Source organism: Eucalyptus grandis, chromosome 7 (assembly GCF_016545825.1).
Source record: "Eucalyptus grandis isolate ANBG69807.140 chromosome 7, ASM1654582v1, whole genome shotgun sequence".
NCBI lineage: Eukaryota > Viridiplantae > Streptophyta > Magnoliopsida > Myrtales > Myrtaceae > Eucalyptus > Eucalyptus grandis.
Window position 1 is genome coordinate 60,042,684 of NC_052618.1, and position 69,650 is coordinate 60,112,333.

The window sequence follows — 69,650 nt, forward strand, 5'->3', positions numbered from 1 at the left end:
TAGAGATATATTTGCTTCATATATATCGTCGATACAACTCATAAACAATTGACATTCTAATTACAATTACAACCATTTCTCCATAACTTTATGTCGAAGTCATCCACATGCGGTTACAACTCCTTGAATGCTACAGTGCTCAACCCTCGATTGGCATATTGATCTTGAGTCGATATCTACCCTCTACTTCTTTTCTTCTTTTTCCCATGTCTAACACTTAGCCAAACCAATTAAATGATAATTGACAATCAATCGCTACTGTATGTTGATAATCATATACCTCAATCATGGATAGTCATCATATCATCGTCAAGTAATTATGTTGTCGGTAAGTTATTGATAACCAAATCAAACAAAACATTGAGTTCTTTACTCATTGAAATGAGCATCATACCGATTACAAAGATGGCCATTTTATGGAGTAAACAAGTTGGGACTATTTAAACACAATCAAAGTAATAATCAAGATAATTCAGGCAATTCACTCGATTAGCAAACTCTGGGGAGAACAAGGGTATATGATCTTCAAAATTGACCTTCAGAAGGCTTATGGTAGACTTAAGTGGTCCATTGACCTTGAGAAGGTGTATAGTAGACTTAAGTGGTCCTTCATCGAGGAGGCTCTTCCCATTTCAGGTGTTTGAGGTTCTTCCCATGTCAGGTGTTTAAGGCTCTTCATCAACATCGAGGAGGTCCTTCACCGAGGAGGCTTTTCATGGAAAAGCAAGATGGAGGATTTCTTTCCAATCAAGGAAATACAAGGTGATCCTCTCTCAGGACGTTTCCATTTGTTTTGCGGAATATCAACAAATTGGGAAATGTTTTCCTAATTTATTTAATAATTATAATAATTTTGGACAAAATCCTGCGGATAATGCCTACAAGATTCATGAAATGAATATTGACATCCAATGTTCTAATTCAAATAACTAATTTTAAATAAATAAATAAATAAAAATAAAAACTGCCTAAGGGGACTCAAGAAGACAGCGGCGTTGACGGCGTAAGTGCGGGCTGGACCAGCAGCGGGATGGGTGAGCAAGTCGCAAGCGGTGGCGCGGCGAGCGTCGGTGGATGGCGAGCAGAGCAATGATGAGTGCTGTAGGCGTCGCCGGGGCAGCAGCAGCATGCGGCTCGAGCTTGGAGCAGCGGCGGAGCCTGCAGTAGAGGAGGGTCCGGCGACGGTACGTGGCGCAGGCGTTCGGGCAACAGCGAAGGTGAGCGAGCAGCAGGTCATTGGTCGTTGGGTGCCGCAGGTGGAGGTGAGGCGGCGGTGCAGTCGCGGTGAGGCGCAAGTAGCAGATCGCGGGCCGACGGGTGAGCAGCAGTGTCGGACACTAGGTTGCTGAAAGGAGGATGGTGGCGAGTGGGCTGCTGCGGGCCGAGTTGCAGAAGGCAGAGGCGAGACGAAGTGGCGTTGGGCGGAGGCTGAGCATCAAAGGGTTTGGCACTTAGTGCCGTAAGTCGGCGGGCTGTCGGGTGTCGGGGGTGACATGCGGCGACGGTAGGGACGCTTAGGCGGAGGGCAGCGGTGCTCATGGGTTGCAACAGCGTTGGCGGTGGCGCTCATGGGCTGCTGGCGTCAAACGAGCAAGGGCGAGAGCGTTGGATCGTTAGGCGGAGACAGCGAGTGACTGTCACACGATCGTCACACGATCGACCATCGCACGATCGTCACACGATTACTGCACGACCGTCGCACGATCGCTGCACGACCGTCGCCGTCACGATCGGCACAAAACGACTGGTGGCGCTCATGGGCTGCTGGCGCAAACGCAAGGGCGAGAGCGACTGGAGATCGGCACTGTCAAACGCGGCACACGATCGCACACCGTCGCCACACGACCGTCGCACGATCGTCGCACGATCGCCACACGACTGCGGCACGACCGTCACACCATCGCCACGACCGCCGCACGACCGCCGCACGATCGCTGCACGATCGTCGCACAACGCCGCACAATTGTGGCACAATCGCCGCATGATCGTCGCACGCGACTGCCGTACGACCGTCGCACAATCGCTGCACGATGGTCGCACGACCGCCAACGACTGTCACACAATCATTACCAGAAAGTAGAACTACAAATGTGCATAGACCCAAAGGGAGAGAATCACCACAAGGGGGGAGAACATGCAGAGACCAAAAACACACAGGGACTGACTAATGCATACCAAATTGTACGCAAATAATCCACAGAGAGAAATAACCTATGCATACTAGGTTGTATAAGCAAATAAATGAGCAGAGAGAGATAAATGCGTAATTCATTGCTTCATGATGAAGATGATTTGACATAATAACAGTTACGCACTTGCTTCATTTCTTCAGCAGATGAATACTGTCTTCCAGTGTGATCGAAAGCTCCAGTCCGAAGAACATATTCGATGCTCAGAGCAAGGGAGTTAACCTAATGTCCATGACCCTACAACAAACATTTTACATAGATAAGGATGATCATGAAGAAAAGAAGAGAGGGATCTAGCAGTAACTTAGATTAAGAATGCGGACTTGGCAGTAGAAACCAAGAAAAGACATTACCCCACCAGCCATGAAAACTAAACTCCAACCTAAATATGCAGATCATGTCTAAGTGACATAAAAAAATAGTGGTATTTCCATTCTTAACATCAAAACCTCCTGAGAACTAAACAATGAAAAAGTTCGAGGACATGATATCAATTAGTAATGGGTAGGTCACTAGGTGCCAAACTGCCTCCTGGCACCAAAGAGATCGAGTGAATGCAGCTACTCCAAAGGCACAAATAAATCTAAAGCTTTTGTGGAGAAGAAGAAAACAGGCATGCAATGACCCTGTGAAATGTATAATGAACTTTTAAAAAGACGTTGCCTTCAATTCCCTTATCAGCTTCCCCTGGGAAGTTTCCCAGACTTTGACTGTACAGTCCTGGGAGCTGCAAGAAATTTAAAACAATTACTTCATCAGGTAACAAGTCATAAAAGCAGCGGCAGTTTGGCAAAATACAAGGATACTTAGTTGCTTGTAAGCAGAATTTTCAAGTCACCACTTGATCTTAGGCCCGTTAGAAGTATGATTTAGTCAAGAAAACTTCTTCATGTTATATTTTTGTTGCTCATGTAGCACAGCACTAGCATATGGACATTAATACATCACAAAGTGATTAACTATTTATCTAGAGTTAAGTGCCTCTCTGGTGACTAATTTGTTAGTGGAACAGCTATTAAGTATTGGGAAAGAGAGTTCATGACAAAAATTTGAAACCATTAAGTAAACGGCAGTTTCACCAACAATTGCCAAAATTAAGTAAGTTGCACACCCAGTATTTATTACACCGTCTCCTCCCCACTTTACACACGAAACAGCTAGAGTGTGTGACCACTCAGACATATTAACATCTCCTTAGTGTTACATCCCATATGCGTGCATCACCATCTTTACTAGAACCCACAAAGCGACGGCAACCTCATTGGCAACCAGATTTGGGTTCGCCTGACCTCAGGTAGCCTCAACGGCTGCCAGATTTGGTCACCGGTGGGTGGTCGGTCAATGGTTGGTGATAGAGTTTTATCGGACTTGATATTAATTTTTTTAAAAAAAAAATTAATAAAAGCCCTTTGTAAATATAGGGTTTACCAAATGATATCTACGCCAAAATCACTTTTCAATGCATTTTAAACTATAATTTGCCAAATACTAAATCATTTCAAGAAACCCTTTTACCCTAAATGTATTTGCAATTTCCCAATGTCATTTCTTAAAAATCAAACCAAACGGGCCCATATATAATCTAGCATTGTATAAGCCATGCCAATTAGCTTTTGTATACAATAAGTGCAAGTACTCAATTTTCTATTATATATGGCAGAATTGAATTTAAGGGGTGTTAGATCAAGCAAGAAACCCCGACATTTTATTGCACATCATTTTCTAAGGAACAAGAAGAAGCCTTGCACTGTTAATGGATTTGATCTTCCTGACTTGCCTCGATTCAAAGGAGAAGCGGACAGGCAAAAGATCAGCAAAAACTTGACTAGACCATTTGGGGTTGTCGCCGGACATCGAATAAGTAATAAACGATTGCATGCGGCTACCAAACTGTTAACATACTGGGATGAGGGAGGAAGAACAATAAGGAACAAGGCCCGATACTATGAACACGTTTCAAGAAGTCTGCTTGGTCAACAAGTCTTAATATTTTGTGAGAACCGTTTGGTCAAAGAATACTAAATCCTACAATAAGCTCAGAGATGTGACTTGGTGTTGAGTATGTGCTTTGTGAATCCTGAAGGGTGGACATCCAGAGGATTAGTAACGAGTTGTTGTCGTTGGTACATATGAAGTATGATCAAGCTTCTGAGAGTGTTGTTGAGATTCAATCTGGAAGGAAGCAAAAAGCAGGGTCTTCTCTCGATTGAAGAAGTCAAACCAAAACCGAGAGAGAGAGAGAAGAGAAGTGCGTTTAAAAAAGAAAAAGCCCGCACAGAGAGAGGGACCTTCGTTGCCTCCCACTCTCTCTCTCTCTCTCTCTCTGTGCCTGCCATGTCCGAAGCAAAGACTCGTCCGACTCTCGGCTCCCATTCTCAACGAATGATCCGCAGCCTTCTTCTGCTCCGCCATACATAAAGCTTCTCACTCGTCGTCTTCCTTCGTTTTTTTGTGCTGCGATTCAGTTTTGGACGGCTTGACTTGTCGTTGTTGTTAGGGTTTCCATTCGTCCCGCCGTCTCCCTATTCCTCTTTGTACCCATCGCTAACATGTCGAATTTGTACGCCAACTTCAATCAGAACATCGATTACGTCTTCAAGATCGTCTTGATCGGCGACTCTGCCGTCGGCAAGTCCCAGCTTTTAGCTCGGTTCGCCCGCAACGAGTTCAGCTTGGACTCCAAAGCGACTATCGGAGTTGAGTTCCAGACCAAGACGCTCTTGATCGATCACAAGACCATCAAAGCTCAGATTTGGGATACCGCCGGTCAAGAGAGGTACGTCCAGCTCGCCCCCAACCCAACTGATCACCCTGTGAACATAAACGAGAGCCCCTTTAGCTCCGAATTCGTTTATTTTTCTCTGCAATTGTCGAATTCCCCTGATTCATCTTTGCTTTAGCAATAGAGTAGGGTATTAAAGCGTTCTGGTGCCGAAAGTTCCAATCAACTAGAATGTACTTAGGAAATTCTGACTGGACTGGAAGGATGGAACTGTGATCTGATGATCATCGCGAGCGATGCTCAATAGGGCATGGCATGAAATTGCTTCTACTAAGTTGGTCTGGTCTTGTTTGAGTGGGGGAAGGTCCAAGGTGAGTTTGTTCTGAAAATGGTTTTCTGTCATTGAATCAAGCAGCTGAGGGTTCTTGTCGGATCAAGTTCCTGCAGTGTCATGACACAGCATGGAGTCCAGTATTCAGTGAAGCAAAATTGAGTGACCTTATCTTTGTTCACCCCACAGGAAAATATAACCTCACTAGCAGTTGAGGAGGATCTATTTCCAAAATAAATGTGGCATTTCCTTTGAACCGACAGATTTGGATGAGATTTCTCATCTAATGATGCTGGTGGAAAGCAACCGAGGCACGTGTAGGCTGCTACGTTGATACTTAGTGAGTGTACATTGGGAGGTTGACAATTTAATTGTCCTAGCTTTCATAAATTATGGAGTGTAATCACAGTTGAGTAACTGATCTTCATATATGACTGTCAAAAGAGGAAGATGTATGTTTAAGCATTGACGTATCGTTTTCATTTTCCCCTCCAAATTTCTGCTCTTTATTTCCATATTCATATGTCTGTCCACTCCTTTAGGTACCGGGCTGTCACCAGTGCATATTATAGAGGTGCGGTCGGAGCAATGTTGGTTTATGACATCACCAAACGTCAGTCTTTTGATCACATAGCGAGATGGTTAGAGGAATTGCGAGGACATGCAGACAAAAATATTGTTATTATGCTTGTCGGCAACAAATCTGACCTGGGGACTCTTCGCGCTGTACCCACTGAGGATGCCAAAGAGTTCGCACAAAGGGAAAACCTTTTCTTCATGGAGACATCTGCCCTTGAGGCCACGAATGTTGAAACTGCATTCCTCACAGTCTTGACAGAGATTTACCGAATTATCAGCAAGAAAGCCCTGGTTGCAAATGATGAGGCCGAGTCTGGAGGGAGCTCACTTTTGCAGGGTACGAAGATAGTTGTTCCGGGACAGGAGCCAGAGCCTCAAGGAAAGACTTTCAGTTGTTGCTCGTCTTCATAAGAGCATGGGCCCGTGACCTCATGCCCCTAAAGATTGGTGTTGTTTTGTCACATAGATCCTTTATACCTGTATAACGAATATAAATTTCCTCATAAATTTGAGAATTGATATCATTCTTGCTAGTGTTATGCAAGCAGAAAGAATTTTCTTTCCTTTTTCCTGTTATGTGGACCTCTTGATGGTCGTTGGGATGGGCGTGTTTCGATGAGGTTAATTCTTAGCTGAGATATTGACGACAAAAGATTGAAATTGTAGCTTGTGGCCAACAGCAGGATGATTACTGCCATTACACCCGTCCGCATTGCATGTTGGATTGTGGCTTTTAACAGACTCCACCAGGAAGTATGCGAGCGTTTGGCTCCTGCATCCATTTCTTATTCCAGCACATGCATCTGTTCCAATTGAAGGACAAAGTGAAAATTATAGGTATTTTATCTGTGCCAAATCGATGGTTCAAGCAGCTAGCAAATCCAGGCTCTGAGATGTGGCAGCTTTACTTGCCTACGAATGAGCAACTGAAGCCACGAAGGAGAAACAGAAAATGTACCTTACGTATGAAAATGGAACAAATGATTCCTCTATGCAAATTCTAATTTCGTATCGGAATTCATCTTCTCATTTTCCTTGTAAAAGATTTGATGGAATGGATCGTTTTCTAAAAAATGCTACTACCTATTAATGGAGTTGGTCATGGTTCTGTTGGTTCTTCAAACGATGTCTTGCAAGCAGATTTATACCACCTGAGTAATGGGTGTAACGATGATCAGAGAGTACTTAGGAAACACCTGGTTGCTGGGGGAGCCGTTTCTCCTAGCCCCCCCTGGCATATCGGTTGATGCTTTCCGGGTGAAGCAATGGACCGCTAATCCTATAGTGCCGTGAGAATTCGTTAATTGGGAGTAAACCATGCAAAGCAATTGCTTTAGGGGAAGTAAAACATATTTATCGGATTCGTACGTGTGTCTAGATAAAATAAGGTAGTACTTAGCCAAAACGAAAAGGCAGAGATTAGAATGTCTGAGGAATTGGATGCTGGATTGACCGAGAATCGATGAGACAATGAAGATGTCATGAGCTTGTCGGTTCCAACTGGTGGCAAGCGTACGGAATAGGAGGCGGCCTTGAAATATGGAGGTAGACCTTGACCTAGATGATTACATAGATTAATGTGCATTTGTTTTCTTTATGTGGGTGTCTCTGTCACCGCTGGAGTTTTCCTTCGACATAGATTGACAATTTGAAAATAAGATCCCCCAGGAAAAAGCTGGCCAGTTTCACAAATTGAAATTTCTTTCTCGAGCAATCAGTAGGTGCGTTTAAATTGATGCACATTTAGCTTCGAATTGGGTGATGTTCAAATTTAATATGAGAGATCTGAAATAACACCAAACTGGAGCGGGTGTTCTCCAAGCATAGCCGTACAGCTCCAGCCAGGCCGAGACAAGTACTACTGCCTTGCGGTATACCATCATTCCTATAATGTGTCATGACTGGCTTCCCGGATACCATAATTAATCATTAATCTGAAAAAATCCACAGAAAAGGAGGGAAAGCCCAAAGAGACCCTTTATTATGCTGCATTTTGAATGATAAAACCTTTTTCTAATGTCTTCCTCAAACTTTAAGTATGGCTTAGGCGAAATGCCACAAACCAGTGTCATTTTCTTTCCATGATCTTTGCCCGTTTCACAAGTTCTCTGAGACTAAGATAGACGTTAACTCCATGGCACCTTGCGACCATTTGAATCTAAGAATGCGTTGCTTGCCCAGCTCGGCCAGCCAACAGCTTTTCCAAGTGATCTCATCCATTGAAACAAAATGGAGTTTATGGTCCACCCAAATGTATCAGAATGTGCATAGGCATAAATCCATATAATCTCAGTGGTACACCCAAGGAATTTTAGTCATTCAATGAACTTACATGTTCCTACTACCTAGTTTATCAAATACTATGATCGGTTTATATATTTACAGTAACATTACCTTCGATGCGGAGGGAAATTCTGCCTCAACTATTAGGTGTCAATTACTTTGAGCAAAATACATTTGATGTCAATGTAATCAATAGCAGAAATACTTCATCCTACAAAATTGCAGAGACCAACAACTCCTTTTCAATCTCCATTCCAATGTAGTCTCAAGTGATAGGGAAGAAAGTAGACATTTCACCTAGCCAGACGCACCAGCTGCTGTACGTTTGTCATATTCACCTTGTTCTTCCTTTGCGAACTCTTCAATTAACTCCCTTTGTCTCTGGCTTAAATTCCTGCAACAAGTTGCATAATGCGTGTTACCTTACTCCTATCTCCCCCTATCCAAAACTTCCAGGGGTACTACTAGATGACTCATCAAATCACAAGCAAAACACAGAGAACGTACGTCGGAATGCTGACATTGAAATGCACAAACTGGTCACCGAAAGAAAAAGAGCCTCGAGTTTTAATCCCTGTCAAAAATGCACAAAGATAAGATTATCATGAGCACGTAAAGTTCTACATAGGATTAATGAACAGAATCACTGTTTGCATATAGTACCCCAGCCTGACACATGGAGGTTTCTCTTTTGGTATACTAAAATAATTATCTGCTCATTTGCAAGTGTAGCAGAAAGCAGAAATGATGTGAAAAGAATTTACAGATGTCGCAAAGGTAGTGAATTCATTGGCGCTACAAGTAAATTACAGTTTCTGCATATTTTCTCAAATGAAAATTAAACTGTAAAGCTCCAACAAAAGTAGCAATTACAAAACCATACATATAAATGCAAACCTATCCACTAGAAAAATACTTGCTTATTGGAAATCAAGAAAATTTCTACCTTTTTTCTTCAAAACAACCTTCTGACCAGGTTGAGTACCAGGACGGACCTGCAAGTCAAATTCAAACATTGGTTCAGCCATGATAATGGAACAGCACAACAATAAAGCCAACACCTGTCAGCCAAGTTCCACTGAAATTCTGACCGACCTTGAGGACCACATCTCCTGTCAGAGTAGGAACTTGGATGGTTCCTCCCAAAATTGCCTGCAGAGAACCAGTAGTCACCCGTTAGCATGAATAAGCATCAACAGCACATGCAAAGATACACCTTTAGGTAGAAGAAAAAGGATCTCATAATTATGGTTTTCTAATTACAGCCAGCTTCTGAAATCATGAGTCAGACAAAGACAGGAGAGTAAGTTATTGCTTTACCATAATTTCACACGGTTCAAAGTTTCCATTACTATAATGTCCAAAATGCTGTTAATATAGTAGAGCAGTTGCACCTGTGTGACTCCCAAAACAGCATCGACATGGATGTCAGCACCTTCTCGTCGGAAAACAGGATCTTCACGGACCTGCAAGGAGTGCAATTTCAAGGTAATTACGTATCTCCAGGAACCAGATGGTCTAGACCAGCAGATGGCGTTTCAAAAGTAGCAGAAGACAATACGCAATTAAGGTGTACTGCCAGTACCTTAATGGTCACGTAAAGATCTCCAGGTTGGTTTCCATCGGGATCCGCACCACCACTTCTATTCACTTTCATGGTATCATTGTCATCTACCCCTAAAAAAAAGCGAGGTGTTGTCATGAGCCAACCATCTAGATCAGCAGTATAGTTAACAGGTACATTAATGGGTATCACATAAATGACAGCAAAAGGATCTGCTCTCTCCACCTCCTCAACTTATCAATCTATACAAATGTGCAACAGAAGAGAAAATACAACCCGTTCAAACGATATCCACTGCATCCATCCTCCAGATATTTAAAAAGTTTGCACCCACAAGTAGAAGCCAACATAATCTCACTTCATGCAACATACCATGCTCAACCAAAGGAGTTTATGTTGCACAGTGTCAACTAGTGACAATAATTACTGATAAAAAGCTTATTTAGGGATTACCCAGTAATACCCAAGTCCAGCAACTCCCCAGAAGGAAGGGTACCCATCGTGACAAGTCAATGATGGGAGAGAAAAATAAAGCATCTTAAAACAAACTCCTGAATTCAACTCTCCACGTAATCATCATTTTCTATCCATGCCCAGTTTACAATTCTGACGACTGCAACAAAAAATGATAAAGAAAATAACAAAAACACTTTTCTAGTCATTAAGAGTTCCCACACACAACACACTGTTATAATTCATCAGCGCTCACTGGCACCTGACAAAAAAATCTACTTACTTCTGATTCAGCTTAAAAACCCAAGATATGATATGTCCCTGTTACGAGAAGATTTAGAAGAGGCTATTTGTGGGAAGAAAAGACTATCCAACAGATATAGGCAAAGAAGCTTATATTTTGTCCCAGACATTGAACCTGGACTGGGTAGTCAGATTAATTGGTTGAACTGACAACCAGCTGATAGTCTGGTCGGTATTTGGCTAAACTAGTGATGGTCAGAACACAGGCCAACTGAGGATTGACCACCGAATCAACCCCGGCATGGTGAAGCAGTCCATGTCTTCAAACTAAATCAACCCGATTTTGATCTTAGCCTCCAGGGCATTGGTTAGGCAGTAGTTCCTAAACCTGGATTGGATGGCCAGTTGGACAGATTGAACTGAGAAACAGCTGGTAGTCCGGTCCTGTTATTAGCTAAACCAGCTATGGTAAAAACCCAGAACCTGGGTATGACTACTATATCAACCACTGCACGAGTGACCTGGTCCACCTTTCCAAACAGGACCAACCCTACTTTAGGGCCTTCACCTCTTGGGTATTGATTTGCTTTTCTACTGTGCACATTGGTTTAGATGAGACCATATCTCTAGCCTTGACTCCAGATGGGCTGAAATTGGGATTTCTTAGATTGTCTGACCCATTAGAACACTGACATATAAATTACAAAGCTGCTACCAAAGGGACTAGAACCTTAGACCCTAGGGTCAGATGTGCGCCTGGTGCTCATGTAAACATGAAAACATCACCACTGGTTCAACTGCCAACCCCCAACCTGAACGGTTTGTGACTGGTCTGGATTTGAACACTGACATATCTGACAAGGGAAGCATAAAAACCATGCTCCCAGCAAATTAAGTTTATCCAGTAAAAGTACCTGGCATGATATCCAATTTGACTGATTTTGATCCCATTACAATCCTTTGACCCTTGCATGTCTTGCAAAAGCTCTGATACAAGAAAACACAAATATTCAAATTAAGAAGCAAAATAAGCTAGTAAAGATATGTAGAAATTAATTTAAAGACAAAAAGAGGATATCAATGCAATCAATTTAGAAATTATACTTGCAAGTTAGAAAAAAGTTCTAACACATCATCTTTGACAGAAAAAGGACAACCATATAGTCATGACCATACGCCAAGGTAATGCAACATCCGTTTATCAATTTATCTAACATATCCACAAAATGAACAAGTAAATTATATTGCAATTCCATGTAAGCAATAAACCTCATGTTGTCACTCTGACATACCCAGTTTCCACCTTTTTTGGGGGTGTGCACGCATGCACGCGCACATACATGAGACGCCTGTCTTTTCTCACCATTCTAGATCTTTCCTCCATAACCAATTAAAATTGTCTTACTTCTGAAGAAAAGAGAGACGTTGAGCAACCAAAGATATGTTCCTCTGGAGTTTAGACACTATACATAAGAAATCATCATTTACAGCTATTCTGCAGCTTTCCTCTCTAATCAGTTAGGAGAATTTCACTCATCAATAAAAGACAAAGACGTCAAACAACCAAAGATAACTCTAGAGTTCAGACTCAACAATAAAACCAGTGCAGCAAGATACTGAAAACATACAATTAATCAACTGATTCAAACATACTATCAAGCAAATCCTAGTAGTGCAAAGCAGCAGTTTGGCTATCTCCGAAAAGCTTTAATATGTGTGCATGAATAAGGACGATTCACATACCGAGACAGTTTTTCCAGATCCTCCGCATTGACTACAAGTTTGACGGATACTAAACATGCCTCTTTGCATGTATGTCTGCAATTAAGCAAAAGAATACTTCAGCCACATAAAAAAATTTCTCTATCCAAATAGCCAATCATATTGTCATCAGAAAGCACCTCCCCAGCACCTCCACAGCGTCTACAATTTTCTGGTTTTGTCCCAGGCGGTACACCAGTTCCACCTGCCAAAACACAGAAGGTAAAAGAAGGGAATAGTAATTTGTAAACAATATTTCTATTGGAGCCCAAAAAAAAAAAAAAAAAAAAAAAAAAAAAAACCCTAAGCTAGCGGATAAGGACATCAAATAAATTAAGAGGAAACATGTACCACAGGTTTGACAAGTTAAAGGGGCTTGAAATGTAATTGTTTTAGTGCATCCCTGGACCGCTTCCATGAAAGACAGCTCAACAGAAACCTATGGGCAAACATGGAATCATAGTTATATGCAAAGTTAAAACTCACACACACGAACACATATGATGAGCACCAGACAGATAAAACTTAACTTACCTTCACATCCTGGCCACCAAATCTTTGCCTAAATATATTGAATATCTGCTCTCCATCCAGTAATCGCCCAAGATGTGCAAAAGAATTCATTAAATTTCAGGAAAGAATAAAATCTTGAAAAGTAAATGTTAAAAATTAAGCAAAATGTCTACACAGCAGAAAGAATTCAACAGTCAAGATCAGCACCAGATCTCAGAAAATAAAAAAGTTGAGCAACTGGAAATATTATAATCAATTTACAAGACAAGGACAACACTAACCAAGAATCACCTAACCAAAATAAAGTCGTTCTACACAATAAAGATTCATAAAGTAACTGGATGCCCTCAAGGAAAAAGTGAGCGATAGCCAGGTGCAAGCTTCTTAAACATGCCTCATCCAAGTAAATATTCTAGGCCGAGTCCCCCAAGTACATCATTTATGCAATTCATCTTTGTACTTGCAATTAACTTGCATTCATAATAACCTCCAACACTTCCACTAAGATGCTGTCAATTTGTTGACTGAAAAATTTGAATTCAGCAGTATCCAAACAAGAAAAGCTGGATAGAACAATAGCAGCTCAGCCCTCAAAAAATAAGCAAGACATCTCTATCAGCTCTTGTGAAATTTTACAAGAAATACAACAAGTAAATGCAGCCAACTAGAAGAAGATTATTACATCTCCATTGAAAATATCATCGAATGGATTATTAAATCCGCGAAATCCAGAATCAAAGTCAGGGTTCCCTTGCTGTTCAAAAGCTTCATGGCCAACCTGAAAATTTATAGCACACCATCATGCATACTCATTCCGTATAACAGATGCCACAAAGGAGATATGGAAGAGAGCATAACTAGAAAATAAAGTCAAAGATAAGCCATACACATGCAACAATCAATTAAACAAGAATAAGCTCATAACAGTATGATTTTTACAATAATTATTGGAATCTTTTCCTTGAAACTCCAATAAACAGGATAGAATAAAAAATCAGCAGGAGGCAACCATGAGAATAAACAATTTTCTTTCATTTCTAAGGCAGGTGGTTAGGACTCACGCATGCAATCTAGCATGTATCAAGAACACAGATGTTCAAACTTACGGTCACAGAAGACCTTCTGTAAGACGAAAATTCTTTGCTCATGAAGATTTTCACAAATATAGAGCTAAAATTGTAAAAGGAGAAGCAACAAGCTACACTAAGAACTGAAGAAGCAAATCATTTCAGAGACAGTTTCAATTCAATCTGACTAAAAGAGTACTCCATGATAGAAGGTCAAAGGATCCAAGATAAGCAAGACACCTAATAGATACCAAACCTCCAGATTTTTCAACACAAAGCATTTTTTACTAAGCAGGAGGTAAAGTGACTTTTTTCTTCAGAAGGCCCATGAGCAAGCATGAAAATGAACTAAAGGAGGCCAAAATCTATCACTCTGGGATGTTAGTCACGTCTATGGTAGTGAATGACAATAACACTTAGAACAATTTCTACCATCCTTAGATAAGCGTAAAAAATCCACTGCGATATTTTTCAGACATGGCTATCACACTATTCCGACTATCAGAAAGGAAGGATGATGGAAGCACCTTTCATTACTCAAACTCAGTGTGCTACAAATTTCGGCTTAAATCTAAATCAGATACTATTTTGTAACAACAGACATGATAACGGGAGAGATTGAGACTAATCACCACAAGTCAATACTTGGGTTCCAACTCTCTAACACAAGGGGGTGAACAAGATATTATCATGTGTGCAAACTTAAAAGCAGTCCAATTTCTAGCACCTGGTCATAGATCTGTCGCTTCTCTTCATCTTTTAAAACCTGCAAACAAAATAAATTTATCATTTCTTTCACGAGAATGGATGCACTCCATTGTCGGCCAGTCAATAAATATTAAAGACTTACCTCATAAGCTTTTGAAATGGCCAGTCAATAAATATTAAAAGACTTACCTCGTAAGCTTTTGAAACTTCCTGAAATTTCTTTTCAGCCTCGGGGTCACTTTTATTAGTATCTGGATGGAGTTTTTTTGCTAGCTGCCGAACAGTAAACAGGATTAAACTACTTATTTGGAAAGTGGAGAAAAAGGGAGATGATATCAAAAGAAGAATCCATGCAAAAAAAAGCTACATCCGAACAAAGAAACCGAAACCATATCCCCAGAAAGACCAAAGAGGTGAAGAAATTGAAATGAGGAAGTAGACAGCAAATCAAGGACATGAACATACCCCATAGTATGCTTTCTTGATTTCAGAAGGACCCGCATCCTTATTTACGCCAAGTATTTCATAATAATCCGGGGCATACCTAATTGCTGGTTCAACAGAAAAAAGAAAAAAGAAAAAAAAAAACGATATTAACACAAGATAGAGAGCGGAGACAGAAGCAAGCACATGGGATGGAGACACTATGATGCAAAGAAGCTCAAGAAGGAAATAATGATGACGTTAATATCAATTTTTCAAGAAAAAATTGGCAACTGAAAAATGAGTCCCATCTGTAGGGAAGGGGGGTTGGAGGTCAAACAGGAATGCGCCAGCTAAACATATGGCTCAACGAGATAATCATAAAGAGTCTTGTCAATAGAGATCTTTAGTTTCATAGTGTCGAAACAATTCACGAGTAATAAGATAGCAAGGGGAATGAGGGAAAGACTCGGAAAAGAAGATGAGTTACCGGTGCCATGAATTGATCTCGTAGAACCCCAATTGGAATTGGAGGCACGCAAGAGAAAAGAACTCCTCAAATTGCCTGCGTCACCAAAGAAGGCCCGAGGGAATGACGACCAACGGAAACGAAGGAGCGACTAAAATAGCGGGGAGGGGGAGAAGCGAAGCTGTGGGGAAGAGAGAAGGCACCATTTGCAGGGGAAATCCTAGGAGCCGCCCAAGATCCAGTACCGAATCTCCTGGGATCGCCTCGGAGCACCGAATTGATTATCTGCAAGGGGGCAAGGGCAGACGAGCGTGCGTACGCACACTTGAGTTCGCAACGTTAAGGAATAGGCGAAATGAGGGGGGAGCGTGGGGGAAAGAGAGAGAGAGACAGAGAGAGCGTACCGAGGGGGTGGAGTCGCTGAAGAGGCTGGAGGAGAGGGAGCGGCGAGCGAACAAATGGAGGAGCCTGGCGCCATTGGAGCGAACCATTTGGGCGGCGGCGGCGGCGGCGGCGTGGCTGGTGTTCCCCCGAGGAAGCTGGAAACGCTCGCGAGGAAGAGACCCAACACTGTGGGAGGGAGGGAGGGAGGGAGGGAGTGGGGGTTGATGATGATGATGATGATGATGATGCCTCTCCTAAAACCCCTGGCCAAAACCCTAATCAAACCCCGCCGGGGATTGGAACGTTCTAGTCCTCCCGTCTCAACCGCACCTCGCAGACACAGAGAGACAGAGACAGGAGACGACGCAGAGAGGGACGACGATTGACCCCTTGTGTGTATATATATATATATATATATGAGAGAGAGAAATGACCGGAGGCGCTTCTCCGGGTCGACGTTTTCTGGTTCGTGGCGTGGGAATTTTCATGAAGCCGCCCCCCCCTTTCTGCTCAGGGAAAACCTTCACTTTTTTTCTCTCGTAATTTCCGCAATTTTATCTATTCCAGTCCCTACGATGATCTCAATTTTATCCAATTAAATCCTTTTTACTTGCACACACCGAATTGGCCGACCCATATTGTTGATCATTACGCTGACGAACTGAGCTGTAATTGTCCATCAAGAGAAGTCGTTCCACCAATTTCGCACGACACGTTTTTGTTACCCTTGGACGTTTTTCAATCTGCACAATTCGTGCGTTCTCGCTTTCATTCCAATGAGGGCAAGATTCAAGAACATCTCAAGTTACATTCTTTCGAAATTTCAAAATTAGTGAAGAAAGGGGAAAGAAAACCTCATGAACCTCCTTTCTCCCCTCTTTCATTCTTAAAAGGAGAAGTATATCATCGAATGATGCTAACCGACCATAAAATTAAAACCGGAACACAGTGAGGTCAGCAACTCTTACTTTACTTCGGTTGCCAAAACAACGAAATTGACACACGGTAATCTTTCCGATGAAAGTTGACCAATACGTGTCTCGCACGGTCGTCAAAACAATGCCCTATATACACCCAATTACTGCCGTGGCAAGCCTGGTGAGATAGAATAAGCCATCTTACTGGGAAACATTGGCCCATCTCCTGAATGCAAAATAATGTATACGTAAATCATTCCTCGATGAAGGAATGATCTCCGCTACCTGGCGATTTCCACATATAGAAAGAAACAAAGTGGAACATGTTTGGTGATCGATTGCGTAGCAGTAGAGAAAAGAAGCTCCCCTCCCGAGTTCAGTCACCCTCTACGTCACAACAACCAAGGATAGGCACCTTCCTATCTCAGCAACCCATACAACTCCTGATTTACCCCATCTAGTCAAAGTGACCACATATATTCACAAGTCCTCAAATGCTAAAACAAGCAAACACCTTCGGAGAATGGACACCGCACTCAGGTCCCCAAATCCAAATATGAAGTGCTGGGTTTTAATCAAAACCCCGCACCTAAGACATGAAAATGAGCACAGCATAGCCCATTGAATTTTCCACATTTGGGGGGAAAAGAATCAATTTCGGCATATGGGATTTACTTGGAATCGTGAACTCGTGACTCAAATGGAGGGAAAGATGGAAAACAGAAATCCATCCAACCAAATTCGACTACATAACAAACATTGAGATTCCTACTAAAATCAATAATCTTAAAGCAGTCTTGTCTTCCAAGCCAACTCAAAATTTGGAGAGAAATATATAGAAAGTTGGAAAACCAAAAACAGTTCACGCTGTCTAGAAGACCAGCTCGTGCGGCTTCATGCCTGCCTTCAAGGAGAACCTGGCAGCTAAGTATGTCTTCAAATCCGGCACGGCTTCAATTGATTTTATCAATGCCGCATCCACAGATTTCTGATCATCTTTCTTCTCTTGTGGAAGGACATTCTTCTCCTAAATATCAGAATCAGAATAGGTAAGAACCTACACAAATATCGGGGAGTGCAGGAGAGCCACAACATCTAAAATACAAGGGAAAAAGATATCTTGAGTGGAGAAGAAAAGTAACCTCTTTCTCTGCCTCGAAGAACTCGCCTTCCCCTTTGCTTTTCTTCTTCTCAACCTTCTTAGCAAAGTATTTGTCATCAAACTTCTCAAAATTAACTCCAGACACATCGACCTTTGTGGAGGTCGCGATGACATAAGACTGATTCACCCGTCTTAGGGGCACACCATTGACCTTGAATGGCCCTGCAATATAAAATGCGTTCAGGAAGCATACAAGCAAGGTGATAGAGCTAATAAGCACAGCACTGATTGCGGGACACCCAATACATCAGTGACAAAAACAGTAAAGACAAGAAGAAAGATGGACCGCAAGGTAGGACAAGGATACATAAAGCACGAAAGCAGGGGAGGATATAAGGGGCTAACCAGTAATCAAGAGCAATCCGGAGGAGAGCTGCTTCAGAAACACAACTCTCTTTCCCTTGAATCTCCCGGCGAGTATAATTAGTACAGTTCCGGGGGCGATGCTTGCCCTACAAATAGGAACAAAATGAAATGCTTAAACAGCAGGCAAAAGCACCCGACCAGCACTTAAGTCATCGCTCAATCAAGAACCAGGCCAGAGTCCCAATGGGACAATAACCGAACACCGATGCCAATGTCGTCGAAGAGGACAACCCGGAAAAAGGAAACGAGATTGAACTTCACCCACTATATCAGCAGCAGCTTAGCTGTAAGCAGGGTGCCTATTTATGGCAATCCGCAAGGGTCGCGGTAAAGTCAGTTTTGCTCGCAAAAAAATCTATCTAGAAACATCCCTCCTCTCAGCCAGACATACTCGCAACAAACAAAATCCTCAAGCATACTCGATAAGATGAAAGGAAAGAGGCGGACGGTCAAAAGTCATGTGCGAACCTGAGCTTGGTAGGCCTAGGGTTGCGCTTGTTGAGGAGAGGCTTCTTGACGTCGTCAGCAGGGTAGAACTTGGAGGGTTTGGCGGCGGCGGGGGATGGCTTGGCGACGGGATCGTGGCGGGGGAAGACGCCGCCGTTCTTGGCCTTGATGGCCCACAGGCCCCTCTTGTGGTACATCTTCGACCTCGAGAACTTGCCGACCCCTCGGATCAGCTCCGGATTCCTGCTCTGCTTCGGCGCCATTTCTGATCTCTCTCTCTCTCTCGCTCTTGCTCTCGCTCGCTGAGGCTGCAGCACCGCTATGAGGAAGGGTTTGCTTCGCTTAAGTATGGCCAGGCAAAACTCAAAACCCTAGCACCGTTCTGTGGCTCTACCGGCTTCTCCACCGTTGGATTCTGTTCATCTTAATCTCAGCCGTTCATGTTTCTGCTCTTGAGCTTTACCTCTTAAACCACTAACCCCGAAAGAAATCTGGAACCTTAAACCGTTTAACTTCGATCTACGCCGCTGGTTTAAAATCCTAGGATGTCAAAATTTACAAAACAAAATAAAAATACATCTCAGCGGTAACAATTAGCTATTTGTCAATTCCATGTAATTCTTCACCGACCAAAAAAAAAAAAATCCAAGTAATTCTTCGACCAAAAAAGCAAAAAAAATTCCAAGTAATTCATTTTAGAATTTCCATATACTCTTTTATCTTGATAAAAAAAAATGCGACATAAATAGGCCCAAGTCATAAATCTGGACCGTTCGGGCCTGATCAATTTTATATTGAAGATCACAAAATTATCCAATTAATATGGGCCTGAGGCATGGACTTTTAGGTCCCGCCTAGACTCAGTGGATTTTAGCATAGAAATGTAAATGATTATTTAATTTAATTTAATTTAATTTAATCATGGTGGGCCTATGGAATGGATCTTACACTGCGGCCTGCCCAGCCCATTGATGAAATCTAAACGGAGAGGCTTGAATGAGCATTTATTGAAAGTCATCGGAGTTGATTATAAAAAAATAAAAAAAATTGGCAAGGTCTAAAAAAATTGGAATATAATCAGTGAATTGGGGATAAGATGGAAAATAGGAAAAAAAAAATCATAAACTTACCCTTTCACCATGTCGAGGAAGCCAGAATGCCAACGCTAGATTGAAGGCCACAAATAGGCTATCAAAACCATTTTAGCAAACACATGAATTTTAAGCGGAAAACTTTTGTGGGCCGGAAGTCGATTGGCAAAGCTACGCCAAACACGGATCCATCAGTTAGCACATACCCACATTCTCAATCTATACCAGCCTAGATACCACATATCGGCTTGGTCGCACCTAGTAATTTGCAGCACTGATCAGATACCCCATAGACAGAAAGGTCTGAGAAAATCGATTAGCAAGGGAACGATAGGAACGGGAGATCCAGGAAGGATGAATTCTGATCCCCCAAGCTTTGGGGACGGCAAATGCTCGTGTAAATCCACACATAAGTTTGGGAAGGATTACGTGCATGCTCAATAGCAACAGAGGAAATGCAGGGGGCAGATTTGGTGCAATTCATTCAGCTACTTTAGGTAGACCTGTGGGTTAACCCCATCAAGGAGAATCATACTAGAGACAACTTAATAATAACTCAGTGATGCAACATCAAGCACCGTTTATTAAATGGAACTGATTTTTGAAAAGTCAGAACCCTATTCAGTAAATGTAAAAGCACGACAGCTCATTTCCCGGCAACGAGGCCATCTATTTTGCGCTCAATGTGGGCTTCGTGATCTTCAAGTCGGCCTTTGACCGCATCATCCTCCCACAGCATCAGCGTCGGAACTCCAGTAAGCTTGAATCTGGGGTCTACCCTCCACGGGTGCTGGGGATTCCTCCAAGTAGGTCGGTCTCCAACATAAGCTTGCAGAAGCGCTATGTTATCCGATGATGCTTCCAGTTTTTTGTAGATCACAGGTTCAGCTCTCACACAATCTGATGAGGCACAAAAGGAGTGAGAATGACAAGATGCCACAAATACCACAAAAGATGTGGACCGTCTAACTTCGTTAGTCCAGTCCATTCAAAAAATTATCCCAATCCCTTTTGTTTAACATTTTGGTAGGTTATATCCCCGATTGTTTAACACCAACGTTTGGCTCATTCGATGCCAGGGACAGGCATCCTATAGAACTAAAGGAGACTGACTATGAACCCCGAAAAGGATGCCGCAGAATGAGTTCGCTCAATCCACAACGCTCATCAAAGCATAATCTTTCGACACAAAAAGAGTCCAGTAAAAAACTGGGGATCGGGCATCTAAACTGCTGCTTTGCACTTCAGAAGTAGCGGTTAGTTTCTCCGAACATCTGAGTGGAGTTGAAGATGGTTTTGAAAATACTGGATAATACCATAGAAAATTCACAAAGTAGTGCTCCTTCACGAGTCACGACAAACTGTTAGCCTCTTTTTAAACGTGCCAAAATGGCAGCGGACTTATCCCGAAATTTCTGCTACGCTCGACTGACCAGTTATTAGATAGGTGAAATGCCTACTTTTAAGACATCGGAACTGGGACCTTTTGATGAATTCCTTAATGACAAAGTAACTACATCAGCTACACGGCTGCCCCCGGCCAGCAGGCTCAACGACACAGCATAGCAGGTGGACAACTGAGAATTAAGGATGAGGTTTGATCCTGGATCTGTAGGACACTAGTGAAGCAGGGTTGAAGTATCAAGAAATGGGCTATGATGCAAATGCCGGCGCAGACGCGGGGATAAGGAGGCTATTTATCTTGACCAGAGGTGCAAGAATCCAGAATCCTTTTTCTTTTCTTTCAAAAAGGCGACGCAATATCCCAATGACAAGCAGCAACGCAAAAGCTTTTCCAGCTTTTGAAATCTGAATCTCGCCGTGGACTTTAAACACACAAGAACCCAAGGTAAGGTGGTGCTAGGGGTAGGTAACAGAATCCATGAACAATATTACCCAAGCAACGAGGATACCATCCGACCGATATCGCCTGTGGCAACTACATCAGCAATTGCGGGAATAGGTTATTGCCCTCCCCCCAAAAGAAAATGGCATCTCTCAATAAATAAAAGCGCTCCTTTTAAGAAGAGGAATCTCAGATGGGTCGTGATCGTAAGCGTAAAATTATAATTAACATGAGGCAGAGGCAGAGGCAGAGGCAGAGGCAGAGGCAGAGAGAAGTAGCATGAGAATCAGAGACGCGACAATTGATAAGGACGAGAGAGAGGGAGAGAGGGAGGGAGGGAGGGAGGGACAAACCAGGGCACCAGCTGAGAGAGGTGGAAGGGTCCTTGTCAGCCAAGAAGAGGATGAGGTTGGCATTGTGGTTGGGGGCTTCCGATCTGAACTTATCGAACACCGCGTCGAAGCTCGACACCGTCGCATCCACCAACTTCAACGGCATCTTCTCCTTCTCTTTTCTTCTTCTTCTGCTGGAGAGAGAGAGAGGGCGGGAGAGAGAGAGAGGGCGAGAGAGGGTTTCGCAGTTCGGTATGGGGAGAGGAGGGAATATAAAGGGGAAGGTGAGGATAAAAACTAGGACAAAGGGACCCTTTTTAGACGGGTTTTCCCAATATACTTACGTGGTCTGCTCATGGGCCTTTCCTTGGGTCCGTCAAGCAATGTTACGGCCCAACAATCTCCCAGGTATCCAGTCACGCCTGTGTTTTAAAATGAAGAAGAAGAAGAAGAAGAAGAAGAAGAAATGGTTGGAGTAAAATAACTGGCAAAAGGCATAACGGCTTGAATAAGAAATGCGCGGGGGGGCATTCTTAGCCGTGCTCTGCAAGCTCCAGTCAGAGGTCGTGCTCTGCAAGCTTCGGTGCTTCGTCTCTCCCTTATAAATAACACCCTTCCTCAGTGTGAATTGATATAAGAGAGTCCAAACGCAATCTTCCTCACTTACCCATCAAAACAAATAGAGGTCGTGCATTCCCCCAATGCCTTCATTTCGAGCCATTTTCGGTTGCTTCACGCCCTCCTCCTCCTCAAAGAGGGTGAATGACCATCCCTCCTCCGACAAAGTCCCGCCGCTCCCATCCAAAGTCAATAGTAAATCCAAGGCCGCCGCCCCGATCGTCATGTCGTACTTCCCCGTCAACTCATCTCTCTCCCGGTTGTAGCTGACCACAACAATCTTCCGTCGTACTCTACTCTCCTTCTTTCCCACCAAGCTCTCCCCGATGACAAGCCCTGCAGATGCAGCTCCGACCCGTGTTCCCAGCACCAACTGTTTTCTTGATATTGTTCGTCTTCCAATCTGTCTGGAAATCGGAATCACAGCAGTCAGATTGTACCCAAATTGCAACTTAAGTAGAACTCCACATCGTATTTGTAAGTCATTTAATGTTATTTGAGAATCCTTTCTTTGGGACGACGTCGCAAGCTCCTAGCTAGATCATGAGGAAACAGGATGAAGATCAGATTGCAGCCCGGTGCAAAGGACATGAACATGGTAATACTGGTGCCTGAAGTGTAAATAGCTGCAAGTCTGACTTACGCTCCATTCTATTTTTACCGCAAGAACCCATCACCCAACAAATTGCTACTTGGGTTTGCCTGCGACTACTCTCTTCTATCTACATTATTCAGAGTGAAATGGGTACCATAGTCGAATATCAGATTTGCAGTGCGTAAGAAATCGAAGAAGAATTAATATATTGGCACAACGCTAGTTGTGTTGCTTGCAGACTACCCTGTTCCATCTATTTTATTCAAAGTGAAGTGGGTATTTTAGTTGACCAACGGATGTGCAGAGCGCGAGAAAATCGTAGAAGAATTAGTATACTAGCACAGCCTCTTGTATTTAAAAATCAGTTACGTGGTCAAGAGTGTAAATCGCCAGCAACCAAGCCTTACTTGAGGGCGTCCTATTTAAGCTTCATGGAGGAAGTTGGATACCAACTACTAAAAAACATACATATACATACAAAAGAAATAGATGCATGCACCCATTGATTACGGTGATGTTCTGAAGCTAAACAAACAGATGAGTGAACTGGTACCGTCAAAATCATTATATAAGAGACATCCCAAACCAACAAAGAAGTACTTTTCACATCCATTCAAGACTATCCCTTTATCTGTTAATATTGAAATTTTTTTTGAAGATTAAAGAGAAATGCGACCGAAGATTAACAGATTCCTGCAAGATGAGCAAGTCTGAGAGAAGGAAAGAGAAATGCGACCGAAGCAATAAAGATGTCATAAAAAAAAGGTCAGGCCTGCCAGAGTTAACATGCTGTCAGTGGGGGCTATAGGAGCTGCAAGAAACACAAGCCCTACTTGGTATTTTCAACCGTGAACTGTCAAGCAAGAGCGTCTGACTTGGTCAGTTAAATTACATGAACGTGTTAGAATAAATGAATTGTCTAAGACAAATTAGTCAAAATCAAGGAGTTCTTGCAGCCCAAGGCGAAGCACTCTTAAGTTAAAAAAAGGTGCGACTAGCTGCCCATGGAGGCGGAAAAACTTGTTCAAGTCTTTTCCAGGGACTTCTTCATTTGCACAGGTGACATTTACACTTGAAGGGTTTGACTCTGGATTTTTTATTTCCCAATGGAACGCCTTTCAGCTACCGCAATTTTTTAGGCATTTGGACGTTTAACAAAGATGGAATGCATTCGGGCAGCTTATAGACAGTCTTTATTGAACAAATTTGAAGCTGCCCCAGTAGAAAGCACTGTCAGCACCGACCAGTGAGCATTGTTCTTCACGGTAGGCCTCTTGAAAGAGTTCTCATGACTCGTACCATGGACTTAACTCCAGTCCACGACACTCAGTCTCAATGACAGGCCAGACCAATTTATGACCTTTCCACAGAATATCGCGCATTGGACTAGGCACTGCACAATGCACATCACTTATCTCGTGCAGCTTCTATACTACCTGTCAATTATGCCATCCCTCTTATTCATGCCACATAATTTACTAACCGCAGGTTTCGTGCTCCCAACAAGCACAAATAGCACCATCCTGTAGACCGAAAGGCATCTATCTGAAACTGCGATAATAAAGCTATAACTCAAGTAAATCCGTCAAGTGTGGTACAGCAAAATCCTAATTATTATTTTATTCTATACAAAGTACTACATATTTACATTTACATTTAGAGATGCGATATAATGCTATTTGGAATACTACAAAGAATGATCAAAATACAACAATACCTACTCTAAAGTAAAGAATGAAAAATAATGCAGTATAGAGATCTTATTCTCATATCTCATGGATGAGCAGCTTCATTCATCATGCATGGCACAAATTTCAGGTCCACCAAACTTGTCTATCTCTGATGACAGTTCAAAGGATCGTCATTGCCCTACCAGGTTCTCCAGGGGCTCTAACCCAGATCAATCTGCTCAAACCTAATTTCTTTTCTTATGAAGCATCAACCCCAACCTCTTGGGTATCTCACTTGTCACATTGACGAATGAGTCTTATTTGAGCTGTTGCACATACACTCGGGGACAGGGTACTTGGTAACATCTCTTCCACTTTTGCTTGTTCTGAGTTCGGGCTGCCCTAATGAATCCCGATGCAATTCTTTGATGATTCTGTTAAAATCTTCTTCAGGAATAGAGGAGTTCATAAAAAAAGGAAGCATCTGCCTTTTGTTTGGTGTTATATACTTCTTGTGCCCCAAATAAGCCCTGTGTCCCTGTTTAGATAGAAACACCACCAATTAAAACTCATGAAAACTTTCCATGTTCAGATTTAGTCCTAGTCATTGAAATTTTCAGATTGCAGAGGTTTTGAGAATTCCCTCTTTCCACAATGTAAAATTTAAAGGCACTTTATCGCGTGGATTTCCAGGTATAAACAGTTTGTATGTTTGCTTTCATTGGCAACAACTCCCCTTAAATTTCTCAAAAAAGTAAAGGCTATGTAACTCTTGCAGCTGCAGTAGTCCATGCAATGTGAATGGGATTAGTAAAGAATTTAGTTTTAGAACCCTAAAGTTTGTCTTTCTGTCCATTCTCTTGGAGATCAACAAATGTGTTGAATGGTACAAACATAGTGGAGACTCAAAAATCCAGCCAAGGCACTAAGTAATTCCAAGTTTCATGACCGTCGGAGTGTACTTTGGTCAAAAGACTATAGCATGACAGTTAAAGGACCAAGTCCGATAAATAAGAAAGGAGTGAAATTATTATCTAGATGCAAACCTGGATGGCGTGCCCCATATTCCCACCATGGGATGGCATGAAGACATCACTCCTCTCGGAGACTATGTAGTCTATGGCAGCCATAAAAGAGGCTCGGTTGGCAAATGACTCTAGTTCTCCAGGTAAAGCAAGATCTTCCTTGTTATATAAATGAGGAAATTCTTCAATCAATGATCTCAGAGCTTCTTTACCACCCAGTGGTTGCCCTCCAGCCCAGTAGATCCGTGAACTTTTTGGGGCTCCTAGAGCTTTAAGCAGCCTAACAGACACATCAAATTTCATCGAATAATGTCAACAAAAATTGATGATATGGGGAGCATAGAAAAAATCAGTGCACAATAAGCCACTGGCACTCTCAAGGTAATTCATTATCGAATTTCAGCACTCACCTGGTGACCTCCAATGCATTCAATGGGCAGAGACCAGCCAACTTTCGGTCATGGTAGCTCATGTTTGATCTTGCAGTGAGAAGTTCTGGCCGCTGCTTCCTCTCATTGCTTACTATTTCATCATACTCATGGCTCAAACCAGGAAGACAACCAGTCCTCACCCACACATCCTTCTCCATTCTTAGATGTAAAGCTAGGTAAGGCCCTTTGCTGCTCATCCTCTCTGCAATCTTGCTACCAATTTCCAAAATTGGCGAAGCAAACTTCAATGCATGAAAGGCCACCTGTTGCAAATAAATAAGAAATCAGATTCTATAGTGTATCTGACTTAGTTGAGCTTAGCTATATTTGAGAAAACCACAGACAGACTATCAGGCCTTCCGACTAATTTTATTGCATAGACTCTTTTGAACCATGGGGAGCATACTGAGCTCTTATACAAATGCACAATAGGCACTGCAATCCACAGCATTTCTAGCCTAGACTTCAAGAATCTTCCTTTGGTAACAACAACAACAACAACAACAACAAACATCTGAACAAAAATTTGAAATGTAGTGCAGAATGTAAGCTACCTTGCATCGCAGCTTCTGGAGATCTGAAGGAAGATCCTTAGATAGCCTCGAGTCTAAACCTCGCAGGAGCAAAACACCATCTCTGTTGAGCTGCAGAAGCAACGGAAGCTATCTAAGGATCCATATTCATATATTTCCTACGACCTAGACTTTTTAACCTCAAAGTGAAAATTTTCTCTGTAAACTTAACAAAGGCACCAAAACGGTGAACTACACAAAATTTTCAATTTGTCTACCATGTGGTCCCCAAGCATATATTCCAGGCAACATCCATTCTGCTGGAGTCAATTTGATGAGAAAGTATCTCATGCATTGAATACATTGCCAATGTGTAAGTAAAGCATGATAATCGATTTTCTGAGAAGAAAAGCCATGTGTGACAAAAGGAAAATCGGCTATATGTTGGAACTTCAAAATATAAAAACTCTACAGGGTGACACGTGGTGCCCAATACATGTCTGATACACAGGATACCATCCCACAAGATATGTAACCATGATAGGGCTGTCTCTTCAATCAGTTGGCCCATTTGCCCAAGCATGTTTTCCTAAGAACTCAACAGACAAAGCTCATTTTATCTATGAGATATAGCTTCCTAACTTGAATAGATTATGACAACTCCGTGGACCAAAAGGAAAGAAGGAAAGGATGTTTCCATTTGGTAAACTGTTATGCTTCTGCAACTGCCATCGCATAACAGTTGTAGATTCACACAAAAGCCACTGTTACAAGGCCCACCCTGCTTTTCAGTCCTTAGAATCTTTCACATGAAAAATGTGGGTTGAAGTGCCCACTCATAGCGACCGGGGAATTCTCCTCTCATATGTTTTGCCCCTTATAAAAAAAACTAGTCATATAACAACTGGAAGTCAAGATATAATGCTGAAATCCAAAGTGCAGATTCTTACCCTTTTGAGGTACCGCGAACGAATCCAAGCAGGGGAGACATGAAGAGGAGTCCGCTTCTCCTCCACCGGGCGTGTCATTATGTGTGTGGATGGCAGCGATGAAACTACATGGACGTCATCGGCGAGAACCCTCTTAAAGTGATCCAAATCAAATATATCAGAGAATTCACTGCAAGAATCAAACGAGAAAGCAAACGTTAGAACATGGAGGGGTGCATACTAATGTCCAAGGAGCTTCTGTGAAGAAGGAAGAGACTCAGAAAGCCGAGCACGAGTACAACTGGACTGAGCCCCAAACAAATCGAGTCGAACCAAATGGTACGAGATCAAGATGCATCGTCCGCAACTTGAATATAATAGATCAGGCAAAGAGAGAAATCCGAGATGCAGAGCAGAGGTTGAGGCAAGAAGAGACCTTTCATCTCCCCAGATGACATTGACCTGCAGGATTGGGACGACGAGAGAAGCTCCAAGAACCCTAGCGATGACCACAGCATCCACAATCTGGTTCCTTTGCTGATTCATACCACCAGAGACCACCACCATCAGATACTTCCTCCGGTTCCTCACTATCCCCGGGCTAGCTTTTCTGTACTCCTGAGTGAACTCCAAGCAGGGGCGGTACCCCAGGCCGTCCGGCTGCTTCCAGAACTCACTCTCCTCGTGAAAGCTGGCATTTCTGGAAATGGAGGGCTGTCGTTCCTCAATGCTATTCAGAACCTGGCTGGTCTGAGCGCTGGGGTCGGGGACAGTGGAGGAGATGCCGAGCTGCGATCTGGAGAAGCCATCGGAGGTGGGACAGGGGTATGGAGAGAAAGGGGTGAGAGGATCGAGGTTGAAGCCCACCACGAGCATGCCGAGAAGGCCGACGAGGAAGAGAGCCAAGAACCAGAGTCGGGGGCTTTTGTAGGAGAGGGAAGGGAAGGAGAAGGAAAAGGAAGAGGAGGAGGAGGAGGAGGAGGAGGAGAAAGGCTGGGAAGAAGACTTGGTGGGGGAGACGAGGAGGGACTGGAGGGAGGAGGAGGAGAGAGAGGAGATGATCTGGGAAGGGACTGAGATGTAGGAGACCTTCTTCTTGGGTTTGGCCATTTACCAAGAAACAGACAGAGAGCAGAAAACAGAGCGTGCCTGGCTTTGGCTTGCTTTGCTCGCTTGCCTGAGCGCTGGATGAAGAGGAAGCGCAGGCCGTCTGGTCTGCCCTCGTTTTAACGCGTCGCGTCTGTCTCAGAGAAGAGGGGATGAGAGAGAGATAGATAGCGAGAGAGAAGGTCAAGTCTTGGGAAGAAAAAATAAAACGGGGGGGGAGGAGGGGGAGACGCGGTATCGAGGAAGACAGGGGAGACGGAAAAAGGTGGCTCGTGTTTTTGAAGCGTTAGGAGGGTGGGGTTTGTGTGGTGTTGCGTTGCCTGTGGCGTTCCGCCTGGGGGGGAATTTTTCTTCTCCTTCTACTTCTTCTTTTCTAGCTACTAGTTTAAATATTGGATTCAAACATTGCTTGCTGCTGCTGCGGCGGCGGTTTCAAAACCGGGCCAAGCGACCTGCGTCGAATGCGCCCCCCCCTGGCTTTCAAATGTATTGACCAATCCGATGTTGACGTGCCAAACTAGAATTTTACTCCCATCAAAGGTTGTTCCCAGCTAAGCTGAAAGGGAAGGAAAGAAAACAGCCCCCCGCTCTTTCCCCACCATCATTGCACTAAACTCGTAAATGCACCACTTCCACCCTCGTTTTCATCATCATCCGCCTCCTCATCCCAGTGTTTCTTAATTTGCCCCTTCTTCGGTTTCCCCCCCGACTAATTCATGATTAATAATCCATTTACGTTCCAGTAAAAAAACCAAACTCCATTTACCCTTCTCTAGCTTTCTAGCTCACCCATTTTGATTGCCACCACGATGTTGCTTTTCCTCAACAATTTTATTTTCGAGTTCCAATCAAATAAAGGCATGTGCTCGTGACTAATGATATTCGCGAATCATTTGTCCCACACCTCAATTTAAGAAAAAGCTTATTGCTTCTTAATGTTGCCAAATGATGATCGAATTATCATGAATTGAGTTGATTTGGTAAGTGTCTTTTTTTACTTTTTATGGTTAATGATAAAGAGATTTTGAATTATCGCTATAGTTAAGTAGTCGCGAGACATCCGATAAGACAAAGGAGAAAAGAAGGGAAGGGGATGACATTAAAAAAAAAAAAAATTGTCCCTAATCCTCATCTCTATTTCCCCAAATAACGATAACGATAATCAAGGAACAGTTCGGGGGATTCGCGTGGGAGTGCCGTGCCGTATTTGACTCGGTACGATTACCATTTCAAACCCAAGGCCATTACACCAAACCCTCCAGTGCCGCGTGTCGATGACGTATTGAAAGTTGGGGGAATGGGGGATGCGTCGATGACGACGACGTCGTTTTGAAACTCGGGGCGCGGGGGCAAGGGGCGGGGGTCTGGGGGCTGTCTCACTTCTCGAGAATGAAGCGTGTCGTCTTGTACGTGGCCAGCTCCACCTCTTCTGTCCTCCCCACCTCCCACCTCCCCTTTTTTTCCTTTATCTTTTCATATTTCAGAACATTTGACAATCCGCCATTCCACCGAGAATTCAGCGACACCAAAACATCGACAAAAACTAAGGGAAAGAAAAGGAAAAAAGAGGGGCCGAGTAACCCCTTTCAGCTGTTTTTGAGGGTCCCAACGACAGCCCCCCAGCTGGCATTCCCTGCCACGCTGTCGCCTTTTGCACCCTTTCTTTAAAGGGAGAGGAGAGTGCCGCAACATGCAGAGATGGCATCCCCTCTCCATCATCTCCTTCCTTCCCGACGGTGAGTAATTCTGAATAACTGTGACTGCATCGTTGAATTGTGGTGGAGGAGAGATGATGATGATGCCCGATATCACCCGCCGATCGAAAAAGTCCAAGTGCTTCCCAGCCACGTGTTCGTATTTCTGATTCAATCTTTCATCGTGGGTGGACTGTTAAAAGAAAACAAATGCAAGGTTAGGAGCATAATCTCCAGGTCAAAAGGACAATCCATTACTGCTCCCCAAGCCCTCTAACATTCCTCCTACTTCATCATCAAGTGCGGCATTTTTTATGGTTCGTCGGCTTTATCAATGTAGCTGTGCCGCACAGCTTACGATTATATAAATAATCTCGGAGCATCATCTCTTTCTAAGCCGCATCCCCCATTATTGTCTGCTTTTGCGTAGGCATGAGCTTCAATAGAATCTTCTTGTTGAAGAACCCTTGATAAATAACACAATAGATTTCTAAGCGAATCGCTTACCAAGATACAATTAGTCAACGACAGGAAGATGAACACGCGCCATGAAAATGCAGCATTGTCTTCTCTCTCTTTTCTGACACTAGTGTTTATCACATAAGTAGAGCAAGGCATGTACCCCATTGCAATTTGACATGTAAGTTATCATCGTAAAATAACGATTGTAGTCCTATGGATCCTTCATAACTTAGATAATGTGTAACGCGGATGTTATTTCCAAACTAAGACGAGAGGATTGTATTTATATTTCGTACAAAAGGATACAGAATAGTCAAGGATATGTATGGTGCGGAGGATATTGAGAATGCTTCACTTAACAACTCCAATTATAAGTGTGATCATTGCCATATGATAATGGTACCATTGGGGTGGATGGGAATTCCCAACTTTGGTAGTTTCACCCGGTGTATTATTAGGAGGTCTACCAGCTCTTCAGTAGCCTTTTGTTGTCCAACCACCAATTGCCATCAACCCTAATCACGTGAATGCACTTCATGCTATTTATTTTGCGAGTGTAGAGAGAGCGTATGTCTTCTGTTGTCATTCAATGTGTTGAATTCACTTGCTGCGGTGGGGATGAGGGAATAATGGGAGGGGAGGGAGGGGATGGGATACGAGCGAGACAGAGATTGTTTCAGAAGGAGGGACCAAAGGGATAAAAAAGGGCTCTGCTTCTTACATGTGACCATTGTCTCCTCCCATGTGCACCCTCTTGAACACCCCCACATGATATAGTTCTGTGTCCATGAAAGCTGGGGCATCTCTCTCTCTCTCTCTCTCTCGGCATTATTGCGGCACTCCACATGAAATGGTTTCTTGAAGGTGTCGGGTCGAACTTGAAATACAAAACCTCACTCATTATCGTCCTCTCCTCTCTTGTTTGCTTCGCCCCGTCTCTCTTCTGTCAATGTGGGTGTCCTCCTCCCCCTTTTCCACTTTGCGATAGCGATCATCTGACAGTGGCGCCCCATCAAATAATTATTCGTTAAATGCCAATGTACCTTGTTCCACAACTTCACCGTTTGATTCCACCTTATCCATCTACCCCTTCTTATTACTACCAAAGACTGACTTTGGCTTTGACAAGTCACATATGCCGCTCATTCTTTACCTTCAATATTACAAGTTTGTAAGGGAGTAACCATTATCAATGTTTGCTCTCATGGGCGTAGCTTTTCCTTAAGGTTCACTACGAGCAATTTGAGGATGCAAGCATGCCTGATCATCATATATTGAAGGTTGTCGTGTATCCAAATCATGGAATGCTTATGAAAAAATTCCTCAACCTATTACAGGCATGAGTAAGGGAGTAGGGTTTTGCACACGACACATAACACACATAGTGACTTGTAAAATAAATATAGAATATGGTTGGACCAGACCAAAAAAGAAAATGGGGCCAATCAGTTGCCATCTATTATAAATTTTCTCCTAAATGCGGCATTGACACCTGAATTTTGTAAATATTTTAAGTATTCATTCGTTTTACAAAAATATTTTTTTAAAAAATATTAAATATATATAATAAAAATTAAACAAGAAAATTGAACAAAAAATAATGATATTAATAATAAGAAAAAGATATAAAAAGGAGTACGATAAATGATAATAAATTCGAAGCCCTTTTTTCTTCAGCAAATTTCGGACTTGCCAAGCCCTTGTGCCCAGGCCATTCTTTTAATATCTTGGGCCAATCTTGCTTTTTACGATCCAGCCCATCTCTTTTGCGGTTTTTCCTTGGGCCCATCAAAACTAAACGAAAGAGCCGAAGTTCAGCCCCTTTGCTGGCCCTTCTTCCTCGGTGGCACCCCCGCACTTCTAGAAGTTCCTTAATGACGTAACAGAAAAGATTCGTGGAGGCGTGGGAGACGTGAGGGACGTTGGCAACTGGCAAGTAAAGGGCGTGGCCGGCATGCTCGCCAAAACCCGAATAGAGAGAGAGAGAGAGAGAGAGAGAGAGAGAGAGAGAGAGAGAGAGAGAGAGAGAGAAGCTTCGCTGAATAAAAAAGGAAAAAAGCCGGAGAGCAGAGGGAGAGGTCGGCCATTGAGAAGGCCGAGAGGGAGAGAGGGAAAGCAAGCCGGCTGCTGGAGGTTGGAAGAATGAGGGTGGCCGAAAGTCATTTCTCGCTGTCTGGAGCGAAGATCGGTCGCGTACCGAAGAAAGCAAGACCGAAGTTAAAAAAAAAAAAAAAAAGTACTTTCTATCACCTCCAGCCGGTTTTGGTCTTCACGGTCTCCATTCCCAATCAGGTAAACCTCCTCCCATACATTTTTCTTTCCCTTGTTTTGTTGAAATTAGGAACACACTCTCAAACGAATGAACCATGATTTGTTGTTACAAACTGAAGCTGGCCTTCGAAAGATATTGCTGATTTAGAGTCGTCCAAATCAAACAATGCATTATCTCATTTGCTAGGTTGCAAACAAGTGTTTGATGAAATTTTTTAAAAGAAAATCAAAGGCATTTATACGTTTAAACAGTTTCAAATCTTCTTCTGTGTTGGTTGAATCTCGTCTCATTTTTTATTTATTTATTTTTTTTTTTTTTTGTGTTTTTCTCTATGTTTTCATGCAATTTGGTGAAAAATCCTCAATCGGAGTCAATGCATTCTTCCTTTTGCCAGACCCAATCTTCCCGCTCAAGCGAGCCTACGGTTCAAGGTTGTTCGAGGCAGTGTTTTCTCTTATTTGCGGTCGGCATCCGAGTTAAGAGAGATAAAATGCACAAGTATGGGCATCCCCTATTGGGATGAAGTATTAAACCTAAATTGGGGTTATCCACTAAGAATGCTTGGCCGGAAATGATGAATGCTAGCCGAAATAGATGACTGGTGGTTGTTGGTGGTCCAGTGGTGGCGTAGGTGGATGATAAAATGGTGGCATGATGCGTGGAAGTATATTTTTGGTTCGGTAAGAAGAATAGAGGTCGCAGGAACTAGGAAGGACGAGCGCTTCTGGAGGTGGAAGAAGAAGTGAAGGAAGAAGAGACAAAAGCGAGGAGAAAAACTAAAAATAGGAAAATAGGGGAAAATCCAAAAAAATATGTATAAAGGTATTAAAAAAAATCAGTTTTAATCCGACTCGGGTCGGATCTGGGTATAAGGGTCGGGTCAATGGTCTTAGAAAGTCCTTAAAATTAATAAAATATTTTAAATTTGAAAAAAAAAATAGAAAAATCAATTAAAGATTATAAAATTCGAAAATACTAAGAAATTTCGAAAGTCTATAAAAAAAGAAGATAAAAAGTCCGAAAATTCGTAAGTAAAATTAAATATAAAATGAAATGAAATTTTTTTCAGAAAAATTGTAGAAATATTAAAAAATTCCAAAAATCTTTAAAAATTAAAAATTTTAAAAATCCCCAAATATTTAAAAATAAATAAGATATTAAAATTCAGGAAAATGGGAAATTCTTAAATATTAAAATTTAAAATTGTATAAGATTTAGAGCTTTAGAATAGGATTCTTTATTTCAGATTGCCTTTTTCTTTTTAAGAACAATATTAGGATGTTTGATTTTTTTTTAATTATACTTTGTTGCGCATTTCAATATATTTGATGTTTTTCTTTGTCTTGGAAGGTTAGGACGAGACCTAAGAATTCTTCGATAGGTTGCTATGGCTTTAGCTAGCATTTAATTGAGTTTAAGTACTAAAAATGCATTACTTCTTAGAATTAATATAATCAAGTTCTCAAATCTAGAGTCTCTGGTTGTGCAAATAGTAAAATATCTCTTCATATCTTACTTGGTTTCTGACCGACCAAAAAAAGCTAATGGCAGCTCCTTAACTGAAATTCATGTAGATTCAATTGTTTAAAATTTAATCGTGAAATGTTGTCCGAGACATGAATTTGGGAGGACTTATGTTTGTAATTGATAGAGGACAGTTTGTTCCGATTATTTTACGAACAAGTGCCCCTAATCCTACTCATTAGAGGAAAACATTTTTGCCTCAATGGGTAGGTTGTGCCATGCCGGTACTTGTCACATTTGATCTCATTGATAAGCTTCTTTTTAAACGGCTCTAAATTTCAAAGTTAAATTTAATTTAATCTTTGACAAATTATTTGATCTCAGTCCAATGCATAGCTTTTTGGGAAGTCCCACAGCTTTTTTTTTTTTTCAAGTCCTTGACATATTATCTTATCCATTGGATGCTATTTCATATGCATACAAAATTGAGTTGATTTTACTTATCGCTAGGGCCCAGAAAAGAATGTTACATTTGTCCCCTAATTTGAGATGATGTATGTCATTTTTTGTATTTACATTGTGAAAGTCTAAGTTAATTAAATTTTTAATTAAATTTTCCTCAACCGGTTGATATTGTTGCCTAATCAAACGTGATCTCGTCTCTTCAAGACTTCAACCATGGTAATAAGCCACATACATGAGCAAGAGTTAGTAGTGATCGGGACACAAATGATCGAATAGCTTTCATGAAAACTTCATCATTTGATCTGTGAAAACTCTGGGGGAGGTTTTTGAAATGAAGTCTTGAATGGAGATGAGGTTGAAATTAATGCCTAACTGAAATAATCTTATTAATAAATTAGACTAGTAGCACTTCCTCATGCGACGCGTATGGGATTGCTGAGGGAGGAAATAAATTAATCTTTAGTTGAGGTGAAACTGCTAGATTAGTTGCTTCCGTGACTGCTTAATAATGCAGATCTAGCATCTTACATATAGCAGGGGGAGTAAAAATCACACGTACTTTCTGATAAATTAAATTCTTACCTTCCAAACTGAAAGTCAATAGCTCCAGAAGCAACCTTCCTAGTGTTCATCGAATACCTTTGGGGTCATCTAGTGAGTTGCAATTACCATGCCTATTGTCCCATTTTGAGCAGCCTGATTCTATATCAATACAGGAAACAGTGGTCAAGCCCAAACAGTCGCATTCAACTCAATAATTTGCTGAAAGGAGGGATAATCACCAAGATACTTTTATGTATACATTTTCGAGGAAAAGCGAGCTTTAACCAAGTTAAGAATAATATGATAATGATGTGGAGGAAAATGGGATTCATTTTCGTCCTTAAGTGCGCACGATTGCCCACCTTTCTTGCCCAGAAAGAATCATATGGGTTCACCCCATCCCTGCCCATGTTTCCCTTTTTACTTCGTCGGCCCCCACCCCCTCTGAAATTTGCCAAGAGTCCCATCTTCTTGTACTTTCACTGCTTTTAACTTTCCCGGTTGCTGCGTTTGGTTCAAAATGCATTTTGGTAAATTGCAAAGCCCTTTGTGAGACTTTGAAAAATTTTAAAAATAATTGACCGGCAAGGGCAGCGGCGAACTCCGGCGACCTCCAATGCCGTCAAATCTTGAAAGCCCAAAGCCTACTTGGGAAAAATGTAATAGTGTTTGGTAAAAAATTTTGCAAATGAACTTTGTGTTGAATGTGTGTTTGGTAAGAAGAACATTTGCAAGGAAAAATTTGATGGGTATAATGTGTATATATTTTTTTTTTAATTCTTTTTTTTTGAAAAATCAGCTAAACCCTTTGGGGAATGCCGGCCCAAAAACGAATGCCAAACGGGCCGGCATTTGCCCAAGGATGTTTAAGCCTCGAAAGGGCTTTGGGAAGTGGTTCCCAAACGGAGCCTAAGTCCGCAAATGTTGAAAGCCCAAAGTTACTTGGGAAAAATGTAATATTATTTGGTAAAAAATTTTGCAAATGAACTTTGTGTTGAATGTGTGTTTGGTAAGAAGAACATTTGCAAGGAGCTTTTGATGGGTATAATGTGTATATATATATTTTCTTTTCTTTTTTTTTGAAAAATCAACTAAACCCTTCGCCGGTGGCGAAGGGTCCAACCACAGACGGCCGTCGCCGTCGAGAGTCGCCCGAGGTCGGGCGACCTCCGGCAAGGGTCGCGCGACCTAGCCGAGGGCCGCCGGAGGTCGCCCAACCTCGGGCGACCGGGGTCGTGGCGCGAGACCCGGCGGCGGCCGCCCGGGTCGCGTGGCCCTTGGGTCGAGCGACCCTCGCCGAGGGTCGCCCGAGGTCGGGCGACCTCCGGCGGCCCTCGGCCGGGTCGCGCGACCCTCGGCGGAGGTTCGCCCGAGGTCGGGGACCTCGGCCAACGGCCGCCGCCGCCATCTAGGTCGCCGCCGTCGCCCTCCGGCCGGCGAAGAGCTGCTGCTCCTTTTTCATTTAAAAAAAATATAAATATAGGGACAATAATGGAAATATGAAAAATTAATGAGGGTAGTTTAGGAAGGAAAAAAATATTTTCAGCATTTCCAAGGACTCCATTTTCATTTGAAAGCTCATTTAGGGGGTTGCCAAACACCCTTATTTTGGCTGAAGGGGCTTTGGGGGCTGAATGGCTTTCTAAATGCCCATCCAAACGCACCCTTAGATGTCCTATGCAGGGGAGGGCACGCATGGAGTTTAGCTACCGCAATCAACCATCACATTATTCACACATCCTTTAGGGTTAAATTCAATCCCTAATTTTTTTTATGTAACAATTAGATTAAAATAAATTGTTAAAATTTAAGTGTTAATAATATCATTATCCAGCAATTGAAATAGTCTCGAGAGTTTTTGCCAGATAATTTAAAATATTTGATGAATACTTTCTAGATAAAATTTTCATTAAGTAGGAACAATTGAATTTAAGTGATGAAGGAAAAGAAAAAGGAGACATCTGTCCATTTGAAAAATATTCGGGCTTCGTTTGCTGCTCTAATTTTCTGTCTTCTTTGTAGCGACTTCAACCATAACTTCTCTAGATTTCGTCCAATTCTCTCTCAAGTATTGAAATTTCTAGACAAAAAGCTCGTCATTTCTCCAAATTTTAAGCTATTCCATGAACGATTTGTCCCTCTTATACTTATTGCTCCATCCTTTTTTTCTTCCCTCTCTGTTTTTTACTCTGCACGTCAAGGAAATCTTCCAGAGGACTTCATGCGCCGTGTTTCGACCCCTTTACTTCAACGTAAATGGCTCCAGCAAATCCAACATTCTTGACTCCATCTGCCCATGTTGGGCATCACCAATTTTGCAGCAAGTTAGGGCTGCGAATCTACAAGAGCTCATCCATAAGTAAGGCCAAGTTGACATTACTAAAGCTTTCCATTGTGTTCAATAATCAGATTGGAATTGGAGTCTACTTGACTTTTGTAATTATGTCTCATGATCTAAATTCAGATATTAGAGTGTAGACTCATTTTATCACAATTAAAATTTCACAATGACGTACTTCGGATAATTAAAAAGGCAATATTTATTAGTTGTGGAAGGAAACAACAAAGTTATTACATAACTCAATTGCCTTTTTTTAATTGTAGAAAAAGGAAAGTTTTCAAATTTTAGTGCAATCAATAGGTCTTCTAGCAACTTGAGAGCATGAATTGTACAAGCTCTAACCTCCTCATATCCACTTTTACTTTCTTGATGTTGTTTAAATATGGCAATTTTTTTTAAGTCGCTTATACCAAGATGGAAATTGATTTTCTTTTAACAAAAGCATATATTGAAGTCCAGAAATGAAATGATTATATAATGGCTTTCTTGATTTTTATGAATTTTTCAAGAAGCTATGTTTCATCTTTGTTCTCAATGTGAAGATTATTACTTGGATGGTAGTTTGAGCAATACTTTAGGACTTAAAAAGGGCCCTCCTTTGCAATGATTGATGCAGTCTACACTGCATTTAAATGGGTTGAGGTCAAATATACAGATCACTTCACACTTAATCACGCATTTATGTGGCGTCAACACTGATGGCCGACCATAGTATTAGAGCTGCCACAAACATTTTCGACCCCATTCTCTTGGATGTTGTTACCTTCATGGCTATTTACACCTAATTTGTTGTTAGCCCCTCTCTCACTCATCATTTTTTGACTATATAAGGGTGCTGCACTGCTTCTTCTCAACACATCACTACCCTATATCACAAAGCTATCAAAACTTGTTGCTTGTGTGAGAGAGGCAAAGAATAAATTAAATGAGAATAGCCATGAAGGTAAGAACATCCAAGAGAATGGGTCAATGATGTTCGTGGCAGCTTTGATACTATGGTTGTCCATTAGTGCCGACGCCATATATACTTGGATTAAGTGTTTTTTTTTTTTTTTTTGTGTGCCTTTGACCCAACTCTTTGGAATGCAATATGCACTGTGTCAATCGTTGCAAAAGAAGGTACTTTATGTCTATGGCATTAGAGCATTGCAATATTAGTTGTTTCTTGTCTAGTTGTTTGAACTACTAGGTAATAATTTTCGCATCAAGATAAAAAATAAAACATAGCTTCTCGTCCAATTCAAAAAAATTGTATAATCTTGTTTCTTTATAAGTTCTTCATTCTTATATTTAAATTAGGAGAGGATTTTTGCATACTAAATCATTTCATTTCCTTGTACTTCAATATATGCTCTTGTTTAAAAAAAAAAAAAAAAAAATTGATTTCAATATTGATATAAGCGACTTTTTTAATTACTTTTTTTCATGTTTGAAAACACCAAGAAAATTGAAGTAGATGTGAATAAGGTTAGAGTTTGTGCAGACTCATGCTCTCAAGGTTGCCACAAGACCTATTCATTGCATTAAAGTTTGTAAATTTTCCCTTTCTATAATTTACCAAACACAATTGAGTTATGTAAGAACTTTCTGGTTTATTCCACAACTAATAAACAATGCCTTTTTAATTATCCTAGGTACATTTTTATGTAATTTCAATTGTGATAAAATGAGTCTGCTCTTTATTATCCGAATTCAGATTATGAGGTAAAATTACAAAAGCCTCTCGCTTTGATCCGATTATTGAACACAATGGAAATTGTAGCTCTAGTAATTCCAACTTGGCGTTGCTTATAGACAAGCTATTGTAGATTCACGACCCTAACTTACTGCAAAATTGGTAATGCCTAACACGGGCCACGTGGAGTCAAGAATGTTGAATTTGTCGGAACTGTTTAACTCGGTGATGATGTTGATGGTGTTGAAGTAGGGTTGGAACACGGGGCGGTGGTCCTAGTCACCTAGGATTCAAACCCCTCGAGACAAATTTCCTCGATGTGTGGGGTTTCTCCTCTCTCTCTCTTTCCTTCAATTCCTTGAAACGAATAGAACATGTGAATGTTGCCCCTTAAATTAAGTTATTTCTCAATTTAAAGAGATTTTTTATCTGGAAAGCATTCAGCAAATGTTTTAAATTATTTAGCAAGCTATATGGATTATTCGACAATAGACTTGATGGTGTGATATTATTAACATTTAAATTGTGACGATTTATTTGATTATAATTGTTACATAAAAAATTAGGAATTGAACTCTAAATAGAAATATTTATATTCCATTGCAATTAGGCTTTTTAAAAGATGCGCGCATTGAATAATGTCATTGGCCCGGTGGTGGACTACAGTAGCTGAATTCCACCGTGCCCCGCCCTGTGTAGGAAATCTAAGTGGGGAAAGTAAAAAGAATTTCAGCAAGGTACAAGAAGATGGGAAATTCAGCTAATATGGGCTGGGCTGGGCCGAATACATATGATTCTTTCTGGGCAAGGTTGAAAAGATGATGCCACCACCGTTAAGGACGAAAATTAATGAGAAAGGAATCCTGGCGGTAATCGAAGGAAGCCAATATTCTCGACAAGAATCAGGAAAGAGGAGGAGGAAAGTATATCCAGCCCCTATTCTCGTCCAAAGAAAGGGGTGGCCCAGACTAAATCAGAGGCCCACATCGGCAAAGCTCGACTCCTACTCTCAATCAGTCCTCTCGGATTATTGTTATTGGAAAAGATTACCACCACCGTTTGGGGGAGCCAGTGATTTTTGAGAAAGATATATTTGCATAGGCCCCGCAATATTTCAAGAGAAAACCCCATTGCCAATATTTGCTCTCATGGGCGTAGCTCTTCCTTTTAAGGTTTACTACGATCAACTTGAGAACACAGGCATGCGTGCGTAGTCTTCATATAATGAAGGTTGTCATGTATTCATATCATGGAATAATTGTTAAAAAAGAAGAAGAAAAGGTCATAAATTTGATGTACATAGTCAATTCAGTCATAATTCTTTTAATTATTCCAATTTAATCTTAAAATTTTTTGACCATTTTTCTATTTAGTTGTTCCAGCCAATTTTAGTAAAAAATTACTAATGTGGATGTTGGCCGATCGCTAGCTATTCCATGTGACTTAGTCAAAGCTAACATGAATGAATTTTGTAATTTTTCGAACTTTTTATTTTTAATTTTGAATTTTTTTCTTTTTTCCCTTTTATTTTTTTCTTTTATTATTATTATTATTTTTTATTGTGGTGAAGGCTCGGCTACCCTCATGTAGGTGAAGGCTAATGAGACTGGCTAGCCTTGGCACTCGCCGGAGGCTGTGCTGCTAGCCCTAGTTAAAAAGGATAAGAAAGGATAAGAAGAGAAAAGAAACAAAAAAAAAAAAAAAAAAATAATTTAAATATTATCAAAATCAATGCCGATCGTAACATATAAAACGATTAGCACTTACATCACTACTGACCGCGGCATGTTAAGATTATTAACACTTGCGTCACCGACTTTTGGTTGGAAAGACTAAATTGATAAAATCTCAATATGGTTGAATTTAAATTGATGTAATTGAAAGATTTAGGACTAAATTAATCGCCATTTAACAAGTGTAAAACTTTTTTGACAATTTTCCTTCAACATTATTATCACATTATTCTTGACTCGGGTAAAACTCACTATTCCTCGAATTCTTTTTTGAAGATTAAGGTGTGGAGTCGAATGGGGATGAAAAAATATTCTCCCAGGCGTCGTCCCGCCCCGATGCTCAAACTCTAGGTTCCGCCTCTCGGCCAGTAGAGACTGAGACCTTGGAAATTTTTACCCATATGACTCTATCAAAGGATTCGGTCTTGGGACATTCGCAAACGTTGTCCAGGTTTGCCAGCGGCATCGACTTCCCAATGCCTCCCATTCCTCAAACCGCGATCCTGTTGGTACTGTCGTCGTATATGAATTCGATGAGCTGATCAATTCTTTTCCAGCAGCGTCGCTTGGAAATTGCATGAGCGGATCAATTCTTTAAAAAGGCTTCCGCTTTGCCAGTGTCGGAAGTAGATGTTCCGACCAGGAGCACCGGAGGAATGAGCAGGGCCATCGTCCAGCATGGGGCCCATGTCATGCTCGAGCTCCTGAACATCCGGGAGCCTCTCGTTAACTTGTAAAGTAGGGAACCTCCCTTCTCTTCGATCGAATTCAACCCTGATTCTTTTTTTTTTGCTCGGTGAGCTTCTTCATTTCGTCCTGGAGTGTCTTGACATCTCTGCGGAGCTTCAAAAGGGTTTTGATTCTCGAGATGACAAAGGTGAAAGAGGATCTAGCCATTTCAGCAGTTACCGTGGCTATGATGTCCATGGCTAAGGAGGGGAAGGCAAGACACTGGAAAAGGTTTTAATACAGTTTGAGGGTTGGCTTATGTCCAAAAGAAAGAAAGAAAGAAAGAAGGAAGGGAAAAAAAGAAGCGAGTGGTAATAGAAAAGAAGACATTGAACATGTAAAGAGATTGGCAAAAGCTTGTCACCATCCAGAGTCCAAGAATGGAAGCAGCCATGGACATGCATAGTTTGCTTTATTCTTCCTTACCTTGTAAAGAAATTTGCAGATCTCTTGAAAGCGAAACTGACAGAAGATGAATAACGTAGGACTTCCAATTACTCTATTGGCACCAGTCAATCGGAAGCAGCACGTTGCATCATTGGAACCAGCGTAACAGAATAGCAAAGCCGTGATGATACCGTCATCGATGATTCCCGTGAATTACGACGAAATGATCTCTGTCATGGTTCCAAACCACCAATTGTCTAAAATCCATCAACAAGGCATTTCCTTTTCTTTTACCGCTTCTGGCCTATCCTCCCTTTGATTAAACGAAAGAGGCACTAAAATATCTGTACGCAACAAAGCTACGACTAAAGTGAAACTGTGATTCCTGTGAAAATTTTCTGACATATTAGCTCCTCGGTAGCTACCTGATTATACAATTCCAGTATGTTGTAATGGATCATAAAGTCCTAGAATGGTTAAATGGTGTCCGAACCCATGCTGAGCAACAACAAGTTAGACTACGCCCAGCCTAGAGGTCGAGAGCAATTGGTAGAACCGTAATTCTCCACTAATTTTTTCTGAGGCTTGTGAATCTAGCTCACACCTTGTGGTACTCCCATTTGCTTGGAGCATAGGCTAACATTTGGGTGCCAACCAAATTTATCAGCAGAATTGAAGACTTCCCATTGTGGTACTACCAATTTTTTCGCTATTGTCGCTGTGGACCTCCCATTGTCTATTACCACTTTGTTCCAAACATAACGAAATCTCTTAGACTTATCAAATACCAAATAATACAATCTCCGATGAAGAACGGTGCAGAGAATCACAGCAACTCAAGCAGATTACTGCACGGTTTTATGAAGAGGCCACGAAACTTCAAACCAGTTATTGCAAACTGTCCCGTTTTGGGGAATGCTGAAGGTAGTAATGCTTAGACTAGGGATGTTACTATGAAGGAAGTTCAGAAAGCTGTTTTTGAACTGGGATCACTTAAGGCAAACAGGCCCAGATTGTATGAATCGCCTGCCTATATGACCATGAAAATGGGTGTAATATTAAAGATGTGTTCCAAGAGGTGCAGAAGTTTTTTGAATCAGGGACCCTCAATCTAGAGATAAACAAAGACAGAGATTACACCGATTCCTTAGCTTCCCAACCTTGAAATCTTGACCAACACTGCCCTAGAAGCCTTTGTAGTCTTATCATTAAGGTTGTTGCTGAAGTTCTGGCTAGTAGACTTAAAACTCGGCTGCCATGCTTGTTTTCCATGGTGCAAAGTGCTTATCAAGAATTCGATCAGGAAACTGTATTGTGTTTTTATCGGATTAATTATTATTTTTATCTTTGTTTGACCAAATAAACTAATTTGATAAGACCCGAACCAATTTGATAGAGAAAACCTAATTTTTGCAAAGGCAGAAATATTATCATCGTGCAATAGGAAAAAATAATGTTTGATCGTTATTGATGTCAAGGGGCTATGGCAAATGTACAATACAAGCAACGGCCTCTTCTAAATGCATCATACTAACGAAAGTTTGGTCCAAAAAGATGATGTTATCAGTATTAATTGTATCATCTGACAATAAGACCGTTGTACTCCAATAATTCATTTGACAATAAGACCGTCATACTCCAATAATTCATCTGACAATAAGATCGTCGTACTCCAATAATTCATCTGACAATAAGACCGTCGTACTCCAATAATTCATTCTATCATTTGGCAACAAGAAGCGTTGGAGGGACGCAGCCCCGTTATCCTCAAGGTAAATAGAAATCCAATCTGTTTCACTTGAAGAAACAATCCCAATGATTACTCTCTCCACTCATTTATATTGATGAAGACGACGATCAAGCAAGAAGTAAATCTGCTAGGCATCGCTCCGCAAGGAGTAGTTAACGGTTGCATTATCCTTTTGTAGGAAACTTTGGAACCAATACGCGGAGTGCTTCATGTATCGCTTCAGTCCATTCCCATAATCCACGAATACGAGGCCAAATCGGGTTGTATAACCCTCCGCCCACTCGAAGTCGTCTAGGAAACTCCACGCAAAGTATCCTTTTACATTCACTCCTTCCCTGTCAACAACGAATTCGTGTATATAGTACTTTTTATCAAATACCATCATTGTTTACCATCTATGCATACCCAATACTGATATCGAATTACTTACTCGATAGCCTTGGAGAGATTCGAGAGATGCTGCTGAAAGTAACTTATTCTCAATCTATCTGTAAGTGCATCTTCAAGCGGCAACGATTTGTTATTTGCATCTGCCATTCCTGTGGTTGGACAAAACAATGTATGGAAGGCAAATTACTAGGTGACCGGTCAACCCAAGCAAAGTCACCGTCCGTGACATAGATACATTTATTTACCATTCTCGGTCACATAAATGGTCGGATCCTGATAGTTTTTCTTCACGTAATGCATCAACTCACTGATACCCTTTGGGTATATGTACAGCCATTCCTCGGCAGTCTGCAATTTTGTTTAGTTGATATCTATATTAGCATTATTCTTAGCATGCGATTAATGCGTGAACAATTGATTATGTATAAGATTCTTTCTCATGCTTGTGTAGACACATTACCGGTTGGCCAATCGGAATTCCATCTTTCTCAACTGGTAGCATCACAGATAATAAACAAAGTTCGTTAGGGAATCAATTGAAGAAGAACACTAGGGGATAAAATATTTGGGCAAAGGTGGTGCATGCTCACCAGTCATATTACAATGACAATCAGTGGTGTAACTTAGATTGAGAGAGGTAAAAGGGGATGCGGATTCGTCCACGTATCTCGCTGTGTAGTAATTTACCCCCATGTAGTCACGAGAACCTTTTAGCGCCTCCGACTGTGTTTTTGTGAATTTGGGTAACCGCTCGCCCACATATCTCCTCATTGACTTGGGGTAGTCACCATAGGTAATAGGATGAGCAAACCTTACACCATCAACGCGCAATGCACTTACTAACGGGACACACAAAATTGCTGAGGAAGTTACACAATAACTCGTTTGTTGAGGTACAATTGCTAAATCAGTTGCTTCTGTGACTCGTTCATAATGCATATCTAGCATCTCATAAAGCCTACCTACTTTCTTATAAACAAAATACATACCATCCAAACTGAAAGTCAAAAGCTCTAGAGGCAGCCTTCCTGCTGACGTTCGTTGAATACTTAGGGGTCATCCAGTAAGTTGCAATGACCATGCCTATTTTCCCATTTTGAGCAGCCTGATTGTGTATCAATGCACGAAACAATTAGTCAAGTCTAAACGTGCATATCCAAGTCAATAGTTTGCCGAAAGAATAAGGGGAAATCACCAAGATAGGTGTCCATGTACCTGATAGTGGTCCCTGTACAGTTTCACTGCTGCCGCATGAGAAAGAAGCAAATGGTGCGCAACGATGTAAGGTTCTGTTGCTGAATTTCCGGCTGTGCAGTTATTTATGTAACTAGAACATCGACCAGGTGCATAGTCACCCGTGGCATACCCAAACATTGTAAAGTAATTGGGCTCGTTTAGTGTCACCCAATGCTTCACTCTATCACCAAACTCTTGAAAGCAAAAGTTTACATAATCAACGTAGTCCTCCCTAGTAAATAACCCAAATGATCAAGGTGTTACTTGATTAAGATTGGCAATTAGTTCAAGGGATGCATGTGCACACAATTTTTAGAAACTCCAAGTCAACAATATTTCAAGGCTTACACAATATTAAGACTCAGGAACCCACCATACTCATCTTCAAGTGCTTGGGGAACATCCCAATGGAACAATGTCACAAAAGGTTGGATGCCTGCTCAAAGTTTACTACACGTTGGAAAGAGCAATTCAATGAGTCGTGAAGGACTAGACAGTAGAGGTTACCCTCAGCAAGTAGGCTGTCGATGAGATTGTTGTAAAAGGCAACACCTTGTTTATTGACTCCCTTGCTTATCTTCCCATCTAGTATATAAAAGATACCATCCGAATGATTTAATTATGCGCTTCATAGTGCATGCACGAGAGTTGAGCGCAGGGCAAAACCGCAGTTCATATTTGTTTCGGCATGACTAATTGTAAATGTAGAGAGACCAAAGAGAATATATGGTAATCTGTTGTGGGGACAATGGTCAGGAAGGCATATAATTACATGCATCGAGTCATTAACAGTGTGTGAGTCTCGAACCAAATGGTGTTGGTCTACATGGTGTACGAAGGATCATATTTTTCCTTGACGTTAACAGGAGGAGCCTAATTATGTGACTCGCGGACCCCTCAAGTGTCATAACTTTGGCCAAAGGGACACTTAAGTGCCATAACTTACAAAATGTACACTTAAGTGCCAAAATCGGAGTAAAATGGATCACTTGAGTGCCAATCCGGCCAAAATCCGACCAAAACGCCAATGTGGCGTTTTTCCGGCGAAGCGTGGCCAAAACGGCGCCGTTTTGCACGTTGACGTGGCCAAAACGGCGTCATTTCGGGCTGACGTGGAAAAAAAATAAATAATTAAATAATTAAATAAAATTTAGTTAAAATAATTAAAAAAATAATCATTTAAAAAACTTTAAAAAACTTTTAAAAAATTAAAAAAAAAAAGGAACAGGGGGGCGGGCCGAGGGATCAACCCTCGGCCGCCGCCGGAAGAGCCGGCGACGGCGGGGAGGGTCGGCCGAGTCGCCGGCCCACGGCCGGGGCCGGCGACCCAGCGGCCGGCGGCGAGGGCTCGCGAGCCCTCGCCGCCGGATCTGGGGTGCACGGCCCTCGCCCGAGATCCGGCGAGGTCGGCGGCCCTCGCCCGGCCAAGGCCAAGGCCGCCGCCCGGGGGCGACCCCGGCGGGTGGCGGCCCTTGGCCCGGCCGGGCGAGGGCCACCGACCCTCGCCGGATCTGGGTGAGGGCCGTGACCCTCGCCCCCCGGATTGGGGCGAGGGCTCGCGAGCCCTCACCGCCGGTCGGCCGGGGTCGCCGGCCCCGGCTAGGGCCCTGGCGACCCCGGCCGACCCTCCCCGCCGTCGCCGCCCTTCCCGGCGGCCGAGGGCCGATCCCCGGCCCGCCTCCCCCATTCCCTTTTTTTTTATAAATTTTTTTAAAGTTTTTTAAATTATTATTTTTAAAATATTTAAAATAAATTTAATTTTAAAATAATTATTTTAACTAAATTTAATTTTAAAATTAATTTAATTAATTTTTAATTTTCTTTTTACCACGTCGGCCAAAACGACGCCGTTTGGCCACGTCGCATGCAAAACGGCGTCATTTTGGGCGCGCTTCGCGGAAAAACGCCACGTTGGCGTTTTGGCCGGAGTGGCGTGATCCGTTTTTTTCGAATTTGGCACTTAAGTGTACGCTTTCGTAAGTTTATGGCACTTAAGTGTCCCTTTGGCCAAAGTTATGGCACTTCAAGCGTTCTTTTGCCCTAATTATGTCGGAATAAGATAAAAGGAGGGTGCATGAGAGTGAGCTTACGAGGTGCGATACGAGGCCACGAGATGGAGAATCTGAAAAAATCCCATCCCATTGCTTTCAACAGGTTTATGTCCTCCTATATATAAAAAATTTGCACCCATACATAACTTGCCAGGAAATTGTACATCCACATGACTATTAAAGAACACACATGGAAGAAAATCAATTATTAAGCAACAACACATGACTCAACAGATTATTTCTATAAACTACTTGTGGTGTCGATTGTCATGGTTTGCGGCCACCAGTCGCTGTGGAAAGGAGACAAGGGCATGCATCACGTGCATCAAGTTAGAAGGGAGGGATTAGTGAAGCAAATGGAAAATGTTAGTCAAGCCTCCATCGCTGTCTTCAAAGACGACGACCCAAATGTGGTCCCACACTGCAATACTGCATCTCGAAATGACTTCTTTAATTTAGCGCACGTTACCTGGAACTTGTAGTAGAATTCATCAGCTATAAAACCGGAAGAGTGATCGCTAATCTTATCTGGGGAAGAAGGGGAAACGACAATTACGTTCACATGTACGTTGAAGGTTAAAAAAACCGTTTGTTCTAACCCAAAAAGGTAGTGTGCATCTAACTTGGAAAGAGTTCGGTGAAGGTGTCCCAAATGCTCAACCCTCTTCCCTGTTGGTCCGCTGCTCCTTCAGACTAGTAACGCAAAACCCGACAAATTAGAAGAAAGCATTTGATCCAGCAGTGCACGTGCGTACAGTCTCAACGCATCAACATTGCATGCCTCGTCCATCTTCACGCTGATTACCTGGTAGGCGCTTGATCCCACTCCAAATACGAAATCAGATGGGAAGCTCGTCCGGTTGATGATCTTGTCGTCCTCCCCATTGACTCCAGCCACACCAGGATCCTCACGACCACAACTGCAACCCAAGAAAGTGGCCGTGATCATCAACAAGCCGATGCACCAGGAGGTGGAGGCGCCGCGAGCGATAGCATATAGATAACCGTGTGGATGCTGCTTCTTCAGCTCCATTTTCAATATGCTTCATCCGAACGATGTCACGTTGGGGGACTCTCAACAATAAATAACATGAGTCGAGAGTGTTGGGAGAGTAGTTGGACCTTCACTTTGAAATCTCAACTAAAAGTCAAAGGGAGAATTGTCCAAAAAGTCCTAAACCTTTTAACTTTGCCAATTGAGTCCTAAACATTTTCATTTTTTGTCAATTAAGTCCATCTGGCCAATTTTGGCCGGAAAATGCTGACGTGGACGCCGGCGGTGCCATGTAGGACTGCCGGTGCTGACGTGGACAATTTTTAATAATATTTTAATATTTTCGAATATTTTTGAATTTTTTTGAATATTTTTATTTTTATTTTTATATTTTCTGTTTTCCCCCTTTTTCTTTTCTTTTTCTTTTCTTTTTGGCTTTTTCGGTGGCCGGCCACCGGCCACAGCTTGCCGGGCGAGGAGGAGCACCGGCGAGGGTCGCCTGGGCGGGCCGACCCTCCCCTAGGCGAGGTGGCCTCGCCGGGCGTCGGTCGAGCAACGGCGAAGCCGGTGAGGCCGCCGCCCCCGGCGAGGGAGCCCTTGCCGGGCTCGCCCTCGCCCGGGCGAGCGTCGGCCTCGCCCGGACTAGATTTGGCGAGGCCAGCCCTCGCCCCGGCCGAGCGGGCGTCGGTGTCGCTCGACCGATGCCCGGCGAGGCCACCCTCGCCCGGGGGAGGGTCGGCCTCGCCCGGCGACCCTCGTTGGGCCGTGCCTAGGTGAGGGCTTCCCTCGCCCTCGCCGGTGCTCCCGCTCCTCCTCGCCCGGCCGGGCGTGGCCGGTGGCCGGCCGTTGCCTATGGCCGGTGGCCGGCCACCGGAAAGGCCAAAAAAAAAAAAAAAAAAAAAAAGGGAAAAAATAGAAAATATAAAAATAAAAATATAAAATTCAAAAATATTAAAAAATATTAAAATATTATTAAAAATTGTACACGTCGGCCCGCAGTCATCTACGTGGCACCGCCGACGTCCACGTCAACATTTTCTGGCCAAAATTGGCCGGATGGACTTAATCGGCAAAAAGTGAAAATGTTTAGGACTCAATTGGCAAAATTAAAAGGTTTAGGACTGAATTGGCAAAAGTACAATAAGTTTAGGACTTTTTAGACAATTTTCCCAAAAGTCAAAGTGTGGTGTGGTATTTGTAGATGAACGGTTGAAGGCGTGGATTTTCTCCATCCTCTTCCCCTTTAATTCCCCCATTCTCTCCGTCTTCACTTATAATAAATGGAAAAGAAAAGACGAATATGAGAGGCCCAACTTCCAATGGGCAAGCACGACGAATCGGAACTGTTCTCAACACTACATGCTTGTGGGCATCATTCTTTCGAAGACGTGCTTAAATCGGTTTGGTCGATAATATGTTGATCTACTATTGATTGATGAACGCGATCGACTTACCTGAAGGTCCACAAGGTATTCAACCTATCAATTAGTATATCAACTGACAATGGGACATGTCAAACACCGATTGAAATTACAGCTCTATACCATGTGATGTTGGAACGTCTGGAATGCCGATTCAACTGTAAGCACTGATGATGGACGTGTTGAACAAATAATTAAATTAAACTTTTATCCCATCTTGGTAAGGTTGATATAAGAAGGAAGATAATAGATAATTTAGACCTCCCATAACCGAATAACCACCTTGCTAGGCCACATAAAGGATACAACAGTCTCTTGGTCACTAACCACTGGGATTCGCCCCAGTGGCCACCTTTCCAACATGGAAAGGGGAGGTGAGAGATTCAAATCCCCACATTCTCAGGAGGGGATGGGGTGGGGACGCGTAAGTTTCAAGAGTGGGTTCTGACTCCCACGCCCTGCACGAGGTAGGGCAAAAGTCTGAGAGTGAGTGTAGAGTAGGAATAGAATAGGACTGACAAAAAGAAAAAAAAAGTCTCTTAGTCACTCAAGAACCCTAGAAATCCATCAAAAGGGGCAGAAAGAAAAATGAAGGGAGGATAACGAGGGACGGTTTCCAAGACGCTTATTAGATTGTGTTTATCATAACAAAGGACTCGAAGCTTAGCTACCTTTTAGTAACCTCTAAATAAAGAAAAGATAACCAACCTCAAATGCGAAATTTCGATAAGCAACAACATTGTCAAATTCTTATTCTAGATAAGAATAATCCTAAAGAAATTAAAATCCTAACTCGCAGCGAAGAAGACATCAATCCCCTAAATTTACTGAATTATGCTAGGACAAATAACATAATCCTATTGACTACTAATACTAGAATATGACACCAATTGGGCGGCGATTCTTTAGCAAATCTAAATGCTATCTTGATCATCTCCTGTATCACCATTTTTGTAAACAGAGAAAATTGTCCAAAAAGTATTTAAACCTATTTTATGTTTATCAATTTAGTTCTAAATATTTTAATTGTGACAATTGAATTCTAAACCTTTTTAAATTTTGCCAGTTAAGTCCATTGGCTGGGAATCATTGCTGATAATCCTACATGACTATACCAACACTGATGTGAACAGTTTTTAATATTTTATATTTTATTTTATTCTTTTCTATTATTTCTTCCCTTCTTCCTCTAATTGATCACTAGGCCTTGGAGATGGTCAATGATTGGCTAGAGGCAAGAACTAGAGAGGTCAACCTTGCCAATCTCGAGTTACCTTGTCGTCATTAGGAGAGGTCGGCGTTGTCATGGTTGGGTGATTTGGTGAGGCTTGCCCTCACCATTGTTGAGTGATGTTGGCCTCACCATGGCCGGGCAAGACTTGCCCTTGCTAGCGGTCGACAAGGCGAGCACTACCAAAGGCCAACAAGGGGTTGACCTTCTTGTTGGCCATTGCCTTTGGCCGATCATTGACACCCAACAACCAGCTAGAGAATGAAGGAAAGCTAGAGAATGAAGGAAAGAAACAAAAAATAAAAAATATTATTAAAAATTATTTACGTTAATGCCAATTATGCCATGTAGGATGGCATGCTCTCACATTAGCGATTCCTAACCAAAATTGTTTGGATGAATTCAATTGACAAAATGTGAAAATTAAATTGACAAAAGTGCTATAAATTTAAGATTTTTTGGACAATTTATCCTTTGTAAATAAATAGCAGCTTGTTGCTCCACCAAAAGTAAATATGTTAGAATTCATAGTCAAGAAGGAGAAATGTCCATTTGTATTTTGTTCTTATGCGAGTTTCATCAAAATAGCAACCAACGCCATCCATTAATTCTCCCACTCATTATAATTTTGGCTTGTCCTCTTACTCGCATAAAATCGATTTTAACGGATGGTTGACTAATTGGTCTTAAAACCACCTGCGCAAACAATTTCACATTCTATCCATCGTAAAGTTGTATGGGTATGTGCAGCTTATATGTGAATCGAACGGAGCGTTATCGAAACTAGCTCAAATGTGGATGATTAGCTAGAATGGCTAAAAGCTATCAAAAAGGTCATCCAAACACCTTTATGAGCCGATTAATAGGGAACTAACCAGTGAAAGGCTTGTACACACAAGGCAAACCATCAAAGGCAAAGCAATCGATCGATTATTTAAAGCGAAAGCTCCCTTGAGAAGGAAACGAGTTAAATATAGTCATGTCTCTTGGCAAATATGGGAGGGGCAAATGTCGCATGCATGCAATCAATCAAATGTACCATTCATTGGTCCCCGCCCCCAGGGATTTAATTTGGTCAGCACCCTCGGCACTGGTGGAGGCAGGGGTGGGGGCTTGCCTCGTTAGGAGTGTGAGTAGTCTGTTGACGAGGAACCTCTTGGACCACAAGTTCTCCAAAAGCTTTATTCAACACACTCTTCAACTCTACATACGTTGCACGGTTGACGGCTTCCTCATTATTGGGGGTGTCATTCATTAGTGGTTATCACTATTCACATTCCCATGAGACAACTAAATATTAGCTTTACCAAAAAAATCACATTATTAGATGAGTGAGATGAGACTTGAGACTTTCTCTCTCACCATCCAAATAGAAAGTCAGAGCTTGGGAAGCTCCTTTCGATCTACATCTGGGCCTGAATTCCAAATCATCCAGTTGGTGAGTCTAGTAATCTCAGTTTCAAGTTTCAACATAGTTCCATCGAATCAATCACTGATTTGGACTTTAATTTGGGTTACACAAATATCATACTAATCATTAATGAAAATATTAATTCTCATATGTAAAGGGGCTTACCGAGCAATGGTCTAGACTAAGCGAGAGAGAGAGAGAGAATTTGAACTAGGCCAGTTTTGTCTTGCTCATGAGCTGTGCGTCCCTTGCAATTCTGTCAAAATGCAAAATAGAAAAGGAAAACATCTGGGTCTGTGGGCCCACTCTTTAAATAACCTGAACCCCCTCTCTCTCTCTCTCTTGTTTCTCCCTCTTCACCGTTTATGGTGCGTTTGTTTGCGTTTGTTTAAAAATTATTCCAGGGAATGAAAATAAAAAAAATGTTTTTGTTCCGATGAACAATTTTTGAACAAAAAACGCGTTTGGTAAACTTGTTCCAGAATAAAAAATAAACGAAACATGTTTGGTAAATTTGTATAATTTTTTATTTATTTTATTTTTCCTTTTTATTTTTTCTTCTTTTGGCGGCGGCCTCGCCCGACCACGGCGAGGCTCACCGGCCCCGGCGAGGCCGAGCTCGCCCGGCGGTTGGCGAGGCTCGGCACCGCCAAGCGATGCCGACTCGCCCCGGATCCGGCGAGGCCGACCCTCGCCCGGCTACGACAAGGCTTGGCCTCGGCTGGGACGGCGAGCCTCGCCGTGGCTGGGCGAGGCCGTCGGCCCTCGCTGGGCGGTCGCCGGCCATGGCCGAGGCCGGTGACCGGCGAAAGAAAAAAGAAGAAGAAAATAGAAAAGTGTTTCTCGGTTTTGTTTTTCGAAAATAAGAAACACAAATTTGTTGTTTTTATTTCATTTTCTTTTTTTGTTTCTGGGAACAAAAGAACAAAAAAACAGAAATTTTTGTTCTTGGGAATGTAAACAGTGCCCAAACGCACCCTTATTCACCTATTCTCTGTCCTTTGTTTTTTTTTTCTTTATTTCCCTTTGGTTTGTAGTCGGTGATTGGCCATAGGTGAGGGCTGGCGAAGGTGTCGTGGCCCTCACTTATGCCGGCCCTTGCCTATGGCCATGACTGAGCATTAGCATGCTCATGAGTGGTTCGTCCATGGCTGGTCAGTGCAATTGAGTAGCATCCATGGCCTCCGAAGGCAAAAAGAAAATTAAGAAAGCAATAGTGAATAAGAGAGAGAAATGAAGGAGAGAGAGACAGGATGTCTAATAAAAGAAGAGTGACAGTGAGTGGAGAGAGAGAGAATGTGGCCAGTGAGAGTTTTAAACATTTATGATTTGTGAGCCTAGGTACGACAATAGATCAATATTTTGTTGAGTTGGCTACAATTTGAGTGCCTAATATTTTCTCGAGTAACTAAGGTTGAAGGCATTGGAGACCATATTATAAGGTGTGTGAGTCAAAATCTACACTTGAAATTAAATCGTTTCCACCCTAATATTTTCCTAAAAAAATGGGGATTCGAATCTCTCACCTTCCATTTTCTATATAAGAAAGGTGCCCACTAAGGAAAATCCCAATAATTAAAAATAAGTGTATTGAAAATGCTAAAACTTGTTGTAAAAGTATGATTAAATCCTAAATTAAAAAAATATATAATCAAATCTTAAAACTTATTAAATTGATGCAATCTACATTTTGGGTGAACACCGTCAATTTGCCTAATAGAAAGTATTAACTTGATATTTTTTTAAAATCAAATTTTCTTTCCTATATGGCATTTTTTATATTATTTTTTTTTTTTCCAAATCTTAGATTAAAAAACTAAAAAAGGCTAAAATTTTATTTATAAAAAAAAAACCAAAACTAGAGAAAAAAAAAAAGGAATTGTAGACCTTATTAGTGGGGCATTGTTGTTGCCGCCCATCGCCGAAGGGGCTAGTCAACCTTAAGCAAGGGTGGCTGGCCCTTGCCACCCTTGGGTGAGGCCTTGTCGGCCCAAGCAAGAGTCAACAACCCTCATTAGGCTTGGGTGAGGCTCGCCTAAATATGGGCAAGGCCAACCCTTGCTATGGGCTGAAGAGGATTGACCACCCTTGCCCAGGGCCAACAACCTCCATTGGCCCCTCCAATGATAGGCAGCGGCAGGAAGTGCTTGGAGAGGCCTTCCCATTCCCTTTTATATTCTATCTTTTTTAAAATAATTTTTTTGCCTCTTTTACTTTTTCTAATCTAATTTAAAGAAGATTTGGAAAAGAAAATAATAAAAAATACCACCAATTTTTTTTTTAGAATTCAATTATACGTTTACTATAAGTTTTAGGTCATCTAGCGTACGTATATATCTCGTTAATATAACTATAGATCGGCTTTTTCAGAAGAGAAAAATCACATTATAGGATGAATGAGAAATGAGACACTCTCTCCACTATCTAAATAGAAAAATCGTGAGTTGAGGAAGCTGCCTTTAGATTCGCACTCGTTTCTGAATTGAGTACCATCCAGTTGGTGACTCCGGTTATCCCGAATTTCGCCTTCTAACTCACATGGTTTTGTCACGTTTGTTTCCATTGAATTAATCACCGGTTTGGAGGACTTTCACTGGGTCTACAAAGGGTGCGCATGAGAACATTTCTTGGGGAACAATTTCTTTTCAGAAATAGTTCTATTCTATTTCTATTATGGGGAACAATTTCTATGTAAAAACCCGTTTGGTAACTATACAAAATTTTTACTCTAGAAATAGAAAAAGAATAGAAATGCGTTTGGTAAAAAACAATTTCTTTGTTATATTTATTTGTTTTTTTTATTTTTGCCGGTAGACCGCCGCTACCGCCGGACGCCGCCGCCACCGCACGTCCCCGGCCGACCGCCGCCCGCCGCCGACCGCCGCCGCCCGCTGACGTGCCGCCGCCGCGGCACATCGCCGCCGTCGACCGCCGGCGGGGACATGCGGCGCGGCGGTGTCCGGCAACGTCCGTGGCGACCGGCGGTGGCGGCGTCCGGTGGCGACGCGGCGACGCCGACGGCGGCGGCGGCGGGGCGGTGGCGGCGGTCGGTTGGCCTCCGGCGGCGGCAAAGAACGGCCGGCCCGGCGGCGAAAGGTCGGTCGGCCTCCGGTGACCGGCGGCAACGGCCGGCCGGGCGGCGATGGTCGGTCGGCCTTCGGCGGCGGCGGTGGCGGGCGGCGGCGGGCAGCGGTCAACAACGGTCAATGGCGGTCGGCAAGAGAAGAATAAAAGAAAAAAATTAACTTATTTCTTAAACTTGTTTCCTAAACAAGAAGCAACTTGTTTTTACTTCTCATTTCTATTCCAAAACCATTCCTGGCTAACTTTTGTTCTAACAAAACTAACTTCTTTGTTATCAAACAAGTTTGTATTCTTTTTTTGTTCCGGGAAGAGAAGAATAGAAATTTTTGGGCTGGGGAAGGTTACCATGCGCAGCCAAAGTTGCCGTACTTATCACCACTGACATGTTTCTTTCCAGATACGAGAGAGAGAGAGAATCTGAAGGAGTCCAGTCCTGTCTTATTCCAGGCTGTATGTCCGTCCCCCGGCAATTCCATCAGAATGCAAAATTGAAGGAGAAACTTGGGCCGACATTCAAAATGGTCCATATTACTACAAGGCTTGAACATGATCAATAGCTAGAGAAATGTCTAAGTGCGAGGCAACGCTCTGTCCAAAGGCATCAATTACTGATGACCTTATCGCGATGATAATAGTCATCCGCCACATCTCCGTTGCTTGCATCCTCTATTTTATTCGCATTCCAGATTTCAATAACATCTTATAACAATATTCCTTATCCAAAATGTTATTTACTGAAGAGATATATGGTAAAGAGAGTGAGCCTATATGTTATTAACCGTCTGCCCCTATCCCACTAGCACCATCAGTAAAGAAATTGGCCAAAATCCATCTAACAAACTTGTTTTGATTAGTTGGTTTTGACTTGTATGCTAAGGTTGAGGTTGAGGTTGTGGTTGTGGTTGATTGATGAGGAGTTTGAGAGGCTCCGACGATTCTGCCAATGCAAAGATATCGACAAATTGGTGAGAAAGGCAAATGAATAACATTAAGATTTCTTTTCTTGCTTATAAACAATCACAAGCACGCAACAAAAATGAGTGCAATTAATGCTCTCTCTCCTCGTTATTTAATTAAAGTTTCAAGCAGAGACGTGAAGCAGATCTACTTCTCAAGCACAGGCTTTTGCTATTATAAATCTGACCAGGTATCCTATGGAGCATCCAGAGGCCATAACATTAGAGAAATAATCCTGCTTTGTATTTTTTTTCCCCTATGTATGCTTCTTTGGGTTATCATATTGGGAACAGCTGTCGGTTCCTGTCAATAATAACAAGCAGTATGCTCTCACCTGTTTAATGTTTCAAGAGAACCAAAGAGTCTAGCAGGTGTTCTGAAAGTATGGCCTACTTTGTTCATATGCCTGCCCCGCGCTTACAACATTCAAAAGCTTTTTAAGCGGTTCAAAAATCAGAGATAAGCTGGCAGTACGTGGGAAATGACAACTCGTCAAGTCAGCAAGTCAATGTAGAATAGCGTGACGTGTGCGGAGAGAGAGAGAAAGGGTGAAGCCCTGGCGGTTGGAATTACATATTTGGGTCATCGTGTGCTCATCACGGTTCATTGTATAGAGTGTCCACATCCAAATCATTCAGTGTTCCCGCGTTATCTTGAATATCTAGACTGAAAATATAATATAATAGGCAAATTGTCTGTCTTAATGGACACTTTTCTCCAAATGATTATTGGGCTTTGGCTTTTGGGTGTACCATTGATCTGTCATTGTTTGGCGACCTTGGCCCTGATAATCTCCACTTAAAGTTCATCGCAGGACTCTCACTTTATTCCCGTTGATCGAGAAAGGCATTTTATATGCCTCATGATCCCTAATGTCCAACAATCATCGCTTTAGCTCTCTATTTCATTGTGCCTCTCATCTACCAAACCACCGCCGAGTTGAGTCTTGTGAACCATATTTTTCGCAGCATATGGTGATGAAGATAGAAACCTCTGGCAGCAATAGCTCTAATATGAGCACCGCAAAAAGTAATCATCAAGAACAGAGCCCCTGTACATCCTCTGAGCTTTGCTTTCATCAGTTGCAGCGTGATCAATCACCAGCGTCACGATTAGGATGCAGCCAAAGCTGATTTTCCTCAAATCTGTGCAGAAGTGAACTCTATACAACGGACAAGAAGTCAAGCAATAACACATCTTCTTCTTCTGTTCCTACTGCAGTTACATGTTCTATTTGTTGTCCGCAAGTTGATTTAGATGCTTGTAACTATTTACATGTAATTTACCGCAGTCAAGATCAATAAATTGCGAATCATTGGTTTATGGTCATTCAGAAGACCAGCAGTGCCTTGCTCCTCAGTCCCGTGATGATCCTCGTGGAAACTCCATTTTACCAGCAGCTGCTATTTCTAGTAAAAGAAGAATTAGATGGACTCCGCATCTCCACAACCAATTCCATGAATGCGTAAATCGTCTGGGAGGTCACTTTCAAGTCAATGTCTATATTAACTTCAATTGACGTCCAAGTCATGATTTATTGGACAGGCACAGGAGCAAAACCAAAGTTAATTTTGAAGCTGATGGATGTCAAGGGGTTAACAATCTTTCATATTAAGAGTCACTTGCAGGTACTGCAACATAATGACTTTCCATCTATTAGCTGAAAATCAATGCCCATACTTAACATTTTGTCTCAGAAATTCAAACCAAAACTTTCTTTGTCTATTGCATTAAAGAAATGTCACATCACGAAGTGCATTGCAGAATCTAAAGAAGGTAGTTCTTTGCATCCACTACGATGAGCACGAATGAACATTCCTTGCAAGAGACAGGAACTCTGTCATTATTGAAGACAAATCCAAGCGTAACTAATCTTTGTTTGGCAATAGGACAGCTTATTATATGTGCAATAATCATATTGTACATGCAGGAAAATCAGAGAAGAACAATTTTGACACAAAGCCAGTGGACGACCTCAAAATGTAAGCTTTGACTTGTTTGTTGTTTATTAACTCAGTGTACAGACTTAAGAAGAGCGCAAAAGAAGCACTAGTTATGAGAGGATTGCAACCTTCAAATTTCCACTGTCTGCCTTAAAGTAGGAATTCATGATATGAGGAAATTAAGCCCATTGAATATTTGTTGGCAACAGAGGCAAGCTGATTGCAGAAGCTTATTATAGAATCTTGCAGATGCAGCTGAATGTACAAAAGCGACTACTTCAACAGTTGGAGGTTGCTACTCTGAAAATGTTACCTTCTGTCACATTCACACATACACACACATCTAAACTTTCAGAAGTCTCCACATGAAGTCAACGATATGAAAGCAATTTTTAATTTCATCCTCCTTAACCGTACAGACGCAAAGAAGTCTACAGATAAATATTGAAGAACATGGAAGGCAACTGAAACGCTTCTTAGAGCAACTTCTTCACAATGAAAATTCAGCACCTCACTCAGATCCTCCTAAAACCTAGAACTTCTAATGTCTTATTTGAAGTACAAGCAAATATCTTCCTATGCATCTGCCAACCTCAGTGCTCTTAGAGTCCAATATGTGCCGGATGCACAATAGAAGGAAGCATTCAACTACAGAACATTTGGCCTTGGTCTTACAATATTGTACTTTAAAGAGATCAGATTCGAGATTCTTAATAGTGTAGACCAAGAGATTGAGTTCTATGGTCAAAACTTGCAGCTGTAATATTCTATCAACTATTGGTTAGGCTTGGAAATTAGATTGTACTTTTACTCAATCTTACTAGAAATAAATTTGATGACAGGGGAGACTTCCATATTAATGCGTTGATCATGCTATGGAGATGGTAATTTGTTCATTGATCATCTCATGTGGCAGTGACGAGTAAAGCACCATGCTAATCAATGACAAGATTTGTCATAAATTTGGTGATAAAGGTCGTTAAGATTCATGCTACGCGAGTATCGTGATTCGCTCGTCACACCACGTCAGCCGGGCAATTGATATGTAAATAGTTTCTAAAGCACTGCAATTATGGACCATACAAGAAAAATGCTAGTTCAGGATAAAATCATGAAATGAATTGGATCAGTTGTTTGATCTGCTGTCGTCACAATTTACGAATAGTCCTCTATGGAGTACAGGAAATGTGAAAATAGGTGGAACGACCTGAATTCATATGCATGATACAGAATACAATAAGAAGACGAAATGAATGAATGCATCAGCTATAGCTTGAGGGTCTTGATGATGGGAACCGCATCATTGAGCTTGCGGTTGTAGAAGCTTTGCAAGTATTCAGAGTGCGAAAGGGTTTGGTAGAGAGGGGTGAGTCCAGTGGCGGCGAGGAGCTGGGGAGAAGATCCAACTGGAAGAGATGGGCTGGGATAGCAGGTCACTATGGACACCCTCTCCTTCTCTTTGTTCACCACCGCTCTATGATCCGGTGCTCTGTATGTTCCGTTGCTGTAAACCTCCCTGATTTGACCTAAATTCACGACAATGCTGCTAGGAACAGGTGGAAATGTGACCCATCGGCCGTCCCCGCTGAGGACCTGAAGGCCAGGCATGTTGCCGCACTCCATCAACATGGTGATCCCTGAGTTGTCAGCATGTGGCGATAGGCCCATTACTCTCTCAGATTCCGGGCATGGTGGGTAGTAATTCATCCTGACCTCGTAACTCCCTTCTCGGAAACATTTCATCAACTGCAGTTCACCCTCATGAACCACCAATGCCATTCCAATGTACTTCACTACCGCCACTGCCGCTTTCCTCAACCTTTGCTGTACTTCTCTAGTGCTGTCCCGATAGATTAGGTATTCGTAGTCAACATCATCTGCTTAATTTAGCTAACTAGAAATGCAGGAACATAAAAGAAACTAAAAAGATGGAAACAAATTGCCTGAATTTTGGGGGATTTTGTGGCCACAGATCGAGATTTCTTGCATGAGAAGGCAGGCAGGCATTTGAGGAAGATCATGCCGTTCCGCTCCAGCTTCTGGTCCCGAGAGGTGATGAAAGCCTGCCTGTAGAAGTTGATTGATTTATGTGATAATTTTAATCAACAAAGCAAAAATTAGAACTAAATCAATTTTGAATCAAAAATCCGTAACTTGTTATACTTGATGTTTATATTTTGCAAATGATATGCAGAATTTTATGCATGCCTTCCAGAGCTTTAAATTTTGAATTTATGGCTCGTAAGGAAGGGTGGTGATCATGGAAAAATCCCTAATTGTTGTGATTGTTGTATGGATGAATGTATGATGATTACAGGTATTCTTTTTGGGGATGTAATTATTAAATGGAGGCTGCGTCCTTCCTTTTATTTTACTTTAATTTTTCTTGATATGTAATTTTAAGTATAGTGTAGTATTTCAATTATTGATGTAAATACTACAAGAGAGGAGGAGCCATTGGAGGAGCCATTGGAGGAGCCATTAAACCGGTGAGCTCTCTGGGCCCGGTCTTTGAAGAGTTCAAAGATTGAAGAAAAAGTGAAGAGCAGGTCCATATTATTAAAATATTAAAATGGCTAAATGGGTCTCTTTGGCTCGAGACCCATTGAACCATAATTCCATGATCACCACATAGGATAGATATTATGTGATATCTATTTATTTATTGTGTTTATGATATCGTGGATGTTAAACCGGTTAATGTGCAAAGTGAGACTATTAATAACGACCCAAATCTCCTTACAAAGAATATTAAGTCGAAACGGGTTTCGGACTCGTGGCCTTCCATCGTCGTGGTTTGATCCAATATTATAGTGGTTAATTAACCGGTTATGGATACATAGGGTTAATTACCATTTATAATATTGGACCACTCCATTATGCATATGATGCTTTGTGGGGTTGGAGCCAAATGATTTCCAATAACTGTTAGGTGAGGGAATCATTTGTGTTTTCAATACTTGCATGAGACGATGGGCTAGACTTAACTATGATCATGATGCCAATAACTGTTAGGTGAGGCTTTCATGGTCTAGAGGCCGAGATTATGATTGGGACTCGCATATGATGCGTTGAACAAGCTGGTTCACTCACTAAGTTCATAGGACACCAATAAGCTGTTAGGTGAGGTGGACTTTGGGCTAGTGGGACTCCAATCCCCACTAGTAATCTTTACCCAACAAAGATTACCGCTTCCCATCTTAAGGAGTATGGGATTCGAATATAAATTTAGTGGGAGGATCTATTTCATTTAAAGGCCAAAATGAAATAGTTACTTTGAAAGATACAACGGCTAACAATTTATTTTCTGCAACAGATATATTATTACTCTGAAAATGGTGACCACAAACCCACTCGCTTCTATACTTGACAAGAATTGTTTGACTGGACCCAATTTCACCGACCGGGTGAGGAATTTGAGAATTGTTCTCAATTCAGAAAAAATTGGGTATGTGCTTGATGAAAAGATGCTAACCTCCTTTCCCGAGGTGGGACCCAAGAGGAGCGTGTCACTTATGATAAGTGGCGTGATGATGACTTAAAAGTTAGGTCATATATGCTTGCTTCTATGAATAATGAATTACAAAAGAAGTATGAATCTATGGAAGATCTTGGGTCGATCATTTTGCACTTAAAGGAATACTTTGATGAGAATGGTCGAACCTCTAGATATGAGATATCTAAGGCATTGTATCGTATGAGGATGGCTGAAGGATCATCTGTTAATGATCATGCTTTGAAAATGATCTGGCACATTGAAGAATTGGCTAGGCTGAATCTTGTTATGGACAATGAGTTAGCTGTGGATTTGATCCTCCAATCTTTACCCGATTCCTTCTCTGGTTTTGTCCAAAACTTCCACATGCATAAGATGGAGAAAACTCTTGCTGAGTTACATAGCATGTTGGTAGTTTATGAGAAGGAAATGCATAACACGAGGCCAAATGTAGTGGCTATGGCTAAAGCTTCTTCTTCAAAGGGTAAGACCGTTTTAAAGAAGAATAAATGGAAGAGGCCTGCCAAACCTGTTGTGCAACCAAAACCCATGATTGATAAAGGGAAATGTCATTCTTTGTGGTGTCAAAGGGCACTTTGGAGGAGGAACTGTAAGAGGTACCTCGCGAGCTTGAAGGTCAAGCCCAAGAACCGACCTTATGAAGGTATGGTGTCTATGCTTATTGAAACCAATCTTATGGTTAGTGCTGAATCCAGCTCATGGGTTCTAGATTCTGCTGCAACTTCACATATTTGTATGTCTTTGCAGAATGCTGAAGTAAACGGGATGCTAGGGCGAAATGAGATTGTCCTAACGTTTGCCAATGGAGCAAGAGTTGTTGCATTAGCTATAGGGACTTTTCGATGCTCTAAAGCTGCTATGTAATATGTACATACTAGGGATTCCATTTGTACATATAAGGATTATGTTATTATTGTTATTTTTTTAAGGAAATTGATTAATTATTAATTAATTAATTGATTAATTAATGTGGAAATGGTCAGCAAATTTTTTGCTGACCACTTCGCACGGTTCGTGCATGATGGTCGCGGTTGCTGACCATCGTGCACGCATTTAGCTTCGTGCATGGATGGTCAGCAACCGCTGACCATCATGCACGAAATCGTGCATAAACGGTCAGCAGTTGCTGACCATTCCGTTCATGCACGATCGTGCTCGATCATGCATGAGAATGAGGATCAGCAACGGTTGCTAATCCCACGATCGGCAACCTTTGCTGATTCATGTATAAATATTAAAAAAGATAGGCTGCAAAAAGGGTTGCAACTAAGAGAGATTTTCTGTGGGTGTGCGTTTTGTTTTTTTCAGGGGTTGAAACATGGGCGTGCGCTATTTGTTTTTAGGAGTTGCTGAAAACAAAGAAAAATGTGTGTGTTCTTGTTTCTTGTATTCTTTGAGAGACACGAAAAGTAGAGTGTTTTTCTCATTCCGGGCCGTGACTATAATACATCAAGAATACGTTGGATTATTTCCACGTGATTGCTAGCACGATCAAAGTGGAGAATATCCGAAGTTCTCTCTTCCATTCGACGTTCGTTGTTGGTGTGTCTAAACTAGAGGTCCGACGCTTGTGGGACTCGAACTGAAGAACATCCGAACCGACTCATTTTAAAGCATGCTTCGAGAGGTATTTCGTTTAACTCCCTTTTATGTTTAGATTTTTGATTGAAATGCACGAACAATGCCTTAGGAGAATCATGTGTAAAAGATATCTTTGTTTCCGCTGCGTTCATTTCGTTAATTTTACTTATACATGATTCATGAAACACCAACAAAGTGGTATCGAGCCAACCTTAGGTGTTTTTCGTGCGTTTAATTGATTTATAGTTCAAATATATTTTTTTCATTCTAATGGCCAATTTATTTTTATTAAGAGAATTGGTTCTCTTGCTCAAATGTGGCCTATAGAAGTTGATTGATTTATGTGATAATTTTAATCAACAAAGCAAAAATTAGAACTAAATCAATTTTGAATCAAAAATCCGTAACTTGTTATACTTGATGTTTATATTTGCAAATGATATGCAGAATTTTATGCATGCCTTCCAGAGCTTTAAATTTTGAATTTATGGCTCGTAAGGAAGGGTGGTGATCATGGAAAAATCCTAATTGTTGTGATTGTTGTATGGATGAATGTATGATGATTATAGGTATTCTTTTTGGGGATGTAATTATTAAATGGAGGCTGCGTCCTTCCTTTTATTTTTTTATTTTTATATGTAATTTTAGTATAGTTTAGTATTTCAATTATTGATGTAAATACTACAAGAGAGAGGAGCCATTGGAGGAGCCATTGGAGGAGCCATTAAACCGGTGAGCTCTCGGGGCCCGGTCTTTGAAGAGTTCAAAGATTGAAGAAAAAGTGAAGAGCAAGTCCATATTATTAAAATATTAAAATGGCTAAATGGGTCTCTTTGGCTCGAGACCCATTGAACCATAATTCCATGATCACCACATAGGATAGATGTTATGTGATATCTATTTATTTATTGTGTTTATGATTATGTTACGTGCATGTTAAACCGGTTAATGTGCAAAGTGAGACTATTAATAACGACCCAAATCTCCTTACAAATAATATTAAGTCGAAACGGGTTTCGGACTCGTGGCCTTCCATCGTCGTGGTTTGATCCAATATTATAGTGGTTAATTGACCGGTTATGGATACATAGGGGTTAATTACCATTCATAATATTGGACCACTCCATTATACATATGATGTTGTGGGGTTGGAGCCAAATGATTTCTAATAACTGTTAGGTGAGGGAATCGTTTGTGTTTTCAATACTTACATGAGACAATGGGCTAGACTTAACTATCATCATGATGCCAATAACTGTTAGGTGAGGCTTTCATGGTCTAGAGGCCAAAGTTATGATTGGGACTCGCATATGATGCGTTGAACAAGCTGGTTCACTCACTAAGTTCATAGGACACCAATAACTGTTAGGTGAGGTGGACTTTGGGCTAGTGGGACTCCAATCCCCACTAGTAATCTTTACCCAACAAAGATTACCGCTTCCCATCTTAAGGAGTATGGGATTCGAATATAAATTTAGTGGGAGGATCTATTTCATTTAAAGACCAAAATGAAATAGTTATTATGAAAGATACAACGGCTAACAATTTATTTTCTGCAATGATATATTATTACTCTGAAAATGGTGACCACAAACCCACTCGCTTCTATACTTGACAAGAATTGTTTGACTGGACCCAATTTCACTTGGGTGAGGAATTTGAGAATTGTTCTCAATTCAGAAAAAATTGGGTATGTGCTTGATGAAAAGATGCCAACCTCCTTTCCCGAGGTGGGACCCAAGAGGACGTGTCACTTATGATAAGTGGCGTGATGATGACTTAAAAGTTAGGTCATATATGCTTTGCTTCGATGAACAATGAATTACAAAAGAAGTATAAATCTATGGAAGATGCTAGGTCGATCATTTTGCACTTAAAGGAATACTTTGATGAGAATGGTCGAACCTCTAGATATGAGATATCTAAGGCATTGTACCGTATGAGGATGGCTAAAGGATCATCTGTTAATGATCATGCTTTGAAAATGATCTGGCACATTGAAGAATTGGCTAGGTTGAATCTTGTTATGGACAACGAGTTAGCTGTGGATTTGATCCTCCGATCTTTACCCGATTCCTTCTCTGGTTTTGTCCAAAACTTCCACATGCATAAGATGGAGAAAACTCTCGCTGAGTTACATAGCATGCTGGTAGTTTATGAGAAGGAAATGCATAACACGAGGCCAAATGTAGTGGCTATGGCTAAAGCTTCTTCTTCAAAGGGTAAGACCATTTTAAAGAAGAATAAATGGAAGAGGCCTATCAAACTTTGTTGTGCAACCAAAACCCATGATTGATAAAGGGAAATGTCATTACTTGTGGTGTCAAAGGGGCACTAGGAGGAGGAACTGTAAGGAGGTACCTCGCGAGCTTGAAGGTCAAGCCCAAGAACCAACCTTATGAAGGTATGGTGTCTATGCTTATTGAAACCAATCTTATGGTTAGTGCTGAATCCAGCTCATGGGTTCTAGATTCTGCTGCAACTTCACATATTTGTATGTCTTTGCAGAATCTGGAAATAAGCGAGATGCTAGGGTGAAATGAGATTGTCCTACGTTTGCCAATGGAGCAAGAGTTGCTGCATTAGCTATAGGGACTTTTCGTTTATGTTTGCCTTCGGACATGTAATGGTTTTAAAGAACTGTTTGCATTATAAGAATGCTGTTAGAAACATCATCTCTATACCTCGTTTGGGTAAAGAGAATTATGAATTTTCTTTTACTGATGATGTATGTTCTATTTATCATAATAGAATATGTGTTGGTTCTAGCTTATTAACCAACAATCTTTATACTATTACAATGTCCGGTAATGCGATTACCGATGTCAATAAGCAAAATAGAATTGATATAAATGCCATAACTAATAAACGCCCTAGAGACGGTCCAAATAAAAAGTAAGTTTGGCATCTCCGATTAAGTCATATTGGAAAAGACAGAATTAACAAGTTGAGTAATGATGGGTACATTGATCCTTCAAATTTTGAGTCATACTCGACTTGTGAGGCATGTCTTCTAGGAAAAATGACCAAAGCGCCTTTTTGGGACAAAGTGCGCGAGCTGCTAACATATTAGAATTAATACATACGGATGTATGTGGACCAATTAATGAAACTGCTAGAGGTGGTTATAATTACTTCATTACCTTCACCGATGATCAATCACGGTATGGTTATTTATACCTCATGAAGTATAAATCTGAATCCTTTGAAAAGTTCAAGGAATTCAAGGCTGAAGTTGAGAAACAAACAGGAAAATGTATTAAGGCTCTTCGATCGGATCGAGGAGGTGAATACCTTAGTACTTGAATTCCTAGACTTTCTTAAAGAGAATGACATTTTATCACAATGGACACCTCCTGGAACTCCAGAACATAATGGTGTATCTGAACGAAGAAATCGTACTTTATTAGATATGGTACGATCTATGATGAGTTACTCGGATTTGCCAATATCCCTTTGGGGATATGCCCATGAGATAGATGTATATATACTGAATAGAATGTTGTCCAAATCTGTTCCAACTACGCCCTATGAGATATGGCATAGTAGGAAACCTAGTCTTAATCATATTAAGATTCGGGGTTGTCCAGCTTTTGTGAAAAAGCTGAAAATGGAAAAATTGGAGGCAAGATCTGAACAAGGTCGCTTCATTGAATATCCAAAGGAAACTCTTAGATATTATTTCTATTTTCATTTAAACCAAAGAATTTTGGTATGCAAGCACGCTTCTTTTTTGGAGAATCGGTTCGTCCAAGAAAGTGGTGCTTTGGGCGGAAAATAGTCTTACAAGAAGAAAATAATGAAGTGCCAAACAACCGAGTTCGGATACCAATCTCGATTCAGGGGAGCTTCGATACACAACCTCTTAGGAGAAGTGCGAGAACGTCTCGCCCACCTGCTCGTTATAGACATTCGGTTGATCATATTGAACCATTATTCATTGTGAATGATAGTGATCAACCCGGTGATCCTAAAACCTATGAGGAGGCGATGTTGGACATCGATTCTGGTAAATGGCTAGAAGCCATGAAATCCGAAATGGATTCAATGTATTCCAATGAGGTATGGACCTTAATTGACACGCCCGATGGTATTGTACCAATTGGCTATAAATGGATCTTCAAGAGGAAGATGAATGTTGAAGGTCAAATTGAACTTATAAAGCACGGCTGGTGGCGAAAGGATATCATCAAAAGAAGGAATTGATTATGACGAAACTTTCTCACTGTGGCCATGCTAAAATCCATTCGGATTATGTTGGCTATAGCTACACACCTTGATTATGAGATATTCCAAATGGATGTCAAAACGGCTTTTCTAAATGGTTTTCTCGATGAGGACATCTATATGGAACAGCCACGGGGTTTTGAATCCAATAGTGAAAAACGGAAGGTGTGTAAGCTTAAGAGATCCATTTATGGACTCAAACAAGCCTCCGTGAAGTTGGAACATTCGTTTTGATGAGGTAGTCAAATCATTTGGCTTCATCAAAAATCCGGATGAACCTTGTGTATATAAGAAGATCGTGGGAGTGCAATTGCATTTCTGGTTTTGTATGTCGATGATATACTTTTGATTGGAAATGATGTACCAATGATATCATCGATAAAACTATTCTTGTCACAGAAATTCTCCATGAAAGATTTAGGAGAGGCAACCTACATTTTAGGTATCAAGATCTATAGAGATAGATCAAGACGATTGATTGGCCTCTCACAATCTACGTACATAGACAAAATGTTAACACGGTTTAACATGCAATGTTCCAAGAGAGGATTATTGCCTTTTAGGCAAGGGATCCATCTTTCTAAGGAGATGTGTCCCAACACTCCTAAAGAAAGAGAGCGGATGGCAAAGATACCATATGCATCTGCTATTGGAAGCATAATGTATGCTATGCTATGTACTAGACCGATATTGCACATGCTGTAAGTATTACTAGCGAGATATCACCGATCCAGAGAAGAGCCTTTGGATAGCAATCAAGAATATTCTTAAGTACTTGTGAAGGACTAAAGATTTATTCTTGATATATGGAGAAGGAGAATTTAAAGTTGTAGCTTATACGATTCCGATTTTCAATCGGATCCTAATGATTATAAGTCTACATCCTGGGTTTGTCTTTACATTCAATGGTGGTGCAATTAGTTGGAAAAGTTCCAAACAAAGCATAACTGCGATTCCACCACCGGGCGGAGTATGTAGTGCTTCGAAGCGAAAAGGAAGCCGCTTGGATGAAGAAGTTTATTTCTGAACTTGGAGTAGTTCCTTCAATTGAGCAACCGATTACATTATTTTATGACAACAATGGAGTGATAGCTCAAGTTAAGGAACCAAGGTCTCACCAAAAGTCCAAGCATATTGAGAGACGCTTCCATCTCATCAGAGAAATTATTGGGAGAGGTGATATCGCCTTGTAGAAAATTGCCTCAGCAGAAAACATGTGCGCATCCCTTCACTAAGGCCTTACCTCAATCTTCTTTTGAAAGACATATTGACAAAATGGGTTTGAGGTACCAAACAAGTTGGCTTTAGTGCAAGTGAGAAATTGTTAGATGTATGCCCTAAAGTTGCTATGTAAT

At 41.6% G+C, this 69,650-nt stretch overlaps 7 protein-coding genes across 8 annotated transcripts in view; 1 reads left to right on the plus strand and 6 right to left on the minus strand.

Annotated features, from left to right (window-relative positions):
* The first annotated feature begins 4,427 nt into the window (after window positions 1-4,427).
* Window positions 4,428-6,397, plus strand: LOC104454674 (ras-related protein RABA4c). The gene is made up of 2 exons (XM_010069589.3): window positions 4,428-4,965; window positions 5,785-6,397. Exons 1-2 carry the CDS (start codon window positions 4,739-4,741, stop codon window positions 6,230-6,232), a joined length of 675 nt encoding a protein of 224 aa, XP_010067891.1. The 5' UTR covers window positions 4,428-4,738; the 3' UTR covers window positions 6,233-6,397.
* A 1,665-nt stretch (window positions 6,398-8,062) lies between these two features.
* LOC104454675 (chaperone protein dnaJ GFA2, mitochondrial) lies at window positions 8,063-16,084 on the minus strand. Of its 2 annotated transcripts, none has more exons than XM_039318015.1 (19): window positions 15,710-16,084; window positions 15,509-15,590; window positions 15,327-15,401; window positions 14,879-14,964; window positions 14,603-14,686; window positions 14,433-14,471; window positions 13,321-13,416; window positions 12,660-12,704; window positions 12,477-12,564; window positions 12,266-12,330; window positions 12,108-12,182; window positions 11,279-11,351; window positions 9,690-9,781; window positions 9,499-9,570; window positions 9,200-9,256; window positions 9,051-9,099; window positions 8,612-8,678; window positions 8,416-8,498; window positions 8,063-8,315 (listed from the first exon to the last, which is right to left on the minus strand). In XM_039318015.1, exons 1-19 carry the CDS (start codon window positions 15,794-15,796, stop codon window positions 8,311-8,313), a joined length of 1,320 nt encoding a protein of 439 aa, XP_039173949.1. In that variant the 5' UTR covers window positions 15,797-16,084; the 3' UTR covers window positions 8,063-8,310. The 2 variants fall into 2 exon arrangements, with proteins under 2 accessions (XP_039173949.1, XP_010067892.1); XM_010069590.3 differs by having other exon boundaries at window positions 8,402-8,498; window positions 15,710-16,083.
* Window positions 16,085-17,241: 1,157 nt separating this feature from the next.
* Window positions 17,242-18,911, minus strand: LOC104454677 (60S ribosomal protein L6). The gene is made up of 4 exons (XM_010069592.2): window positions 18,603-18,911; window positions 18,114-18,220; window positions 17,749-17,930; window positions 17,242-17,633 (listed from the first exon to the last, which is right to left on the minus strand). Exons 1-4 carry the CDS (start codon window positions 18,842-18,844, stop codon window positions 17,478-17,480), a joined length of 687 nt encoding a protein of 228 aa, XP_010067894.2. The 5' UTR covers window positions 18,845-18,911; the 3' UTR covers window positions 17,242-17,477.
* A 1,217-nt stretch (window positions 18,912-20,128) lies between these two features.
* LOC104454678 (thioredoxin-like protein Clot) lies at window positions 20,129-22,098 on the minus strand. Its single transcript, XM_010069593.3, has 2 exons — window positions 21,872-22,098; window positions 20,129-20,572 (listed from the first exon to the last, which is right to left on the minus strand). Exons 1-2 carry the CDS (start codon window positions 22,014-22,016, stop codon window positions 20,319-20,321), a joined length of 399 nt encoding a protein of 132 aa, XP_010067895.2. The 5' UTR covers window positions 22,017-22,098; the 3' UTR covers window positions 20,129-20,318.
* A 2,702-nt stretch (window positions 22,099-24,800) lies between these two features.
* Window positions 24,801-29,128, minus strand: LOC104454679 (O-fucosyltransferase 20). Its single transcript, XM_010069594.3, has 6 exons — window positions 28,067-29,128; window positions 27,652-27,820; window positions 26,744-26,833; window positions 26,169-26,452; window positions 25,780-26,038; window positions 24,801-25,271 (listed from the first exon to the last, which is right to left on the minus strand). The coding sequence occupies exons 1-6, from the start codon at window positions 28,738-28,740 to the stop codon at window positions 25,032-25,034; spliced, it is 1,716 nt and encodes a 571-aa protein (XP_010067896.2). The 5' UTR covers window positions 28,741-29,128; the 3' UTR covers window positions 24,801-25,031.
* A 15,191-nt stretch (window positions 29,129-44,319) lies between these two features.
* On the minus strand, window positions 44,320-48,893 carry LOC104454680 (beta-glucosidase 17). Its single transcript, XM_010069596.3, has 13 exons — window positions 48,735-48,893; window positions 48,553-48,622; window positions 48,399-48,457; window positions 47,969-48,044; window positions 46,386-46,463; window positions 46,227-46,314; window positions 45,858-46,110; window positions 45,632-45,747; window positions 45,233-45,453; window positions 45,103-45,134; window positions 44,888-44,990; window positions 44,683-44,791; window positions 44,320-44,587 (listed from the first exon to the last, which is right to left on the minus strand). The coding sequence occupies exons 1-13, from the start codon at window positions 48,876-48,878 to the stop codon at window positions 44,380-44,382; spliced, it is 1,557 nt and encodes a 518-aa protein (XP_010067898.3). The 5' UTR covers window positions 48,879-48,893; the 3' UTR covers window positions 44,320-44,379.
* An 11,343-nt stretch (window positions 48,894-60,236) lies between these two features.
* Window positions 60,237-69,650, minus strand: part of LOC104455979 (protein SRG1) — a 12,537-nt gene continuing 3,123 nt past the window's right edge. Inside the window, exon 3 of the mRNA XM_039318003.1 lies at window positions 60,237-60,847. Within this exon, the coding sequence (XP_039173937.1) occupies window positions 60,237-60,847 (611 nt within the window). The remainder of the gene's footprint in view (window positions 60,848-69,650) is intronic.

Excerpts from the sequence above, each read along its gene's own strand:
- LOC104454679 (XM_010069594.3), bottom strand. The coding sequence starts at position 28,740 with ATGGCCAAACCCAAGAAGAAGGTCTCCTACATCTCAGTCCCTTCCCAG. Across the intron at positions 27,821-28,066 it reads GTCATCTGGGGAGATGAAAG|TGAATTCTCTGATATATTTG; the intron begins GTCTCTTCTTGC and ends TGATTCTTGCAG. Across the intron at positions 26,453-26,743 it reads TCCAGAAGCTGCGATGCAAG|GTGGCCTTTCATGCATTGAA; the intron begins GTAGCTTACATT and ends TATTTGCAACAG.
- LOC104454678 (XM_010069593.3), bottom strand. The coding sequence starts at position 22,016 with ATGCCGTTGAAGTTGGTGGATGCGACGGTGTCGAGCTTCGACGCGGTG. Across the intron at positions 20,573-21,871 it reads CTCTCTCAGCTGGTGCCCTG|ATTGTGTGAGAGCTGAACCT; the intron begins GTTTGTCCCTCC and ends GTGCCTCATCAG.
- LOC104454680 (XM_010069596.3), bottom strand. The coding sequence starts at position 48,878 with ATGATCACGGCCACTTTCTTGGGTTGCAGTTGTGGTCGTGAGGATCCT. Across the intron at positions 46,111-46,226 it reads TTCCTGAGTCTTAATATTGT|GGAGGACTACGTTGATTATG; the intron begins GTAAGCCTTGAA and ends GTTATTTACTAG. Across the intron at positions 45,135-45,232 it reads TTGTCATTGTAATATGACTG|TTGAGAAAGATGGAATTCCG; the intron begins GTGAGCATGCAC and ends TGATGCTACCAG.
- LOC104454677 (XM_010069592.2), bottom strand. The coding sequence starts at position 18,844 with ATGGCGCCGAAGCAGAGCAGGAATCCGGAGCTGATCCGAGGGGTCGGC. Across the intron at positions 17,931-18,113 it reads CGGATTGCTCTTGATTACTG|GGCCATTCAAGGTCAATGGT; the intron begins GTTAGCCCCTTA and ends TTTATATTGCAG. Across the intron at positions 17,634-17,748 it reads TCTTCGAGGCAGAGAAAGAG|GAGAAGAATGTCCTTCCACA; the intron begins GTTACTTTTCTT and ends TCTGATATTTAG.
- LOC104454674 (XM_010069589.3), top strand. The coding sequence starts at position 4,739 with ATGTCGAATTTGTACGCCAACTTCAATCAGAACATCGATTACGTCTTC. Across the intron at positions 4,966-5,784 it reads GATACCGCCGGTCAAGAGAG|GTACCGGGCTGTCACCAGTG; the intron begins GTACGTCCAGCT and ends CCACTCCTTTAG.
- LOC104454675 (XM_010069590.3), bottom strand. The coding sequence starts at position 15,796 with ATGGTTCGCTCCAATGGCGCCAGGCTCCTCCATTTGTTCGCTCGCCGC. Across the intron at positions 12,565-12,659 it reads TTGGTGGCCAGGATGTGAAG|GTTTCTGTTGAGCTGTCTTT; the intron begins GTAAGTTAAGTT and ends GTTTGCCCATAG. Across the intron at positions 8,679-9,050 it reads GGTTGTTTTGAAGAAAAAAG|GGATTAAAACTCGAGGCTCT; the intron begins GTAGAAATTTTC and ends CATTTTTGACAG.